Source organism: Helicoverpa armigera, chromosome 24 (genome assembly GCF_030705265.1).
Source record: "Helicoverpa armigera isolate CAAS_96S chromosome 24, ASM3070526v1, whole genome shotgun sequence".
Lineage (NCBI taxonomy): Eukaryota > Metazoa > Arthropoda > Insecta > Lepidoptera > Noctuidae > Helicoverpa > Helicoverpa armigera.
Window position 1 is genome coordinate 1306736 of NC_087143.1, and position 72089 is coordinate 1378824.

The 72089-nt window shown below is 37.9% G+C and overlaps 3 protein-coding genes and 2 non-coding genes across 5 annotated transcripts; 2 read left to right on the forward strand and 3 right to left on the reverse strand.

The window, feature by feature from the left end:
* The first annotated feature begins 4513 nt into the window (after nucleotides 1–4513).
* LOC110382106 (vanin-like protein 1) lies at nucleotides 4514–13009 on the forward strand. The gene is made up of 9 exons (XM_064041180.1): nucleotides 4514–4767; nucleotides 5887–5964; nucleotides 6970–7026; nucleotides 7924–8066; nucleotides 8811–9007; nucleotides 9486–9626; nucleotides 10634–10795; nucleotides 11128–11227; nucleotides 11508–13009. The coding sequence occupies exons 1-9, from the start codon at nucleotides 4708–4710 to the stop codon at nucleotides 11890–11892; spliced, it is 1323 nt and encodes a 440-aa protein (XP_063897250.1). The 5' UTR covers nucleotides 4514–4707; the 3' UTR covers nucleotides 11893–13009.
* Nucleotides 13010–13146: 137 nt separating this feature from the next.
* Nucleotides 13147–17779, reverse strand: LOC110382105 (chymotrypsin-1). The gene is given in 8 exon segments (XM_064041181.1): nucleotides 13147–13480; nucleotides 13762–13860; nucleotides 14378–14524; nucleotides 15036–15282; nucleotides 15768–15846; nucleotides 15849–15869; nucleotides 15872–15958; nucleotides 17576–17779. Coding segments are annotated over 8 exon segments (843 nt in total). The 5' UTR covers nucleotides 17631–17779; the 3' UTR covers nucleotides 13147–13372.
* On the reverse strand, nucleotides 16070–16153 carry Trnal-cag (transfer RNA leucine (anticodon CAG)). Its single transcript has one exon. It is a non-coding gene; the product is annotated as a tRNA-Leu (tRNA).
* A 4299-nt stretch (nucleotides 17780–22078) lies between the features above and the next one.
* LOC110382108 (uncharacterized) lies at nucleotides 22079–27800 on the forward strand. Its single transcript, XM_049849825.2, has 11 exons — nucleotides 22079–22092; nucleotides 22424–22608; nucleotides 23045–23156; nucleotides 23778–23977; nucleotides 24318–24416; nucleotides 24493–24584; nucleotides 24929–25049; nucleotides 25239–25382; nucleotides 25761–25942; nucleotides 26408–26509; nucleotides 26869–27800. The coding sequence occupies exons 1-11, from the start codon at nucleotides 22079–22081 to the stop codon at nucleotides 26992–26994; spliced, it is 1377 nt and encodes a 458-aa protein (XP_049705782.2). The 3' UTR covers nucleotides 26995–27800.
* A 43455-nt stretch (nucleotides 27801–71255) lies between these two features.
* On the reverse strand, nucleotides 71256–71327 carry Trnag-ucc (transfer RNA glycine (anticodon UCC)). Its single transcript has one exon. It is a non-coding gene; the product is annotated as a tRNA-Gly (tRNA).
* Between the last annotated feature and the right edge of the window lie 762 nt (nucleotides 71328–72089).

Genomic DNA, 72089 nt, shown 5'->3' on the forward strand with positions numbered 1-72089 from the left:
ATCAGTCACTATTTACTTGCAGTTTTTTCTATATGACTCACTCTATTGTAATAACTTATAAGAAGTGCAATTTCCAGATCTTAGCTTAGGATAAGTCAACACAAGATAATAGGGAAAACGCTTCCAGCGACTTTGAAAAAATTGGGAAAAAATAATTCTGTTAACTAAATATTTTTTTATGTTTGTGTCAAAAGATTCTTAAAAAAATAATAATTGTTACTGTAGCAAAAATACTATACGGGAACACCGAGAGAAAAATACGTCATTGTATAGTTCCAGGTAACTGAATGCTAATAGGTAAATCTTTTAAGTTACTAGTGGCCTTTTAAACGTGGACGGCTGACCAGTCACGTAGCTCACTGCATTTATCGCATAGGCAACATAGGCCTTAACATTGCAATAAATAATTACTTATTTCATGTATCTATTTATCAGAATTGTGTATTTTACCTTTTTTTGGATGACCGAAGTAGAATACGGGAAATAATACTGATATGAGGAAAGATCAGGAGAAGAGATAAAAGGAAGAAATAGCGACGGGAAATCCAAATTACTTCATATGTATTGAGAATAGGATAAGAGGATGATGAAATAAATTCATGTAATGTGTAAGTATAGGAACCTCCTTTCTGGATTTACCAAGATACAGTAAATAACTGAAACATTGACTCATTTGTTATGAAGGATGAAATTCACGATGAGCAGTTATGATAATCGTTGATTTAATCTAATTTCTGATAAATTCGGTTATTTATGTCACTTAATCTAATTATCCATGGCTATTGATGACTCAATATGGATCTATAAATGAATATCAGATAGCTGGAAAATTGTCCAATCTGGTTTTTCGTCGGGTTTTCTAAAATCCAGTATTTTGTAGGTACGTACGTAGCTTGCCTAGCTGTCAGTAATCGAAAGGATAATAGCTAAAGTAATATGTGACGCAAAATTGCTACAAAATTAAATTAAAAATAAACATTCGAAGAAACTTGTCTAGGTAAAAGCTAGACGGATATCTCCAGTTTCGCTTAAAATCAAAATACCACGTCACTCCACCAATTCTTGGTACCCAAAACAACATAAAACAGAAATACCTATAAATTAATGGCTTCTTTGTTTCTACAAACCTAGGCATTCGAAAATAGACATTCTTGTCTATTTTCGAATGCCTAGGTTAATATGGAGATGGTGACTAACATTTGTGAGATAGTTTCTGCATTATTGTGTGTCTGTATGTGTTGGTTTGCGCGTACGCAAACGAACTCTCGACTGTCCATTGAAAAACAGTTCAATTGACACCGTTGAGCAAAGTCCCTGATCGTGTATTGATATTGATTTTTATGAAGAATGCCAATAAATCTATGTTGTTTCACTCGGCAACTTCTTCTAACACGTCATGCATTTGTCTAAAGTCCATCACCGTCACAGCCTAAATACGTCCACTGCTGGACAAAGGCTCCCCCAAACTGGGAGAATTACGGAATTATTCATACCCATTGCCAGGTAGGACATTCTTTATGGCTAAAATCGTTACAGTAGGTACCTGCATAATAGTTTTTGTCTATAAGCTTGTATTTATATAGGCCAGTTAACATGTGCCTAGGGAAACGAAACTTCTTGAAAAAAAGTTTTGCACATAGCTGCTTAAGATTTATTGATGTTAGGTGCTAGGATGCTAGGTAACTCACATTTTATCAGGATATAAGAATTTCTCTGTAACAGAATAATGGTCTGTCTTGCATTTTTATTCTAGTTTTCTTTTGTTTGAATTTTCCTTCTACATATGTGTCATCAATTCAAAAATAATCTAAGTAATCCAGTTTTATTCAGATTATTATCAAATATGAGTAATATAGGTAAATAATAGCATTATTGATTGTTTTCTTTAATAACGAATACCTACTGACTATCTTATGTAATTTGAGTTTAGTCATGAGTAAAGAAAAATAACAAATGACTAATTTCAATTTGACTCGCATTCCAGATTTCCAGTCCAGCGCTTGAATGTGGTGCTAGCCTGGAATTTAATTTAAACGGACCCCGGGATCGTGTAAACGGTACACACATTATATTCTCGGTTAAACATTGCATTAATTTATTTCTTTTCTAAATTTTTTAAAATGAAGAATGACAATAAATCTATGTTGTTTCACTCGGCAACTTCTGTCACGTCATTGTATTATCACTACCCCGGAATGGAAGCTTGGTGGTCCGGTTTCCCTTTCTTTTTCAGTTTGAGTACTTTTTAATCCTTTGAAAAAAGAGGTGGAGTTTATTTTGCTTGTATTTTAACGGCCAAAAACATTTTGAATGAACTGGGATACTGGGATAAGATTTGTTTCGACTTTTTTCGAAATTAAACTACACTACAGAATAACGTGTAATTAAATTGCCAGTGCTGCCTAAAATGAGATCGTGTTAATCAGATTACCTAAATGCTACCGAATAATTCCGCTCCCACGTTCAAATCACTCACAACTTTGAGTGTAACACGTGAACATCACGTTATGTTTATCAATAACAATTTCTATTAATAAATTATGTCATATTACTTTTATCTGCAAATTCTTTCCGTATGGAAATTGTTGCTAAGCTTATTTTTATTTTATTTTAGGCCGAGGGTTGCAGCTTTACAAACGCTATACTTATACCTAAATAAGATGTAAGATGATGGTGTACCTACTGTATCCATGTGGTTTAGTTTGAGAGTTGTGTAAAAAAAGACATGAATCCTGAAACGGATAAAGAAGAATTCGTGAATGATGAATTCAAGAATTTTCATGCTTACTGGAACTTCATGGTACTTATAATAAAAGTTCGTCCTAAACAAGTCTGGATCGGAGTTTAGGCGAGATTCCACCGGTGTACGGCACTAAGACACGCGTAGGTGCTCATTTTGGTAAAATCTTGCCATCATTTTTACTTATAGTGGCAAGTCTATAAATGGATGGCCTAAGAACAACTGAGCGCTCGTCTGTTCAGGTGAAATACGTCCACCGCTGGACAAAGACCTTCCCCAAGGTTCATCTTTGCTCGATCTTCAGCAATGTGCTCAGCTGGTCTTAATTTAATATCTTCTGCATTGGTCGCTTAGTTTTTATAATTATGTCCTTGTCATTGAAGCTAAACTGGTAACGTCAATTTTCCAAAATTACAACGCCATTTTGTAAATTGACGTGCATTACCTTCGTCTCACGTAGGGCTGCCATTTCGAATTTCGCCAAACCCGGACAAATATTAAAAAAAACCCGGACATTTGGCGTAAATATCATTTTTTCCCCGGACGAGTCCGATTTTTTTTGTTTAACAAAACAAGACCTAATTTTTAATATTACCATATTACTTAAATTCAATGAGGTCCTTCCTTACATGAAAAGTCAGGGCCTCTCTAGCTCATGTAGTACCTAGTATTGAAAGATTGTGACTTAATGTATTTCGAAGGTCATAATTAAGAAAGCTCATATGGAAACTAGGAGTTACCTTCTTGATAGGTTAGACAAAAAAAATGTTGAAAAATACAAACAACTGTAAAGTGAAGTCGCCGCGAGCGCAGCGAGCACGAAAATTTTTGAGTTTTGGGTCACTAAAGCACCTAAACTTGTATAATAAAAAAATCCGCAAGCGAAGCGAGCGCAAAATTTTTTGAATATTGGGATATTAAAGTAGCTAAACGTAAAAAAAAATGTGTTAAGAAAAGAAAATTTTGGAGTTTTGGGACACTTCGACTTCTGCATTATTAGGCGCCCGGGTAATTCGCATACCCAGGCACCATAGGTTAAGATGGCCCTATGAAAAATGTCCGGGTTTTCCCCGGACACTTCTTGAAACCCCGCCCGGACGGCCCCCGGACGGCCTCCAAACGAGGACAAATCCGGGGAAACCCGGACGGATGGCAGCCCTAGTCTCACGGCTAATCTTTAACGATTTCAGTAACAATGAGTCGACGAACGCTATTTATATACAGTTTGACATTTGAACTCTGAAATCTTGAGATATTTATCTGCGGACGTAGGTATTAGTTGTGTCATAATGTGTATTGCATTATCTGTACCTATTGTGAATGTCCTTTTGTGTTTGGTGTACATTGTACATTGCTGGTTTTTGGAAGCATTGGAGGATGAATTTGATTATTGGATCAATTCATCTAAGTACGTCTTCGATGGGATAAACGGATGGCTTGGGGATTTTAATTTCTGAAAAGTGTTTTTAATGTGGCTGAAGCCTAAAACGGTTCAAGTGTTGCTGATTAACTGACTGACGATTCGTGGCTGTTCCAAGCATGGAAATGTTTTAAGCATCCCGAATCCATCAGCTTTTAGAACCAGCAGTTTTTCTACATAGTGACATCGTAACAATCACCTCAGCTAGATTAAACAGAAGATTATCGAGCGTTACATAATTCCGTAAAATCTAGATTTATCTTCATTATAATGCTTTCTTTACAGCTATTTAGCCTCTGTACTAAGTAAAGTTTAGCGTGCTTATCATTTCTGTCGCCGAGTCGATAATATAGTACACGCCACAATCAGATGCAATATTTTCGCCCTAAGCTGCGTCTCCGAGGCACAACACCGCCATTGTCGCGTCGCGCGCCAACTGAACAGGACGAGGACTCGCGCCTTATTTGAAAATAGAACAGAATTTATTTCAAATATTTTTTTGTTCTTTATTTTTTTTTTATAAAAGTGTGCCAGTGATATTTGAACAATGAAGCTTCTAAGCATAGTGGTTTGCTTTTTGTGTGTGAATTCTTTGATGGCTAGTGAGGTAAGATTTTGTTTTATTTATTTTTTACTTTTTAAGTTTCATTATTTTTGTGTTATGAAGATCTTAATTGAAACTACTTTGGCAGGTTTTTTTTTCAAGTTAAAAAATGATAGGAAAAGGATAAGGAACTAAAACTACCCTCCCCAAAACTTTCGACACTGTGATCATGAACTACCTAAGTGTTTTATATTTTTTTTAGATCTAAATGTTTATTAATGTGTTTTTTTTTGTTATGCAATTTATTCAAATAGGTACCAATTTAAATATGTACTTAGATATTTAGCAAAGAAACTGGCATTTTAGCATCAATATTCATTTTATTTTCGAACAATAGGTACAAAGGCACGAATCTCTTTTGTTTCTATTCCAATAAAAACAAAAAAACAACAAAAGAATAAGTTCAAAATAAAATACCATTCAACTAATAAACAAACGTAGGTACAGCATTTCTATTCAAAATTGGAACAAAGCTTGGATCATGCAGTTCCCGCGTGTTATTGTTCTATCTCTGTCTGATGTACGCGTTATCGTTCAATGTTGTTGTTCGTTCTCGCTCTAACGGAGGAATCTCCCTTCGGCCTAAATTTTGAATTAAGAATGTATGGACCGGTGTCACGTACGCCCTTTCTTCAGATTTATTGGGGACATAATATTAGGACTCTTTTGAAGGGACCTCTCTAGTTTCCAGTGCATTATCGGATGCAGAGATAAAATTGAGCGTGATGTTTTTTTTGGGTCAATTTAACGTTTTATTCTTAAGGCTTTGATATTCAAAATTGAAAGATAGAAAAAATACTATCTATCTATAGCAACGTAATCTTGACGAAAATTAGGCTATGGTTCTTTAATTGCAATTAAATGATGTCATTAAATGAAACTGTAGAATTTCTCGCTTTTTTATGTTGATTAAGATATTAAGGAAGAATAAAATGGTTAATGACGTGTATCAGTTTCATAATTAAAGTTAGTTACGTCAAAATTAAATGCACTTTAACGAAATTAGACTCAATAAATAGCTTAGAAAATGAATTATTGCACATTCAGCTACATCTTCTGAAACGTTTAATTGCGTTTTTTATCAACACTAGGTATATTTAAACATTAATATCTTTGTTTCAGACCTACAAAGCCGGTGTTTTGCTACAAAACAAAGAAATTAATGAATTTACACCTTTCATACAACAGGCTGGGCAAACGGTGAGTCAGACAAACAAGAAAAGCATACAGAATGTAGAAATATGTCTTCTGCTATCTTACTTTTATAAATAGACGGTTTATTTCCATAATAATTATAAGCTTTATCATAAAAAAATATAGTACTAGAGTTTGCGCGCGGTTTCACTCGCGCACTGAGGGAATTACTAGCACATTGAAATAAACTGAAAGAATTTACAGGTAAAATCTATGTATTATTGATTTTCCTGTACGTTATTTATCCTTCGTGTCGTAAAGTACCTTGGGATAGTTATGGATTCATAACTTTAACCAATACCTGCCGTTGTCAATTTATTGTAGGTACCTTTATTTTGGTAAACTAAGAACAGTGACCTCTCTAGCAAATTCTAGAGGGACATCAGGGGTCACAGCATGTTATGTTGCGATAGCAATGTTTTGCAAACACAGCTATAACTGAAGAAAAACAATGATAACCCACCACCCACCACCATACTTGATATCAATTACTAAAGAGGTTACATACCTATTTGGACTTTTTTCTATTCGGGTCAAGATTTAAAAAAAAGTTGTGGAATTCCGCGCCAAAAGACGAGATTCATATTCACGCGTTCTAAATATGAAAACTGAAATTCAAATGTAGAACATCGTTTTGTAAATAAACACCACGAGGTGATCAGCTGAGAGGTCGATGACCCTCCGCGCATGCGCTTTGAAAATATCCTTACTGCATTAAATTGTAAGAAATATATTATTCTGAGGACTTGTAACGTTCTTTGTTCATAGATATTTATGTTAAAAGTATTTTTGTATTTTTATACGTGACTGGAATCACATATAAATGCAAAATTAAGTCCTTACCTACTTACTAAGTAGGTACCTATCCGTGTATTTAAAATTAGTCATCTACCTATCATGCTTTTGTTAGCCCGTACAATACATTATTGTTGATCCAAACGAGGCAATCCATATTTCAGTCCGCTTTTTCATGACTGTCTGAAATTGACTTAATTTTCATTTTATTTACAGGGTTTAGACATCTTAGTTCTCCCATCGCTGCCAGGATCTGCCGATAAATATGATGAGGTAAGTTATTTAACACTTAAACATAAAAAAACAAAGCTTTAAGACTCTCAATAACACAAATTAAAACTATTTTTATCGCGCCTTACGACCGTTAACAATCATCTATCTATAGATAGTATATTGGAAGCGGCCGTTAGCAGCACAAATCACGGTTTCAAAGCTTTCGATCATGCGCGCTGCACGTGTTAGCCGTCTCTTTCTAACGTAGTACTAAATGTTCTTTGTTGTTGTTCCGTCTCGCTCTGGCGGGTCTCCCCTTGTGAATGCATGGTGTGTCACGTACACCGGTTTGAGTGAACTTTTAGAATGAAGTTTAATATTATTACCACATATTTTTATTTTATTCAAGGATTTAGATGTTAGGTAGGATATTATTATAAAGGTTTTTGCATATGGTCCGAGTAGATAGGTGAAATATGGTAATTTAGGAGTACGCTGAGAGATGCAATTTTAGAACTTTGCATAAAAATAAATTTTGTAAAGGAGGCTTATTTAAATGACCTCTGTTGACTAATGTGTAGGTACCTAAATTATTATCTGAGCAAGTTAAAAGGGTTCTAAAGAACTTACCGTCTTGTTCTTGAGATCCCGGAGTTATACAAAGGACAAGCTAAGAGGCTCAGATCTGAGCTAAGAGGGCTCTTAACGTCGAGGAGATTGCAGACGAAACCGTTTCCTACCTAACAGTCTCCTATCCCTGTTAGTAAGATAATCCTGTAATGAGTAATCTCAGAGGCTATTGGTGAAATGAAGCATTAAAATAACAGCAGTTTTCAATATAAAATTATGCCTCGTGCCTACTGAAAAAATTAACCAATTCTCCAGTCAGTGAAAACTGATGATGATTTTTTTCCTCCATTAATTGTAAATTGTTCAAAACTTATCTTTTTGTTACAGTTGGTAAACTCGATCTCGAAAACGGCTAGACAGGCTGGCGTGTACATCGCTACACATTTGTATGAGAAAGCAAGATGTGGCATGGCGTATGAAACTGTCAGAAGTAACCTGGTCTTCGATAGGAATGGAGATATTGCTGCTGTGTAAGTATTTACAACAAATTTATATGATTGTAAAGGATTTTTTTAAGGTTTGTGCAAGCCCTGTCCTAAAGGACATGATTTTTATTAACAATACCATATTTTATCTTTCTGTTCTTTCTTTTTCCAGACCCAATATTGTCCAAAAACCAGACCCCATAAGTTTATTAATGTCCGATATTCAGAGAGAGAGAAAGATTATAAGAGCTCACAGTTTCCTTTTGGCATCGATCCAAACTTCTATAAATAACCTCGAACCTAGTAAATAAATCCTTTTAATTAAAGGATACCATTTTCATCCATTAGAGCTCAATTTTACAAAACATTAAAGTCCAGGTTCACCAACAATACAAACGTCATTTTTTCTTGCACCTGAACGTAAAATTTTTAGTAAATAGTTGTTCTCAGAAAACTGACTTAACCTAGGCCTGATTCAGGTATTCATCATCCTCCGAGCCTTTTCCCAATCATGTTGGGGTCGGCTTTCCAGTCTAACCGGATTCAGCTGAGTACCAGTGCTTTACAAGAAGCGACTGCCTATCTGACCTCCTCAACCCAGTTACCCGGGCAACCCGATACCCCTTGGTTAGACTGGTGTCAGACTTACTGGCTTCTGACTACCCGTAACGACTGCCAAGGATGTTCAATGACAGCCGGGACCTACAGTTTAACGTGCCATCCGAAACACAGTCGATGGTGATTCAGGTATTCATAACCCAAATAATAATCTTCTCCCTTCTTCTTCAGGTATAGGAAACCTCAAAACGGCATTGCAAACTGCACAACCCCCCACTCGGACCTCGTCACGTTCACCACAGACTTTGGAGTAACCTTCGGCCTGGTGATGGAAGAAGACCTGGCTCTGTATGATGCAGAGCATTTCAAAGGAGTCAACAACTTTGTGATGGCGGGAGAGTGGGAGTCTGAGGTCGCTTTGTTAAATGGTGAGTAATTGAAAAAGATTTGTATACCCCTTACGATTCTTCCTGTTGTTGGCACTTGAGCTGCAGATTTTAATCACCTAAGAAGTTCCGTTGCCAGAGTTTTCTCAAATTCGCCTGACGGCCTCTGCAAGGAATTGTAAAAACTACTGCTGCTGAGTAGCAATCTTCTTACGTTAACATGAAGTTTCGCTATTAAATATCGTTGGGGTTCAAAATGCTAAGGAGATTAGGTATTTAGTTCTTCTTCGATTTGATTTTTGTTAGGAACTGCTTAGGCAAATTGCTTGGATTCAAATTTTACGTCGCACCATATTTTTATTATATATAAAACTGCCCTCTGTTATTCTTTACAACATCTTTTGGCATTTAACCGAGCCCCGCAAAACGGTCCAACCATAATTGATGAGAGACACACAAAATTCCAATTCCATGTAAGTACAACCAAGGATATTTTTCTAACATCTGTCTTTATTTACAGCTGCTACCTTCGCTCCATCCTGGTCTTACATCATGAACGCTAACTTGGTGTCAACTGCTGGCATCTATGCTGGTAAAGCTGGTCTGAAGACTGGTGAAGAGTCACTGCTAGTTGCTGAGTTGAACAAGAATGGAGGCAGTGGTAAGTTATTGGTCATTTTGTAGTTAAACTAGCTGTTTTTTCTCGAATTATTTCCTGTAATCTGATAAAACATAGCCTATGTTACTCGGGGATAGTGTAGCTTTCCAACAGGAAAAGAATTATTCAAATCAGTTCTGTAGTTTAGGAATTTTTAGTGTACAAATAAACAAAAAATTCAGTATATTATGTTTTTTTTATATGGGCTTTTGGAAACATTTCATATTATATCGTCTTAGGTATTGTATTCATATTATTGGCCTGAAATTCATGAATTTATTGAGAGACTAACTCATGAAAATATGGATAAGAAAAGATATGTAATTTTCAAAATATTAGTGTTATGGCAGGCAATTTAATTACTTCCGCGAAGATAGAAGTTATCTCTCAAATTCACTTATAAGCCTATAATTTCCTTCAAATTATCAAGCAAATACGCGATCAATAACAATCTTAAGATGTCGAATACTGTTTTCATACAAACATGTTTTTCTAAGTTTATCATCGCGTGAGTGTATCATACGATGTTAGATAGTAATCTTAGGTATGACGTCATAAGCAAATGCTTCGCCATTTTGTATGATTTGCTATGCAGATGTAACTGCAAATTGTGTTCAGTTTTCTATAGTTATTTTAGTTTATAATGTTTAATGTGAGCTGTCTATTGTTAAAGAGCTTATCTGTGGCAGTCTTGTTGAAGGTTGCATAAAAAATTACCTAAGCATGCGTTGCTGACTTACCATTTATTATTATACCTCATCAATTTTTTTTTTGTTGGAGACACTTTTCTATTATCAGGGTCACGGCTTTATAGATTAACTTACCACTTATTCTGCCGATTCATTCGTTGATATGTGTTCAATAATTTTATATTATACAAACAATGTTATCTTTAAAGAAATTAACTTTTTATTCATACATGTTAATCATCTACTTGTCACAAAACTATCTAAAGATTAGGAATACTTTGCCTGTCGACACCAAATCTACAATTCATATCTTAATTCCAGCGTCTCAAACGGTGCTATCTATCAAGCCTTCTACCTTCCATCAAGCAGACCTAAGTCAATACGTCATCAGACCTCTGGATCTTGAAGCTAGCTCCATGGGTTATAAGGATACCATCTGCCATAGAAGTTTCTGCTGTGAATTCTATGTCAAAACTGCTTCAGGTAAATTATAGTTTTTTTATGTTTTTTCATGTTCCTCTCGTATTTGTTTTCGCCTGAAATATTTGACTGCTAGGAAAAGCTTAAAGATTTTAATAACCTTCCTGTGACACATGATTCATATGTACACACTGATTATACTATTGTGTCTGCTTAGTTGACAATGAAGTGATTAATATTAGGCAGAGTATTTAACTTAACTTTTTACAAAAACATGGTTGCCCTGAATTTCAATTTTGGCGTATTATATAATAAAAAGATCTGCCCTTGTAATCATAATAGGACAAGTAAATTAAAAGTAAGCTGTTGTAATAATTTTATGTTTGCTATTTTAGGTAGCAAAAACGAAGCGAGCTACAAGTTGGCTGCATTCAATGGCGTGCTTCCAGTCAGCGATCACCACAATATTGCAGCTGAGATCTGTCTTATTTCTGGGTAAGTTAGCTTTTTACTCACAAAAAGTCAAAGTTAAATATGTGTATTGAAATTCGGTTGGATAAATTATCATTTTTTCACGTAAATTAAATTGGACAGCCCTTAAAAACGTCCTCCTTTTACCACTTCCCAGTGCTATGGCTGGGAATGGTAAAATTGAGGAAATTGGTCGGTAAATAAGTTCAATTACCGCATTATAAACATGATAAAAATCCGCAGATTTATCTAAATGGATCTTGTCTTACTGGTTTTTATAAAAACATTTATATTTTTCTTTCAGATCTGAAAATTCAGACACAGTTTTCGAAAGAATTTCTGTAACTGCCAACTTCACGAAACAAAACGCCCAGTTCCCCCTCGTCCAATCTGCAATATTGCCAGCAGAAAATTTCAAATTCACCACCAAAGCCAGTGAAAATTCACAACAGGTAACACTGGAAGCTGTCAATGTCAAAAGTTTACAAAATGTCGGAATTTTCGGTAAAGATAGCGCAGTTTTAGAAGATAATTATGTATATGGAGAGAAAAATAATACGGAAACTGTACAAAATGATATTTATGAATATATTTTCAATGAGGATGTTCAGGAATTCTTCGATTACGTCTGGATACGTTTAAGAATATTGATCGTAGTTGTGTCTATCTACATTTTGGAAATGATGTAAGGTACAAAATCGAGAAAAGTTTGTAATTTTTTATACACTTTTGAATGATTTCAAAAAATATCGGGGATTATAAATAAGAGAATTTAACTAAATGGTTGTTTATTGAAATACCTTTTTAGTTTAAAGGTAGTTTTTAAATAATGATTAGATATAATATATCTCTTTTATATAAATGACAGCGGGTTTTTAAAATTGAGCGAGTGTGATGTCTGCAAAATGTACTAGTTCAATTTATTTGAACTCAGTGTCATTTAAATATTTTTGTACCCATTATGTACATACTACAAAAAAATAAATTGAAATCATTGCCTGAAAACAATGTTTCAAAATTCGTTTTATCACGATTTTGTTAAATGCCAAATCTTGATAAATATTGTACTTTTTAATGAATGAGTGATAAATAAAATAATGATGTATACTTTTGCATATATTTTAGATACAGATTTTTAATTATCTGGTGATTTCAAAATTTGTTACTGTATAAAGCCAGTGTATGCTATTTTAACTAAAAAATATATGTGTCTCTTCATTGTGCCAAGATAATAAGATTATTTGTAAGTTACTTATTTGATGGGCAAGGTTATTAATATTTAACGTTAAAAGTGTGAGATCTAGTTTAAAAAATATGAGGATAATGAACAATAATTAAAATTAATTAACTTACCTACTTATTAATATTTTTGATTTTAATTTCTTTCATTAATGTTCATTGTCCTTTAAATAGTACCTACAAAATATGGTTTGTTTTGAGAACTGATTTGTGTACGTGATTGTACTTCAATAAGATTTTGTCGACGACTGTACTAATGTCTGTAGTAAGAACATGTTTTATTTTTTATGGTTAAGGCCCAAATATTATCAACATAAACGTCGGTTCTCTTAAAATTTCGTTTATTTTGTAGATGAAATTTGGAAAAATGGCCGTTTATTTTGCAGATAGGCCTAACCAGTAGTTTAGAAGAGCTACAGTGATAATTGATACATTTGTATAATTGAGTAAAAGTATGAATGAATATTATATTAATCGTGTGTTTGTAAAGTACAGTCGCGACAAACTGCTGTGATATTAGTTTTATGCATGTTTTTAATTAAATATAGAAGATTTTTTTATGGATAACGCTGTGTTTTATTTCTTGTTAGAGAAGCTGGTCAAGCAAAATCATATATGTATCAAGATATGAGGAGGCGGTAAATAAATATAATATTTCCATTAATATGTCTTCATTATATTTACAAGAAACAACAATGTTCTAAGGTACAGGGAAAGTACTGTTTTCATCCACCACTTTACTACAACGATAACTACAATATTATAAGAATTTTACGACACGACAAGCATTCTTTACTTTAGAAGTTAGTAACCAAAACCTCACTATTGAAATAAATGTTTTTCCAAAATATTTACAGCATAATTGTATTTGCGATTCCTACAACACTTGCCTTAATAAGTACAGGTACATATGTAAGCGAAGTTCATTAACTAATGTCTGTTGGTATATCTGTGGTGTTTGTGGTTGTGAATATACTTCACGTGGTCTTCATCGTCATCGTACAGAGTCTTCTCTATCCATCTCATGAACGCTTCCACCTGAAATTATACATTGCTAAGTTATTTTCTTCAGGACAAGTGGACTTTATTTGGGACCAATCAATAGGGAAAAAGGCTTGGGAGACATATTGATAGCCAATAGTCTTATTTGATAATGATCTTTAAAGATTTCACTAAGCAACAAACAAACGGCATTAGTCACTCTCGCTCGAGATAGGTGCTATCAAAATTCAATCAGCTTTTCACAATATGTTGCTATATCTAATTTTTTATGGAGTTTCTTGACGGTTATTCTTCGTAAAGTTTCAATTTTATTTTACCTTTGTGTAGACATCAGGTTTTCCCCTGGCACAGGGTATGCCCCACGACACGATTCCGATCTGACGACCTTCCCGCACCAGGGGACCGCCGGAATCACCCTGGAAAAATATATTGACGCGATTTTTAAGAAAATTGATGAATGCACGGTATAGAGCGTGTATTTTTTCCTATTTACGTATTAGTCCAATTAAAAAAGATTATTCTTCAATTATGTCTTGACATAATTATTATGAAAAATGATTGTAACGTTTGGAATATAACAAGTACATTGATCCGTGGGTACATTTCTTAACTAGAACGTAGTGTTTCTTTTCAAGTTAGATGGATTTATTATTAAAAAAAGACCGACGTGGTTTGTCAAACCTATTAGCAGGAAAGTGTAATGTAAACGGCAAGCTGGTTTCCGCGGTTTCATCCGCTTTTTGTCAACGCTACTACCCGTATATAGCTAAAATATAGCCTGTCACCTAATGTAGCTTTTCAACAGTAACAAAATTTTCAAATCGGCTTAGTAGTGGTTTCAAAATCTTTAGGGTACAAACAAAAAATATTTCCTCCTCAAAATATTACGGTATATTTCCAGTTAATCTTAAATCTTCCTAAATAACTACTTACATGACAAGCCCCCTCCCCAGCTTTAGTCAGCGCACAGATCTGAGTCTCGAACACAGCATTAACACTCTTGTGGGCTTCCTTACACTCTTCATAGGTGATGGAGCGTAGTTCCAGCTGCATCAGGTCATTGGGCAGGCGGCCTGGGTACTGAGGGACAAGGGTTGTGGGTGGTAAGTAGGTAGATGGTTTGGGCTCAAGTAAACGTATGTTGGTAACAGATTGCTATTACTAATTTTATAGGCGTCTTAAGCCTGTATGTTAAAGTTTGATATTGGTTATTTAATTAAATCATAATTAAAGTATAGGTACCTTATGATATAGAATTTTCTGTGTTTTATGATGAAAATAAGTCGGTTTCTAATATTATATAATATAATTATGTATATGTATGTATGATATGTATTTGTAATTTTGATAAGATAGGACGATAAACAGCTTTCTAATCGTGTACCTAACTAAAGCCTAGTGATAAAATAAACTCTAGTGTTTTAATTTCAATTAAATACTTAGTCGATGGGGTATATTAGAAGTACATGCACTTATCTAATCCATATTCTAAAACGAATATCACATTTTCTTACACTTTTTCCTACCATATCACTGTATGTTACTGAACAATTGAAAATCAAACAATTCAAACCCACAAACTCCAACTCACCGAAGTAGTCCCCCACCCCGTCAACACGAGCTCCTCCCCCTTTTCCACCGGCTCATCGTTCAGCTCCACAGCATCTACGGTACTCCCGAAATCCACCTCCTCATCAGTGAAGAGTATGGCTATGTCGTTCTTGATGATGTAGTCGTCGTAATCCTCGTGGATGACCACCTTGCGGATGGTGTATGCTGTGCCTCCGGAGCGCAGCTGGTTGGTCCCTACTACCGCTTTGAAGTATTGAGGTTTTAGTCTGGAAGGTTGGTAGAAATTTTAATTATGAATAGAATTGTGAGATGACATCACACAGAGGAGTATGGATATTAGGGCAGAATTAATAATACCTAATTGTTCTATTTTTATTTCGATCAGAATGTAACCTTAATTAATATTTAGCCATGATTATATCAGGGGTTTTAATTTTAAATTTAATAAATGTCCGCTTTGAAGTGACTTTAATAAGAGGCAAATATGTAATTCTGTTGTACGTGCAATAAGCACTTTTTTCGTTGCACAGCGCCTTCCAATTATTTCATAGCAAACCGTGTGTGATTTGCTGAGCACCAATTATATAAATAATGCAGTGAAATAATTAAATATTATTTCACTGCATTAATTTATCTTTGTAATTATAATTACTTGAGTATTGAGTTGCTATGGTAATCAAAATAAATGCTGAAAAATGCTTATCTAAATGAATGATGATGTAATGCTAATAAATAATTCTTATTTCCTTACCTATCAACACAATGAGCAGCTGTCAGAATAACTCTAGGGGTGACAAGCGATGCCCCACAGAAATGCCACACCCCCATATTCTTAAAGAAACTTGGTAGGGATAGAGCCATTGGGAGCCTTAAACCCCCCTACAATTCGCTCCCAGTCTTCACGGGCATCAGGACTTGAGGCAGTGAAGAATTCTGATGACACTGGAATAGAAGATAAATTATAATCAGAATAATGTGTTAAAAATAAATGTTTAATTTTGTAAAAATGTGATGGTAAGAGGAAATAACAGTATGGTCAGTTCAAAAAGTATTTGTCAGAAGTGGGATTCGAACCCACGCCCACAGAAGTGGACTGCGACCTGAACGCAGCGCCTTAGACCGCTCGGCCATCCTGACATGTTTAGTGTGGTTGAAATTATCAACTTGTATGTGCAGATTTATAGCTGGAGATAAAAATAGACACTGACGTCACAGGTAGTTGATAATTCACTTTGCGTCGACTGCATGCAATCAATAGTTTCAGTTTAAACGATTTAAGACTTTAAAGACATAGAAATAAGAGTTAACTGTTAAATTTTGTATGACGTAGAAGAGTTGAATTAAGGTCAGTTTAATTGAAGGTCAGAGATTCTGTGTAGTTGCTATGCAGTAGTTTTTCAGCTCGTGAGATATTACATAACTGAGTCAGATTTTTAACCTTGTTTAAATAAAATAATGAAGGTCGTTTAGTCAAAAGTTCCTTGCCTTAGTGGCATATAAACACGTAAGACAGGTATCAAAAAGCTAAGAAGAATGTTACAATTAGTAACTTTAGAATCTGAATGTAAACAAAACGTTATGATCTGTAATTTTATTAGGTATCATCACAAAAAAAAAATCTAAATTCTAAACAAAATAATGCAACCTCTTTTCTCAGCATACAATACTGAACAAGGCACTGGCCACTTTGCATCAAAAACTCGTGGATGCCATTAAAGTTTTGTCTTCTAGTTTTATTTCTTTTTGACTGTAATGGCTTTGATCAGATTTTTTTGATAGAAATAGGGCAGTATTTTAGCTTCTATAAAGTGCAACCTTTTTGCAGTTTAGATTTTAGCGGTATTTTATTGAAAAAAAAAAATGTCCTTATTGACATTTGATATCATTAAAATATTTGAAGTGTTAATAATGAATTATTTATTACTGAATGGTTTACATTTTATGTGAATTGTAGAAATTAAGTTTGACATTTTTCCTACATCAAAGAAGTTTTTTTCTAACGTTTTTAAGGTGAGTAGTAGTTAATTTATCTTACATTTAGCATTTCTAGGATCCTGTTTAACTTGGTTTGGCGTTTGATATCCCGTTTGACCGTTTACAAATATCTCCACATTTGGTTTTAAATCTTTCATTTTGAGTACTTCGACAGTTTTAATGTTATTTTCTTTGAAAGGTTCTTCAGTTATTTCATTATCCTTTAAGATATTTCTTGGGACATCTGAGAAAGGAAATACGAATTGCTGAATTATTATTATTTTGTATCTTCGTGATGACCTTATTATATTATCTGTGTAAGATTCATTTAAAACATCCGTCAATATCCTATTATTACACTTTAGATTTCATTTAATTTAACTACAAACAAAATTAAATCAACCGATATTTTTGTTTCGAAGATCGAAGTTATTACATTATGTATGTATACGTAGGACGAAGTGAAGATAAATAATGAGATTATTTTTGAACACATTTACAAATCTTGATACCGAAATATTTGACAAATACCTCGAAATTAAATTCCAAGACGAATTATTAGGTATTAATTAGCAATTTCCTTACCAGCACCAACACAAATCCCAAACAAAACCGCGATTAAGAACCCGTAACGCCTCATTTTGTCACCACTTAAACAAAATACAACTTATCACCTAAGACCACAAAGTATTGTGTAAAAAACTAGGAAAATTCTTCCCTTATATAGTACATAAACAAATTGTTTCTGACGCAATAGTCTATGTACTAAATTCTTATGGTGATACCCGTATGCTGGGTGTTACGTTGTTTCACAGAAGATAATCGTGGTATATCGTCATTGTTTCAAGGTGGTTTGATAGAATTTGATATTGTATCTTTATCTTTTTGATGAAAGTGAGGTCGGGATAAAGGTATATGGTCTGTTATTTTGAGAGTTATAGTGTAAAAGGGCTAGTTGAGTGAGCCTGTGGTAATAATTCGAGCATTAATACCGATTGCGGCAGATTGCTGTAAAGTTCTATCAGGAAAACATCCTGATTGGTCTGGTTGTTGGTGATTTCATCAGTCGTTAAATGTGGAACCTACTACTGTTACACTCTATTGCTCAACTCTTAATTCAGTCGAAAAATATATTTAAACTGGACAAAGAATGGTTTCAAAAGTTATACATAAAAACGTTCCCAAACTTCTACCTAAGCTATGTATTTTTCGCAGAGATTCGTGAAACAAACGTACATGAAATAAACATGACATTTTCAGATAATTAGGTTAATGTCTCTAGAGAATCATCATCATCATCTTCCTGCCCTTATCCCAATTTTATTTGGGGTCGGCGCAGCATGTTTTCTCCTTCCATACTCTTCTATCTGCCATCATCTCACAAGAAACATTCTTTCTTATCATATCTACTTTCACACAATAACGAAGACATTATTAGTCTAGCCTACGGTAAGCATATTTTTCAGACCATGTATATTTACTTAATTAGTATAAGTTTACCGGCCTTTATATCCTCCGTCCGTGGTACTGAGAAATTGACCAGGAAAATTCTCCCTTCCACACTGGTCAATTGCGAGGTACCATGCCTGGCTGAGGCTGTAGAGGCTTGGAAAATCACCTGCCCGAATATTGATCTACCCGTCAACCCATCCTCTCAGAGACAGTGGGATGAGCCGCTCTGCAGAGCTACACGGAATAATCTGATTAATACGTCAATTTCTTCTGCAGAGCGAGCGCGCCTTCTGGCTGTGGGCGAATGGGAGTCGGGTTTATGGCTTCTGGCACTTCCGTCGTCAAACATAGGCACCTTGTTTGACGACACCACTTTCCGGCTTGCTGTTTGCTTGCGTGCTGCTCTCCTCACCGCTGCCCATGTGGTGAAGCTGTCATTAGCCTTGGACACCACGGCTTGTCATGTAGCCGCAGCGCCGGCCGTTTTGCACGGCATGCGAATATCAATGACATAATCCGTCGCGCTCTTGTTGCCGTCGGCGTTCCAGCCATATTAGAACCCAATGGTCTGGCACGCGACGATGGCAAGAGACCAGACGGTATGTGGAAGATGGGTAGGTCTTTAGTATGGGACGCGACCTGCGTCGATACTCTTATTTATTTATTTATTTATTTACAAATTTTTGTACACACACATAATAAAGAAAGATGACAGGAAAGAAAGAATTTACAAAGGTAATGCTTGCACCATCTCACCTTCCTAGCTCGGCGCGATGTGCTGGTTCCGCTGCTGCGGCTGCAGAGGACCTCAAACGGCGCAAATATAGTACCCTGGTGGGTAACTATACCTTTGAGCCGTTTGGGGTTGAAACCCTCGGGCCGTGGGGTCCAAGTGCTCATCTCCTATATAAGGATATCGCTAAGCGACTTGCTGACACTTCAGGTGACCCAAGGGCTGGTTTTTATTTTGGCCAAAAAGTAAGCATTGCCATCCAACGTGGCAATGCTGCCAGCCTCTTGGGTACACTCCCGGTGGGCAGCGATGAGGAGTTTTTTGATGCAATTTTTTAATATTTTTATTTATAGTAAGTGTATATATTAGGTAATAAGTTAGTTGTATGTTGTATATATATTTATTATTAAGTTATTGTAAAAAGTTATTAGTTCATCTATCTTTTTTTCCAGTCTCAAACTTCGTCGACAGAAACGAAGTAAAAAGAGTAAGTAAATGGATAGGTATACTTGAACATACCTCTCTCATTGATAAATGTACTACACACAACCATTTTCGCATACTCGAGCCATCAGCCACGACACGGCACTTCCCCATAAAATAAACAATTGCAACCCATGGGATATTAACATTCTTGTCTTGGACTTGTACAGGAAATGGACCATTTTGTCATACTGTGTCGGCGCTTGGCTAAATCATATGTTGTGAGGAGCATGGCTAATTTGTTTAAGACTTATATGTTATGTTGTAGTAAGCTGGTCAATTTATTTTGTAGGGAAGAAATAGGTTTATATTTAGTTAGGAATTCCTTTACTTACCTTGAACATTAAGTTTTATTTTATTTTGCTTTGCCCTACAGGGTCCACAATATTGTACCTAGCGCTAAGCTAAATTGTAACACCTACTTTATACATTGTGGAATGCAAATAAATAATATGAATATTAATGAATATGAATAGAAGGACTATCTGAATTGATACCAAAGAGCTCGCGTGGCACTTTTGGTCCGTGGCTGGGTGACCATCTTGTCATGACGAGTTCTTCCAAAATTGTCAGGTCCCCGGGGTCCCGGCTGTCATTTAAACATCTTGTCAGTCGAAGTTCTGCTTGTGAAAAAGCCAGAAGGAGTGACAACCAATCTTATTGGCGGGTATCGGGTTGCACAGGTAACTAGGTTGAATAGGTCGGATAGGCAGTCAGGTCATAGTTTGCTTACGTTTCGAATGTTATTTATTGTAAGTAAATTCAGTTCAGAGCAGTAGAGTGTGTTTATAATGTTTACATTTTATTTCAGAAATGATATCATCAGAATTTGACTTAACGATGTTATGATATGTTTATTTTATTAAGATTATGTGCAAAAACGTTTACAGTTATTTGAGTTCGTATTCACGTTTCTATTACTACTCCATTGAATTTTCACAAACTAACAACTTTTCAAAAAAAGGTAAAACTACGCCATATTTTATATGAATTAAAAATAATCTTAGATTATTCAATACACACAACTGACCTACATATATCGATCAACAAAGTATGTAATAAGCCAACTATTAAAATTCGCGTCCCGCCATATACAGGATGTGCACAATTTGCGCGCGTCGCAAACGCATTGCCTACACTTACAGGACTAATCAACGTTCTGACTCGCATTCGTGATTGGACATCGAGATTCAAGCGTACAAATAAGATATTAGGTCAATATGTTTCTTAGTAAGTAAGCTACTTTATTTAAAATGAAGGTTTCGGGGAAGAAAATGTTGGTTTGTAGTGAAATTGTGACAAACAGATATACCTAGTTTGAGTAAGTGTAAAAAGGAATGTATAATTTCAGTTAAGGGTTTCTTTCATTCTCACTTGTGAGGTGAAAAATGTAGGTCTAGACAACCGTTTTATTTGATCTGAATTACACTAGCAATTATACCATAATTGTGATTGATCATTTTCCTTATTGTTGCAACAGTGTTATCAATGTAAAGTACGACTTATTCTTGGCTTCAATAGTTTTTAAAATTTGCAAGCAGCGTTTTATAAGGAGATTCTGTATGTTAACGTGCGATTCTTAAAATATTTTGTCTCCTTAACTTTGTGATCCGTTATAAATTGCTTGGAATTTAAGAAGACATCAAAAATTTCATGTAAAAAACCTTCTCCAAAACGTACTTATTCAATGTAAAGGTGACACCAGATGGGCGTTCGGCGCCGCTCGTTCCTGCATACGAATGCAAGTCATTACAAATGCCGACACGCGCGCGATGATCATGCACATTATGTTGCGTACATCGCTGCGATAATCTCAGCTCGTCTAATAGAGGCTTTATTTGCAGCTCGCTTTGAGAATAAGTATTGCTTGCTTTGTTTTGTAGTAAATTCTTGTATGTGATTACTTTTGCGATGATATTTTGTGTTGATTTGAGATTAAATCAGCTAATGACACTGAATTTTATTTCTGTCAAATGGAACTAAAATTAAGATTTTTAAAAATTTGGTTTAACGTCAAAGATAGAACTGATTAGAATGCATTTATTAAATCATCAATGTATTATTATGTTTATGTAAAGGACAAATGCCAAATATGAATTATATAGCAACATTTACATCACAGCAATTTGTTGCTAATTAATGTGACTAACTCAAATTTTACAGTCCCTGTTCAAGTTTCTTCATTGTTTTTGATACTCTTACTACCTTGTATTTCCGCTTTCCATGCGACTTATCAATCGGTTTTTCAACACACTTATTTACTCCTCAAAATACCTGACTTATTGATACAAAAACAAGATCAACAAACACATTGATGTCAACAAAATTTTGGTAACAAAACGTGCATTCCTTTGTGTATCAATGTAAACTGTTATTTAATACTACGTTGTGATCAGCAGTAGCTTATGAGTTTTATCGAGATGTGGTGTATACTGTATTCTAGTGTTTAACAGTAGACGTGGTTGGAAAATGTTGAGAAATATAGTGATAGTTTTTGTATTGTGTGTTGCGGGTTAGTGTAAAGCTATATTTTTTGAAATTAGTTCCTACAGTGTTTAAAGACTCGATCCTATTCGATTTTTGATAACCTATCCAATAGGTTTTTAAACGACTTCAAAAAAGGAGAAGGTTCATAAAAAAACATCCTGTATTGTTTTGAAAAAAAAAAAATAACAACTTTGTTCTCAATTACACACAAATTAAATGAATTTGAATATTTCAAGCTATTAGATCATCGAAGTGATTATACATGTCATTTTCTTCAGAGCACTTAATTTGGTCAAAATTATACATAATGTGAACCAGCCTAATTATCATGTTGTTTCATCAGGTGTGGTATTCGTAAAATGTCAGTTCTTCGACTGTCACGACGACCCTGGGTATAGTCCCGATGAGGGACCGCTTGCAGATTTGCAGTTTACGTGGCTTGGGGCACTGCAGTACATACATGGTATGTAGATGATGATGTCCTACTGGCCGATTATCGTCTATGGTGGCTGTTCTCATGTAAGGAGATCAGCCAACTGCGCATGACATGTTAGAGTGCACAAGCATTTGCGCAGACACAGGTGCGCTCACTGTTCCTTTACTCTCATAGTCCGACCGGAGAATGATCAGGCATACATGGTATGCAGACTATGAGGGAAAAATCATCGTTTGCTGGAAATACTATCAGAAAGACTAATTTAGACCAGAAAATTCTGTAGAAGCGTTGCAACAAGTTACGAGAGAAATAAATAACTGTAATATTTGGTGACATTTTAAGGAGTTTATGAATTTACTGCCATCACTGATTCTGTATTTTGTAAAACACATAATGTCAAATAACTTTAACTGCTTATTTTTCGACATCCTTTCCTGTAGTTAACAAAATGTATGTATTGCAGTAAAGAACGGCACTCCCCACTACTTCAGGGTGCCGCGAGTGATCCTCATCAGCCGACAGTTTGTGCTGTCCACCGCCGCTGATGCAGCTCAGATACCTGAGGGATATGCCCTGTTAGTACACCATCACTACATAGTATAAAACAAAGTCGCTTTTTCTGACCCTATATCCCTATGCCCCGTTTGTAGGTACGCTTAAATCTTCAAAACGACGTAACTGATTTTCATGCGGCTTTTTTATTACATAGAGTGCTTCCAGAGGAAGGTTTACATGTATAATAACAGCCATTAAATAGTGGGGAAATACTGTTAACCCGTATCCCGAAGCCTAGGCGGATCGCTAGTGGTATATAAAGAAGTAGGGTTCAAAAGCCATAAGACAAGGGGCTTTGGAAATCGGAGAAAAAAGAACATGATACCGTTCATTCTGTTTCTTTCAATAAATGTTTTCCAGTTGAAACCCTCGTGTCGTGAGGTCCGAATGGCCAAACCCTATTTAAAGATAGGCAGCTGGTTGACGCCTCTCGTGACCAAAAGGCTGGCTATTACCTCGGACAAAGGATCGGCATGGCCATCCAACAAGCTAATGCTGCCAGCCTCTTGGGCACGCCAACAGTCGACAGCGATGAGGTTGAATTTTTGATGATTTTAATTTTACTATTTTTTTGCTTTTACTAGGATAGTTTTTATAATTGTTGTAAATAAATTTATTTGAGTGTAAATAACAATTTCCAGAGGCAACGTAATCTTCGGTGACTACGAACGCGACGAGGCGGAATGCCACGTGACTATAGACGACATCGCAGCAGGAGTCGAGTGCGAGCCAGCAGTCCTGCTCATGCCCATAGCTGATGTCCTCCTCCACCCGGAGTATAAACACTTCGGGGCCAAGTACAGTGTCGCACTTATGAAGCTGATCACGCCTGTTAAGTCAAGTACGTTTTTGAGAAGACTGTGTTTCGAATGGCACGTTAAACTAGGTCCCGGCTGCCATTGAACATCCTTGGTGGACGTTACGGGTGGTCAGAAGCCGGTAAGTCTGACGCCAGTCTAACCAAGGGGTATCGGGTTGCCCGGGTAACTAGGTTGAGGAGGTCAGATAGGCATTCGCTCTCTGAGCTACCTGGGTTGAACGATACCTCTTGGAAAGACTGTTTGTGCCAAGGATATTCAAATGACAGCTTGGTTTATAGTGCCCTCCGAAACACGGTCATTGGTCCAAGACATACTTAGAAAGTACATACAACATGCCTTTTATTTCTGTAATGTTTTCAGAATACATGTTACCAGCTTGCTTGCCTTACAGAGACTATGTAGTCGATAAGAATGGAAAACTGACTAAAACAAAGCTTGTTCACGTTGACTTCTCTACTGGTAAGTATCTGAACGAAAACGTGATAATTGAGAATAAAGTCTCAAAGTCAATTTGGTAAGAAATCTTTGTTTGCAGATGTTCCTCGAGATTTTATAGAAGAAGAAAAAGAGGTGCAGAGAGTATCTATATTGCCGAGAGAACTTTGCTTTTTATATGACAATCCTGAGGTAACCCATATTTTATGACTAGAATCATCATACCTTCGACACGTACAACGAGAATGCGTCGAGTAATTACCCAAAAGGTCTCTTTAAAATCCTCCTAATTTGTCTATAAGGTACTGGTGTGCAGTTCGAGTCCCGTTACATTGCAATTCTGAAGTTATATGAATCCTTACAAAGTTCGAAGGTACAGATATTATCTACAATTGACTTCACAAAAGTCATGTCAAATAGTTTACTTCGTCCTAAAGGTAGTCAGTCTTCTCAATAACACTGCCGTTTCTGCTGAAGAGGAAATTTTATGAGAGTCCTTTAGTAACTTGGTTGTATTTTTTCTTGGATGTGAACAGAACGTGACGAAAATGACTCAGAATAGAATGTGTTGTACTACGGGCTGTGGGTTCCATTCCGGGGCGCCGACGATGATGCACGAGCATACGGGACACTGGTCTATTGTTGCCTTGTCACAAGGTAAACTCTTAATTTTTTTCACCATATATATGTACATACCATTTCATCATTTCTCTTTCACATGGTGGTGGGGTCAGCTTTCTTAATTTGTCTTCTCCCCATCACTCTATCGATGACATCGCTCCCATCATATTTGTAACAAACATTTATGGCAAATCAATAATTTCTATTTCTGTCTTTGTCGTACAGGAGGGCCACCGTGCCCGGATCCTCTGAGAGGCCGGGCTCCGCCATCGCCTCCACACCACATCATGATACATCCTTACGTTCCCTGGATCACTGCTGCCATCACCGGCAAAGCTATCGGGGCCTTCGCTAAGGACGATCCCTTCGGTAATGTTATCTCTGGTTACCTATATGCTTGTTTTTGTTAGGAGTCGTGGTGGCCTAGTGGGTAAAGAACCAACTTCTCAAGTATGAGAGCGCGGGTTTGATTCCAGGTCAGGTAAGTGCCAATGCAACTTTTCTAAGTTTGTATGTACTTTCCAAGTATATCTTAGGCACCAATAGCTGATAAAAAAGGTGAAGGAAAACATCTCAAGGAAACCTGGACTATAAAGTCTGAAATTACCAACCCGCTTTGAGCAAGCATGGTGATTAATGCTCAATCCTTCTCCGTGTGAAAGGAGGCCGCAGCCCAGCACAGGGACGACAAAAAGGCTGTAACAATATCAATATTTTATATTTCTCTCTCGATCTTCATCCCTTCAGGGTTCATAATGCCGAGAGCCTCTGCCTACGACCTGGTTGCTCACGGCTGGGTGGGTCACTGGTGGATGGGTGGTCTCCGTTGCTACGACCGAGCGGAGTCAGCTGACGACATGTTCAAGTTCTACCACGAGATCTTCCAGATGAAACCTGTTGCGGAGACTTTCCTTACCTACTATTTGGAGGTAGGTTATAAGTATGCTAAGTATGAATGTAGATGTATGGAGAGGAAGAGGAAGACCTAAGAAGAGATGGATGGATTGCCTGAAAGATGATATGAATAAGACGGGAGTGAGTGTCAGTATGACGAGTGACAGGAAAGAATGGAAGTGGAAGACATATTGCGCTGATCACAAATAAAATTGGGAACAGGACTGGATGAAGAAACTTCTTTCCTCGCCGAGCGTAGCTATGCACAAAACCGATTGATTTTCTATTGTTGTATACGAGAGTCACGAAGGTTTCATACCTGATTCCATAGAAATTTGAGATTTTAATTGCTGCCATTATTAATTATCAAGCAAAAAACATAAAAACATATAAAGTATCATGATATATTACAGTCCAGTGACAGACATTTAGATAGAAGTCTAGTAATAGGTATATGTTTTCTGGGTTATATGTTTTAATTTCCGGTAATTTCTGTTCAGATTGACGCTGCCCACAACACCCTTATTATCTGTGTGAAGGTTGGCATGCCGTACCAACTCGGACAGCCCAGAATTTGGGAACTTGACAGTCCTTTAGTCAAGGTAATTTCTACAAGGAGTAACAGTTGAAAATCATATAAGGAGATCAGCCAACTGCGCAGGGCATACTACAGTGCACAAGCATTTGCGCAGACACAGGTGCACTCACTATTCCTTAACTCTCATAGCCCGATGGGACGGCAATCCGACACGACCGAGAGAGATCAGGCGCAGGACCGACATTTACGTGTTTTCCGATGCACGGGTGTATCAATCACCATCTTCCAGACTTCGGGCTGCTTTGTGTAAGTTTCTAAAACCCACAAAGCGATTTCAGAGCATATGTTCTTTGCAACTGGCTGATCTACTTATATATGAGAACTGCCTTGGGCGTATTATTCATAGTATCCTGTTTTTCCCAGCTGCGAATACCATTGATCAGGTTCTCTCATCAATACAAGTTTCAAGTGGAGGCATGGGGTTACAACAGCACGGAGTCCTCACAGTCCTCGCCGTCTAAGGAATCTGAAGACACTGTAGAAGACTAAACATAAACAAATAGGTACCTCTCACGCGAAAACAACCACAACGATATACATAAATAAGAGAAACCTGATGATATGATAGTAACATAAATAAATAACTTGAAAATAAGTTGAGTTTGTGTTATAAATTTTATCAATGTACGTTGATAAGTAATACAGATATTTTTGTTGGAAGATCAATACAATTTAAGAGGTTAGTTAACAATTTTTTGTCTCGAGAAAACTTTTCAAGAACGTGTTTTGGATATTACAAGGTTTTCGGAAATATGTTCCAGATTAATGTATATTTTTTTCACCGTCATAAACTGTATAAAAATGTTTGAGACAAGCCAATTTGGCAGTTGTGAGCGCCTTGATATTTTTTTCAATTTACTTTCGTATTCCCTGTATACGAACAGTTGCTATATTTCTCTTGTCAACGAGTGCTTTAAAAAAAAAAACTTGAAGAGGCTACGAAAAAGGACAAGATAGTTCTGATATTTTAAAATGTTTGATAAACTTGAAATGTTTATCTCGGAAAATACAGGATAAAAAATTGCCAATGCCCTTTCTCAGGATTTAGACTATCTGTGTCCCTTATATAATATAGATTGGTTCAGTAGTCTTTGTGTAAAATCGCGATAGACATACAAACAGACAGAGTTACTTTCGAAATTACTGTATTGGTCAGGATTTATACTATCGCATACCGCTCGAAGTCGTAACGTTAAAATAAGCCATTATTTCAAATGCATTGGAATAATAAAGATGTACCGATCAGCTCACGACGTTAACACAGTACATAATATACAGTATGTCAAGTCGGAATATTTGTTATATTTTGCATACTGTTGCTTGAAGTGCAAACCAAGTCATTACCTCCCGTTCCGAGCCTTTTCCCAACTATGTTGGGGTCGGCTTCCAGTCTAACCGGATGCAACTGAGTACCAGTGTGTTACAAGGAGTGGGTGCCTATCTGACCTCCTCAACCCGGTTACCCAGGCAACCCCATACCCCTTGGTTAGACTGGTGTCAGACTTACTGGTATTTTTTTTGACGTCTGATGAAATGAATGCCTGATGTTTTACAAAATACAATATCTTTATCTTTGATACGTTCCTGCTTCGGGTCTGACTTGCCATTGTATGGGGTTAGACCTTAACTAGTCTTCCTATCCAACCCAACACAAAAAAAATCTCGTCAATAGTTTCTTAACCATAGAATGTTTGTTAGAATTGATTTGACAGTAAATCATGCTTTTTCTAGTGGATATTAACTATCATCGATTTTTCATTATCTTACTCGTTCTGACAACTTTGATAATTGAGTTGGTACAGTTTTCATCGCAAGGGATAATTGCAGCTATGTTCCGGGTTTCTATTATTGTGCATGTCAGATTTATCTGTTAACATCCTCAGACTGTATTGTGTTGTACTGTAACTTTACATGAACTGGTTCACTGGTTAACAAGAATAATATTATTTGAGCACATCACGATGGTCGAATAAATGGTATCTACTGATGAAGAAAAAGTCACATCTTTTCTTAAATAAGCTTATTTAATATAAGCTTGCTGACAGGCTCTTTGGAAACTATTCTTACACATGTATGTTTAAAAATGATTCAAGTAGTTTCACATATTTAATTGACTTGAGAAGCGCTCAATAAAACTGAAGAAATATGTGTACTTATTTATATTCCACTCCCACTTCTCTACCTACTTATCCCACCAGATCGGTAATCCCAAATAATTTGGAGTAAGTATTTCAATAATATCGATACCAATGTTGCTTTAACATATTTTTATTTCAGAACACATTCCGCATTGCCAATCTTTCATGTGCATCTGTTTCTGCGTAATTTTTAAACCAATTATAACTCAGGGTTTTACTCGCTTCCCAAAGAAACAATTTTTCGCACCCGGATAAAAGATAACCTACAACCGCCTATAGAGTACCAGCTTTCTCCATACCAAATTTCATCCCAATCGGTTCATCTGTTTCGTCATGAAAGCGACACAAATAAACAAACTCAATTTCCCATTTATGATTTGAGTGAGGATGGTCTTGATTTAATGTTTTTACAATTATTTGAAATACGGGAAAAGGCAGAATAACATGTCAGTTGGTGAAAAATTACAACGTGCTGATTTAGGGCCATTATTTTGAGGAATTAACAATTTAATTCGTTTTGTTCTCAAAGTTCAAGGAACCGTATCTTCCTGTTTTTGCAGACATTTCATTGTCCTACTGAAAACTTGGCGCGGTTGGCTTCAATAGGGGAGGCCTATGTTTTGCAGTGTAAGTACATCATCATCTGCCTAGCCTTTTTCCAACTATGACTGGAAGTCTTAACCGGAACCACTGTCTTACATGGAGGGACTGCCTATCTGACCTCCACAACCCAATTACCCGGGCAAGGCAAACCTATACCCGTTGGTAAGACTGGTTGTCAGACTTTCTGGCTTCTGACTGCCAAACAGTGGATGTCAATAGGCTGATATAATTATGATGATCTACTGTTTATTGTAAAATGGTGAAAACTAGTGGTTTTTGGTTACGTTGACCTACTTATCAACCTGTACTGTGTCACAATCCTATATTTTATGATTGCTGTGATTAAAACCTAAAGGGGCGTGGCTACTAAATCGTTTTGCTAACAGGCATATGTAGAAACAAAACTATTTCAAAGAAATGTGGACTTTATTTGATGCAGGGTAAGGTGGGTTTTTAATTAGGAGTGTTAATGAAGATGCAATAACCAATGTTTGATAAGCGGAATGCAAAGATACAAAGGTAATAAATGTTTTCTAAAGTACGGTCAGGTAGTAAAATGCAGGTTAAATAAAATTTATTGCACACTATTTGGTTAAGAAGTTTTATTTAATTTCGTTGCTTTGCTTATCTAAAGTTACGAAGACAATATAGTCTTCTTAACAAAACCTGAACTTACTAAATCGAAAAAGATTTGGACTCTTTCTATGAATATTGGAGCGATCCAGATAATGACAGAAAGCCATAGAAGCCCAGCGGTGGGACATCCCTGGAATAAAAAAACAACACTAGACACAAAAATAACTAGATTTCAACGTAATCAAATCAAATCAAATCAAATCAAATCTCTTTATTTTCAGGCTGCATAGGCCCATAGATATATACCTTAAAGACATAATATATTATACATACATAATATATTATACAACACTGTTAGTATATAAAAAACTTAAATCTATGTTAGTAACACTTCACTACGCACTATGTCACTCCGTGCGGTTCTGTGGCACTTGTCCGCGGAAGCGACGGAACACCACGTCCTGTGGCCAGAAGTTCTCGTCCAAAACGAGGTGCAGGAAACACGTCGGCACTCGCACCACGAACGCGCTGAAGATGGCGTTATGCGCGACTCCAGCAGCTGAACTCTCGGGGCGTACTTCAGCTTCTGACGCACGTACTCCACGATGTCCTCCGCCTTAGTGGTGTAGTGTAGGCGGGAGATGTAATACACGATCTTTCTCGATCTCTCGATCTCTTTTTGTAAAAATTGAATATTTAAGTCAAAATTCCTCTCAATCGCTTACAAACTGGTAGTGTAGGTTGGTATGTAATATAAGACTTTGCCAAGTTCGTTCGAAAACCAGCCTTTCATCTTCTCTAGATAAACTACAATGTAAATAATTTGGTTTTCTCTGCCAACCTTCCTTGTATCATCAAGCCTTACTAACCGAACATGGCGTGTAGATTGCATGCCTTATGCGTCTCTTATGAATAATGACAGCTGTCATCGTACCAAAGCTGCGTGTTGTGTGTTGTTCACGATAACACGCCGACTTGTTGCAGTAATATAGTAATTGTAATTAAGTTGTGTGTAAGAAGTTAATGCTCATTAATGTTTAGTAAGGTTACAGTTTAGATATAATTATGTAGTTGTTTTGTTTGACTGTCCATATATCAAGCGTAAGTCACGCACTATTAGCACAGATTACTTGATATTTACTACGTCTAGTGCATCTGAGGATTGAATATTCAATCTCTTATTCAGATTGTCAAGAACTTGAAAATTACATGTCGTGTCATCATGTCTATAAAAACTACCCTTCTTGGCAGTCGGTCCACATTTCTCCTGGTCACTTTTTCACTAATTCTGGACTGTAAAGATAAAGAACAATCATAATTTAGGTATGTAATATAAGGAAGTCTAGGATTTGACACACGTGTTTTCCTACTTACTTTGCAATTTAAAAACAAAAATGACTATGTCTGCCATACATGAAAAACAGTAATTGTTTAAACCAACTTCATAAACTTTCCTGTCTAATATACCATCGCGAAATATCTGTTAACAGCAACATTAAAACAAGTCGGTGCGAATATGTTCACGCTTGTTCTACGAGGACAGACCGACGCGTCGACTGAGCTAGCCAGTACTGACTGCGGAATAATAACCTTGCATGTTGCATTTGTCGGCAATGCTACGCTAAATATTATTTTAGTTTGAGTTTATGTTATTTTGAGACGGTCTAGGTTTTGCTGTAGTTGTATTTAATTGTAGAGATATATAATATAATGTCAGGACACCTTTTCACACACGGTCGGTTAGCTCCATGCTAAGTTATTAACTTGTGTTATGAGTGCTAACACAACTGAAATTACATTTTAGCTACATAAATACACATTTATAAATACATTTTAAAACACCCAGACCACGGAAATACTTCAAGAAGTGGGTGCAACCGTGGGCGCAAGTATGCACATAAGGCCTAATTATGGTACTGTTACAGCCTTTTTATCGTCCCACTGCTGGGCACAGGCCTCCTCTCACACGGAGAAGGATTGAGCATTAATCACCACGCTTGCTCAATGCGGGTTGCTGATTTCAGACTATAGTCCAGGTTTCCTCAAGATGTTTTCCTTCACCTTTTTATCAGTCATTGGTGTCCAAGATATATAGAGAAAGTACATACAAACTTAGAAAAGTTGCATTGGTAAACTTGCCTGAATTAGAATCGAACCCACATTCTCATACTCGAGAGGTTGGTTCTTTACCCACTAGGCCACTACGACTAATTATGTGCATTAAAAAAGGAAAGTGTAAACCCTCATTTCAGGGCTGTCAGTCAAACGTAATTTCTTACACAAAAACCATTTGTTCACACGAAAACACATGTTTTCTTTAAAAACAAAAGATTGCAGGCGTTACCAGTTCTCATACATTTGTCGGCTAATTTTGTTCTTACAAAAACATTGTATTGTGTTACTTTGGGACGGGGTGATACTGACACATTTCTTGGTTTGCTTTCCGCGGTTTTAAAAAGGGTGGTTATGTAAATTATATTTGATTAGGTGTTCTATGTTGAATGATAGAAAAGGGTTCACCTTTCTGACATATTTTTGGGTTTTGACTTTATTAAAGTTCCAAAATATTTATAGTGTATTCTTTAACGAATCGAAACCTGAAGCTGGAGGTGTAAATATAAGTTGGTAGAATTAAGTCAATAAAATTATAAGTTTAATTATGCTTTTCGTTATTTTGACCATTAACTTATGTTTGTATGGTTTTTGAAATCAGTATTAGATAGATTCATCGAGGGAGGCTTACCCAGTTCCCTGGGGACGCGGGTGAACTGGTTTAAACCTATATTTACACTATTCATGATAGGTAAGTATATTTATAGTCGTTGGAATCATTTGCTGTTACGACTGCAACGAAAGTACTTTCAAATATTTTTACCCCGCTCAATTCATTTCTCGCTCATTTGCCAGCAGCACCTCGCCTTACCCAGTGAAATCAGGGCAATTTGTTCACAACACAGCGTATCTCATTCCTTTTGATATTCGATACTGAAATATAATTGGCCTGTAAATGTTCATTGTCAATTAAATGTTCGCGTGATATATTTATAGTTTATTCTATAAACAATGAGTTTCACAATACTTGTACCTAATGGTGTAAATGTGAAAGTAAAACCAAACTGTAGGTTCCGGCTGTCATTTCAACGTAGGCAGTCATTACGGGTAGTCAGAAGCCAGTAAGTTTGACAACCAGTCTTACCAGGGGGTATTGGATTGTTTCGGTACCTATATGGGTTAAGGAGATCAGATAGGCAGTCGCTCCTTGTAAAACACTGGTAAGTACTCAGCTGCATCCCGTTAGAATTGAAGCCGACCCCAACATAGTTGGAAAAAGATTGGCAGATGATGATGATGATGAAGTGCTTACCAAAATAGACATAATAATACACAAAACTAAGAAGATTTTAAGACACACTTTCGTCACAACCCCATAGACTTAGCCGTACACATTCAACAAAAAAATTGGGTACCTAAACAAATATTTTCGACCTATATATTTTGAGAAATGGAATTTAAAAAATAAAAATATGTTACCAAAGCGGTTTTCAATTGTTGCTAGTTTCAATAAAGGGCACGCGCTTGCCAGGTGTACCTATGGGGTCTCTGAGTAATCCCTATTGTGTAGAGACCCTTGAATTAGTACGGTTTCCATAGTTTATGGGGTGAAATGTACCATGAATGATAGGTTTTAATTGGGGTTGCGCTGCAGATTTTTTTTTTGTTTAATTTAGTGGGATGGTATAGCACATTAGAGGGATTTTGAAAATAGCACCAGGAGATAGATATTAGAGAAAATAAAGCGCTAAAACCAACGTCTACAATTTTTGGTATATTTTACCTAGACGACAATAATATGGAATGTCGGTCCATTTCGTTTTCAATCGGCTTCGAAAAGGGTGGTCTTTTACGAAGTATAGACACACAAAAATGCTTTTGGTTTTGACGAAGATTGAAACAAAGTACATACACTTTATGCCATTTTGAAACTATATTATTAGAATTTAAACCCAGCGCTTTAAAATATTTACCTGCATTTAAGTCTAAAGAGTACCACAATAGTTGCAACCTTTTTACACAAAACAAATAAGTTTACCTTTTAAATCATTCGTAAACTTGATTCTAAGTTTGAATATATTATCCTTTTCTTTTCTCATATGGCTACCCTACCGCAACATTAGGGTAGGTCCACACAATAGGTTTTAAACTAATATTTGTTACAGTGTTGCCCTCTTGCGGCGAATTGTGAAGGGCTGCTAATTGTTATTTTGTTATATCACTTTATTATAAACGAGGGCCTTTTTGATAAGTATTATTATTTTGAGTTGGACTGGATTATTCGTTACAGATTGACCCATTTGGATGGGTTCATATTTTTTGAACTGGAAGTGATTGACGTTTTAATTTTGCGGATTAAAAAAAATATACCTACATACATATTATTTAATATCTAAGTGGTATTTGATAAGGTTACTTAAATAATTTAAAATGCGTTGATGTCATTAATTGGTCTTCGGACCGATCACAGATTAAATAGTTTTGACTTCTATGAATCAGTTAAATTATACCTTCAGCCGTCTATCTACAAATTAAACCAGTCGATAATTAAGGCACCATACACAGATTTTATGAAAAGGCTATAGATCTATTACTCTGAAATCTAAAACACTGCTGATATAATCACAGACAAGATTTATTAAAAACCATAAAAATCTATTCCAAAAACAGCTCACTTAATCGATTGACAGCTTAACCGAGTACGACTCGATTAGCTTCATATGTCTATATCTTTGTATCATGGAGAACTAAATGACTAGCGGAGATGTCATAACGCGAAATCTCCTAAGAACGAGGACGGACGGAAGACGAGGAACATTACTAGCTCCGCCCTTACACGCCTTCCTTAGAACCTGTCCATTTATTTTCAAAATAAATTCACAAATTAATCAAGACCAATCTTTCAAAGATTCGTCTTGATTTGACTAGGACCTGAAAGCCTCTTTAGTTCTAGTAACTGATCATCTACCGTACGTTGCTTGACCTACAAGAAGGCGCCTGACCTACCTTCCTTATGGCATCTCCGCTATCTTTCCTTCCTCCGTGATATGTCATATGTATCGATCGTTAGCCATATATCGAATAGGAGTTTTTTCTACCTAATCGTTAATCGTTAGCCTAATAGGTTCAATCCCTCATTTCTGGCGCCGAAGCTTTTATCTGTCTCGGTTTAATATTGATTTACTTAATGTTACTAAGGAATGTTTAGAAAAACCAGTCCATTACGTCGTTGAAAAAAAAACTTTGAGTTGTAAAATAAATAAAAATAAAGGTAAACATATTTAGACTTCATTGCTTATTCTCATCATCATTATTTCAATTTTTGCTAGTTGTATGATGACCAAAAGACGAGTGAGAGACTTCATGAAAATGCCGTTGATTCTTTTCTTCTGTAATAGTGCTTCTTCTTATTTCTACACTCTATCAAGTGCTGTGCCGTGATGCACGTACACACATTAGCTTAGCGTTCCAAAGAACAGGTTATTTTTAATAGCTACGCGAACTGTTCCAGATATTCCGAGTATTGTGACGAGCCTTACCTTAAATATTGAAATAAGACGTGACGAGTAGAGTAACAGTGACGAAGCAGATTCGTAATTTGTCAAAAATAAAATTCGTGTGTTTCTTAGTTTTTCTTTTATGGAATACTTACTTAACCTGACGTTTGATGAATGTCAATTAATTTAGAGTGGTGGGTGTTTAGATAGCCACAAAAAATTGAAACCGGTTATGTATAAGATTTTTGGCGCCACTCACAATCAAATGACGAATCAGAATTTTTTGTACCTATAAAAACTTGGTGCCTTAAGTCACCAAATACTGAGTAATAGCCGCTGTCGCATATCGTGTAAAATTGCCTCCACAAGCTTCTTATAAAGCAACATTTCGATAGTATAGTGCAATATTCTCCTCTCAAATAGCCTATATTCTCCCCGATAAACAGAAGAAGGGGACTCCTATTTCCCCCAGGATACGGTAACTAGACCAGACTTTCATTCCCCCTTACTTTTACCGTGACTCATAAGCATTTGACTCTGATCTGTCATTCGGCCTCGTCGGCCATTGCCGAAAATCGTATTAATCGAATTTCAACTGCCGTTCGTTCCAAATTCAAACGGACGACGAATATAGGCCGCGAATTTGTACCCATGATCTTAGAACTCTATTCAATTTTCAACCTTACTTTCTTAGCTATAAAGTTGCTTTTCCTATAATGCTACATGTTATTTTTATTTGAACTCTATGTACTTGTGTTTAAGGGTAAGTTTTGCGTAACATATGTATGTAGAAGATTTTAATGCGAAATTGTTTTACTAATGTTATGTAACAATGTTTGTTTGAATTTGGAATTGCATTGTTAGCGTATCCGAATTGTTTTTGGATACGTCAAACGAAAATATGGCGAATTGTTTATGTTTTAGTGTCAAAGCTATTGTCATTCTTCGTTAAAATTATTCCTTATTACCTACTGACAATTAGTCTTGCCAAGGGGTATTGGGCTGCCCGGGTAACTGGGTTGAGGAGGTCAGATAGGCAGTCGCTCCTTGTAAAACACTGGTATTAAGCTGCATCCGTTAGACTGGTAGCCGACCCCAATATATAATATTTGGGAAAAGTCTCGGCAGATAATGATGTGCAGTAGTACCTAAGTACCTTATCTATTACTGTTTCCGTTAATCGGTCAATTTACTACGAAGATTGCTGTACCTAAGATGAGATAAATGATTTATCTTTCTTCCAAGCTGTTTCCTATCAGAATAGTACCGCGAACTCGGTAGACGGAATGGCGGCAGCGTGCAAACGGTTTCTAGAAATTGTGATTAGCTATCGTGTTCTGAGAATTGTCTATCAATTTGTCAATTTATGTTAGGAAAAACACAGAACACCACATGTTTTACTAACGAGGAAGAAGTTCGGAGTAGAAGCGCTCTGGGAGAAGTTATTACATAATTTTTGATAAAGAGTGATCTTATGATATGTCAGGCATGTACCAATGCAACTTTTCTAAGTTTGTATGTACTTTCTAAGTATATCTTAGACACCATTGGCTGTGTTTCGGATGGCACGTTAAACTGTAGGTCCCGGCTGTCATTGAACATCCTTGGCAGTCGTTACGGGTAGTCAGAAGCCAGTAAGTCTGACACCAGTCTAACCAAGGGGTATCGGGTTGCCCGGGCAACTGGGTTGAGGAGGTCAGATAGGCAGTCGCTTCTTGTAAAGCACTGGTACTCAGCTGAATCCGGTTAGACTGGAAGCCGACCCCAACATGATTGGGAAAAGGCTCGGAGGATGATGATCTTACGATATTTTGGTAGTGATACTTATTAATCACAAAATAATGAAGTCAAAAATGAATTGTTTAAATCGGTTGTCATGTAAATAGTGAACTTATTGCTCCAATTTGGGAAATTGGTTACAAATTATTCAATGTACCTATGTAGTTATGAAATCGTAGTGAGTAACCCATTTTGGAAAACATTTAAAACAACATCTGTAAGTTTCACAGAAGCGAACTTCTGTAAGTCTTCTAAAAAAACTTGGACCACACTTATCCATGTGTTATTTCAAAACAAATAGGTACAACAGATTTCTTGGACACGGAAGTAAATCCGAAAACCCAAAAACAATACACAGACGACATTTGTTATTTCAGAAATCCCAGTCTTCCATTACAATCAAAACATTTTGACCTCACGACTCCCGCCGACTCCCATAGACACGTATTTTTTATTCACACACGGTCCATAGATAAAATAAGTTTGGAAAAAAACTTTCTAAAACAAACAATGGCGTACAAACTTTCGCAGCGGGGGAGCAATTTGTCATGCAAAGGGCCTTAAACACACATGGGGAGTCACTGAGGGACTACCTTTTAAGTTACGAGAAGAAGCGACCTTAGAAATACTTACCTGTAGAAAATACTAGTACTTTTATAATTAAGCTATTATTACTCAACTATGATGAAGTTGGCTTCCCGACTAGTCGCTTGCAGCTGAGTACCAGTTTTAAGACTTTTGTTTAGCTTTTTTATCGTCCCACTGGCACAGGCCTCCTCTCACACGAAGGAGGATTGGGCGGTAATACCCGCAGTAAAACTGGTTGTCAGATTTTTTGGTTTCCTTTTGATGGTATATTATTGCATACGTTTTAATGTTAACCTTACTGAAAATTTCAACCAAGCAATGTTCGGGTGTTCAGTAATTCGGGCGTAGTATCTTCACATCGATTTATAACAAAGTCACTGTTGCCCCGTGGTTTTACACGAGTTTCAGGGGAACTTCTTCCTGTATCCTGTCAGAATAGTCTTTTTTTTTCGGGAGTATTCTAGCTTCCCAACAGTGAAAGAATTTTTTAAATCGGTTCAGTAGTTTTGGATCGTTTTTCGAACAAACTATACGTAAGAAACAAACATGTTTCCTCTACATTATATAAGTATAGACTTTAATATAGATTGTTTCAAAACTCGCTATCGCCTATGCCTTGAACAGTGATTAGCGTTAATTTGGAACCAACTGAAAGCTTTCTACGACCAAATATGGTTTCAGTGACGGCGGCAACTTGAACTTATGTCACTTAACTTTATTATTGCTTTTACTCAACTAACTACAACTATCCTTTTATAGATTTTACATTTATAGTAAGTGATAATTGAAGTGATTTTAGTAAGTTCTATGTGGGTTATGATACTCTCTTTCGAGGAAAGTACGAGTAAGTAAGTACCTAGGTAGGTAGGTAATAGGCAGAGGCGGTTTTGTGTAACATAAAAAATAGAATCTGATACCTTTTCAAACGGCTACGAAGAGTTTTAAGTTTCATTCCCTTTACATAGGTATAATTATTTTGGTGTCTTTTTTAGCTAGGTATATCTATACCCCTTTTTTTTTTTGTTTCTGCTGAGGAAAATGCCTGACGCATACACACACCGTCCGGGGAGACGGTGAGGTTATGTGGGGCTTGCACCCACTAAAAACCTCAGCGTTTGTGCCGTCTTCTGCCTTTTAGAGAGGGGCCACGAGGACCAAAGACGACTTTCGTGACCTCTCGGCAGTGGCTGGTCGCCTCCGTCTACTGGCGATCCATCTCAGCAGCAGCTCGTGCAATGCAGGTAGCAGGAGTTCCCCGGTCTGCTACCCACTGGCTGCTGCTAGGGCGGCATCTGGGCGGCGTAACGCGTCCGACGCCTGCCCACCCTCCGGCGACGAATTGGGTCCGCATGAGCGTCTGCCTCACGGACCCGCTCCGCCGCCTCCTTCTGCGATATTACTTGTTCGCAGAAGGTATCTACGGCTTTCCAGCCGGCCTCGCTGCCGATCATCACTCTCACCAAATTCGGCAGCGAGAAGTCCTGTCCGGTATAAGCCGCCAACACATTGCGCTGCTCGTCCCAGGCGGGACACAGCTCAATGGTGTGCTGCGCTGTATCCGGGCTACTACCGCACTGGTGGCACACGGGGGTAGGTTCCCGTCTAGCCACCTTATGCAGATAGTACCCGAAGCACCCATGGTTGGTCAAAATTTGGGTGGTACGGAAGGACAGCACTCCGTACCTTCTTCCCACCCACTCTTCGAGAATTGGCCCTATTGCCGCCGCAGTCCAATGACCAGCAGTAGGCGCCGCCAGTCTCTCCTTCCACTCGGACAGGACATCCTCCTGCGCCTGCTCGCGCCATCTTCTCACAAGCTCGGGCGGAGGACAGTCGCCGCTCGAGCGAGCATTAGCTCTCCGGGAATAAATCTCCGCGAGCACTTGTGCCTCTAGATCCCACGGGGGGGTTCCAGCCAGGGCGCATGCGGCCTCCGCAGAAACGGTCTTATATCCGCGGATGACTCTGTTCGCCATGATCCTCTGTGGCTTACGCAGTAAAGCCCTATTTGAGGGACTCCTCAAAGAATCAGCCCACACCGGTGCTCCATAGAGCGCCATCGACCTAACCACCCCCGTGTAAAGCCGCCGACATATCGCGCTTGGTCCGCCCGAGTTCGGCAACAATCGACCAAGGGAGGACGCTGCATTGATTAACTTTGGCTGAAGCTGTAAAAAGTGCTCGCGAAAGTTCCACAATCGGTCTATTACCAGGCCCAAGTATTTCATTTTGGTTTGAACTCTTACCCTTGTAGTCCCAAGGGCAAGGTGGGCCCCGGCAGGTGGACGACGCCGGGGTCCATGAAATACTAGGGCCTCCGTCTTCTCCAGAGCAACGCGCAGTCCGAGCGCTTCAATACGGCTGACGACCAGGGACACGCACTGGATTGCCGATTGAGCTGCTTCGTCAAAAGTCTCACCCCGAGCGGTAACGAGGGTGTCATCTGCATAGCAAATTGCACCCTGCCCGGCGGTAAAGCCGCCACGCAGGGCCCAATCGTATCCGATGTTCCACAGGAGTGGTCCCAGGACTGACCCCTGCGGAACACCGCACGTAACAGAGCACCGTACCATGCGCCCGTCGCGTCCCTGGTAGCAGACGCTCCGTCCTCTCAGGTAGTCTGCCACTAGCTGCCTCAGGTATGTAGGCACTCCGTGGAATTGGAGCGCTTCACCTATGCAGCTGAATGGCAGACTGTTAAATGCATTGGCGATGTCCAGTGACACCGCCAACAGCACGTTCCCTCCGGCGACCGCTTCCCTCGCCTCTGCTTTCAAGCGCAATATGGCATCCACAGTCGATCGTTCGGCTCGAAAGCCATACTGGGCATCCGACAGGTTGGGGCCGGTCGTATTAAGGTGTCGAGTTATGCGGCTGGCCAGAATCCCCTCCAGCATCTTACCCACTTCGTCTAACAGGACAATGGGTCTGTAAGCCGAAGGTGAATCTGGCGGCCGACCCGGCTTTTGCAGAAGCACTAAGCGACCTTCCTTCCAAGGCTCAGGGAACTGTCTCGACGTTAAACACGCGTCGAACAGTTCCTTCAGCTGATCATTCATCGCATCGCTCAGTGCCATGGCTAGTACCTTGGAGGGTACGCCATCCGGGCCGGGAGCTTTATTCTTGGAGCGCGCCTTCAAAATCACAGTATTCATCTCCGCCTCAGTGATTGGCAGGATCTCCTGTTCATCGTGCTGTTCCTCCTCAGGCGGAGCCATAACTGGAGGTACATGTTCTGCCCGATTGGGAAATAGGGCTTCCACTACTTGGCTAAGGAACTGAGGTTCGAGGGCCTCCGTAAGTGGGGGGCCCTGAGCACGAAGTTTGTTCCTTGCTGAGAGATACGGGCGTCCCCAGGGATCGCGGTTAAGGCCATCCAGCATCTCGCTTCTGCTTTGGTCTTTCGCCCGAATTATCGCCACCCGCAGAGTTTCTCGTGCAACCTGATACGTCTCATAAAGCTCAGCCTCTAAGATGTTAAGGCTGTCGCTGCGCTGGCGTCGCCTGCGGACGCTAGAGTAGCACCTCCGCGCATGAATACAGGCCTGCCGGAGGCCCGCCATTTCCTGAGACCACCAATAGACCTCCTTCTTAGAAGGTCGCCGGCGCACACGAGGCATGGCCGCATCACAGATCGTCGTCATGGCGCTCCGGAAACGATGGGCCCCGACGTTGACGTCGGCCGCTTCTGAGCGTATTGGTGGCAATAGCCACGCCTGAACAATGGCGGCCTCTTCCAGTAATTCCCTATCAAGCTGCTTTTGTGCCCATCGTGGAAACTTTTGGGCATTCGAATGTCGAGCAGCAGCGTCATTGTATGAAGACACAGATACATCCAGACGAATGTATCTGTGGTCGGATAAGGTTTCAGTATCCTGCACAACCCGCCAATCTAGTACGCGCGCGGACAGAGCTGGCGTAGCGAAAGTGAGATCCACTATTGAACCCCCGTTCCACCGCACGCACGTGTTAACTGACCCTATTCAAAGAACGAGTCCAGTTACCGCCGCCCATTCTTCGACAACACGTCCTCGTATGTCAGGTCGGGAGGAGCCCCATGCAGTAGACTTCGCATTGAAGTCCCCCATGATCAAGACCTGGCTTGGTGCCATCCGAAGAACAGAGGCCCCAAGTCTGTCAAGGAAGTCTTCAAACTCGGGAAGGGTCCTATTCGGAGAAAAGTATACGCCGAAGATGATGACCTCACCCCACTTAGCTGCAACGTATCCCGAGCCCCTTTCCTTGAGTGTAGGAGGAGTGCAGTTGGGATCCGCTGAGCCGATTATAGCTACAGACGAGTCCACGTCACCCACCCAGTTAGGGCGAGGAGAGACAAAATATGGTTCTGCAGCTACGGCCACGCCTATCGACCACTCTGCCATGGTTTGCAGAAACAAGTCCTGTGCACCGGCACAGTGATTTAGGTTCGCCTGGAGTATTTTGTGATTACGGACTTGGTCCATTAGAGTCCTCGATAATCATTTCTATCTCCTGTTGCCTTTGGTCTGGCAATACTTCGATATGGGGGGTGGCCTGGATGTTGGCGGCCGTCTTCCCCCTCTTTGGCTTGGCTGGGGCCTTACAGCCCTTTCCTCCTACTGCGTGATTTGCGGGCAGCTTTGCTGCCTCGCAACCAGGCAATGGGGATCGTCAGTGCAGGTATTTGCCTTATGACCTGGTTTTCCACAACGGAAACAAAGTCCGGCGTAGTCCACGGTAGAAGTGCATAGAGGAAAGGTATGTCCTAACCCCATGCACTTATAGCACCGTATAGGTCTTGTCTCCAGAACCTGAACCTTTGCGGAGCTCCAGCCAACGAGAAGTCGATTGGCTTCGCCTAACATCTTGGCAGAGGCTACGGGGCACCGAATTCTGGCAGAACCGGCTCCTCCAGGACCAACACGAATTGCGCTGACGCGCACCGCCTCCTGGGAGCAGCCCGTCCTGCGCGCAACCGCCTCACATATGTCATCTTCGGTGACAGAATCGTCAAGGCCGACAATGCGCAGTTCGGCACACTTTGTTGGCCTTGAAATCCGGATGCCCTCCGGAAAGATCTGGCGCAGTTGTTCAGCTACACGATCCGCTTCTGCAGAGCCATTGGCTCCCGTGAACTCAAAAAGTCGAGCCCCCGTTGCAGCTCGACGGTATCTGATGTCGGTGATACCGTTCTCTTCATGATTGGCCGCTTGTCTGGCCTTTGTCAGGACATCTTTGTAGGTAAGCCCCTTTTCTGCTGCCTCAGGTTGAAGCGTCAGAACCAGGGCAGCTGACTTCGGTTCGCGAAGCTTTCTGCGTCGATTCCGTGACTTTTATTTTCTTCCGTCCTTTGGCTTGTGACGACGAGGGCTTAGCACCGCCTAAGATGGTGGCAGCGGCCTCTTTCGACGTAACCGCTTTCTTTTTATTCTTCCTGTCTTTCTTCCTATTAGAGGCAGTTTGCCACTCTTGCTGTGGTTGCGCAGACGACGGTGCCTCTGAGACTGAGGCTTGAGTTGCCGCGATGACAGTTGCGGTTGCGGACGCCTGGCTTGTACCAGCCGCAGAACTCTGCCGCTGTTTCTGGGCTGCCGTCTTTCGATCGGCTGCTAATGGAGGGCGAAGATTCACCTGTGGTAGAAGGCGATCTTCAATCCCCGCCATACGAGCATCCAACATTTTGCCTACGCGGTCAATAACGCCACGCAGCAGCTCGTCGTCTACTGTGGACTTTTCCGGGGTGGAAGGTATCGACGGCTGCGGTTGCTGACGTGGCAAGTTAACTGAGTGGAGACGCAACGAGAGCATCTCCTCTTTGAGAGCTTCAATCTCCTTGTCCTGGGATCCAACCTGCTGCCTCAGGCGCTGGATTTCCAGCTGGAGGCGGCTAGTCTCCTCTGTGGTACTCCTGGCAGCGAGCATCTCGACGCAGCAGCGCACCTGCTCCGCCGCTTCTCTCATGGTACGTTGACTCGTACCTTTAAGGTTCTTTGATTTCCGGATGGACTCCAGAAGAACCTCCACATTCTGGATGCCTGTCCGCTCCAGTCCTGCCACCGAGCTGTCGGTGCCCGTAGGTGGCAGTAAGGAGCATGCGGCTTCCACGTCCATCGCTTCAGAGACTCGTCTGATGCTTGGTTCAATCGAGGCCTGAGACGTGTCCGTATCGCTTTCGTCACTTAAGCGCGACGTACTTGGCCGCCAAAGCGTCCCCTTCCATGACGGCCAGACTTTTCCTTGGCCTTCGTCGGCACCTTGGGAGGCGGCAGCAACTTATCGTCACTGGACGCCGCCTCATACTGCCGCTTCTCAATTTTCCTCAGCCTGGAGGACCAAGGTTCCAGTGATGCGGATGTGCCGGGCATAGAACCCAGCGACTCTACATCACAAGGAGTATTTCCATCCTTCTTTTTAAAAACATCATCCAATCGGTTAGTATCAATAATCGGTATCCGGTTTTCGCGCGTTTGGTCGTTGGTAGAATTGTGGCAAATGTTGTCCCCCCCAGAATACGCGGGACAGACAGAGCCGTTAGACGGGTCTGTGGAGGATTCTCCCATTTGGGTACCTCCCTGGGGTACGCTATCTGTTACATGTGCCATTTCCATAAGGTTCCTTTTAAGGGTGAGGTCCCTATCTCCCACATTTTCGTCTCAATATATACATACAGATATATACAGTAATATATTTATCATAATTATAATATTAATACTATATGTATACTATAAAATATAATATATACTCGTATAAGTATAACCCTGACCCGCACCATCCGATGACCATAGCTATGGCCTACAAACGGTGCATTCCCTTCCAAAAATTCTAGCCTGCTTACAGGAGCAGGGCAGATCGTATGTATCACCAAAGGTGTAGGCTAAAACCCCTCAACATTCACAGCCTGATTAGATCAAGGAGCAAATCCCATACCACCCGAGCGGCCCGCCAAGGCAGGAGAGACTGGATGGTACAACTTAGTGATTTTTTATAGAGGTTTTCTTCCTCGCGACCCTGTACACAGAGCCCCCGTTCCGCTCAATGAGGCTTACGGGTTGTCCGACAGTAACCGAAGTCGACGTCTAGCCAGCAGAAGTAGCACTGACTGACCGAACCTGCCGCACGCGATCGCTTTCTCTACTGAGGAGCAATCCCATCACCTGGTTTTGGTCCGCGCCGAGTAAACCCGGTACCGCACATATCTGTGCGGTATTCCCCTATCCGCCACCTGGGGACGCGCCCGGTTGGAGACCAGAAACTCCACCGGGATATCTATACCCCTGCGTATTTTCTCCTCAATTTTGTTGTGCGATATATTCTGAAAAAAAAAAAACCGTTGTCACGTGTCATTATTTCAACCGGTGGTTTTCAAATGTTTGCTGTATAATTAGGGGAGCACGGTCCGCTCGGAAAATCCGCTGAAAAGACTGCTACATTTCACTGCAGTGTTGAAGCATTTACTATCCACAGGTATTACAGGTATTTCAAACTGACTAAACTCTATTCTTACCCGAATTCCTTAAAACAATCTATGCACTTCCTGAGTGGGATGCGTCTTACAGGAAATATGCTGAAATATATACAAAATAAACAGTTAATTGTTCAGTTATTATATTCACGACTGACGTAATTGAGATGTAAGCAGACCGTTTCCTCTGCCGGCGTTAGTTATTCAAATACTAAATGTAAATAAACTTTTTGCCAAAACATTAGTGGTGAAAATTGAGCCAAGTCCACATCGTAATTGATTGCTTTAGATTTGCGATGAGAACAAGCAAAACCTTCTTAGAGTTCAACATTAGAGCGTCTTAAACTTCTTAGAGCATCTTAAAGTTTATTACATTTAAGTCACACTTTTTAAGTTTAATTATAAAACAACACATTTTTAGGCTTGTAACTTTACAGAAAATTTCTTTAGCTGTCAATTAGGGGTGAAACTTCCCACTCTTCATATCCAATCGAACCAAGTAAATTAACATTTTTAGCAAATTACACTTTCATAAAAAGACAAGAAGAAATTACCTTGCCCAATTACAGGTATGCAAGAAGCTCATTGCTACATGATCTAAGCTAAATATTTTGTAATATATAAAAGCTCAAAGTACGAATTTTCTCGCAAAACTTGGCTCATACACTACCGTGCCCATCCACTGATGGACTGCTTGACGTACAAGAATGTATATTACTAAACGATCTAGTTGAGCGATATGAAACGCGAACGGAGTATTTTATTTTTTATTATTTTCCTCCGCAAGTTGGGTTCGTCTGTTTATATGAAGGTGCCTTGCTTCTAGAATAATGTTGGCGTGTGTATGTTGGTTTATGTATTAGTGCCAAATGTGGTTCTAAATTGAGGTAAATGGTATTTTGTTTTGTGATTGGTTCATGCTGTGGGTGGGGCTTCTAACAGAAAATTGATGATTTCTTATGTATATTGATAGCTTCTTCATGCCAATTCCTAAGGTAGGTAACATTTGGTTTGATGATAAAATGTGGTATGTTATAATACTTACTTATGTCTGAAAATAATAAAAATTAAATTGTTATTGAAAAAGACATCAAACCACTTGTCTGTAGGTGAAATAATTTGCACAAGGAAAGGCTACAATTATCTATATTTATAGGTTACTCAGGCTATTTATTCCGCTGACGAGCTTTAAATATAAACAGCTTTACTACAACCATTACATATCTACAGTATACGTAACTGTTATCTAAAATTGACTATGACTGAAGAAACGTACGCTCTGAGTTTCCAAACAATCTTCAATGTTATTCGAAGATTATACAGGTAGGTTTGTAGTTGAAGACTTCCTATCAGTAAGTAAGCCTTAGTAATACACTTTTTCAGGCATCCATGTGTAGGAATTGAACAAGTCTGTCATTATAATGCTTTCTTTTGGAGTTCCTAGCATCGGAAAAGATATTAGAAAGATTTTAGATTTGGTAGATGGGAATTGGGGTTGATAGTATGGGACAAAACCACACATTTGGAGTGAAGATTCTGTGGAATCAAGTACAGGTAGATTAGATACATACTCTGTTTACAAACACACAAAAAAAGCGAGAGAGGAAAATTAGCCTATACCAAGGCAAACATCAGACACAGCGAGAGCATACACAAACATATAGGAGATATGTGTTCGTGTATTATTTCCGCTCCAGTTTCAGAGGCTGAGCGATGCACGTGGCGCGCTAACAACCTGGCACCCTACCCTGGCTCCTAACGCCCTGGCGAACTGATGACGTAGTGACGTTGACGAGCACCATTGACGTTTGATTGATTCATGACGTCAGATATTGAGACGTATCTTACTCGATTTTGAAATTGTATGTCTTTTCAAATTCAAATTCTTGCAGAATATGGGTAAGTATACAAGATGTTGTTAAATGAAATTATAAATCGTCATAATTAGGCTCACGCCATGCAAATTAGTTACAACCAAACAGAGTTACATGCAAACATATCGAGAAAAAAGTCTTGTGTCTCGTCAATAAGCAATCTTTAAGGTCTAAAAAAAGTTGAATGGCGAATGTTAAATATGATAGGTATATCTAATTATTCTTATATACCATCCGAACATTGTTAGCAAAAGGCTAGGCAGATGATGATGGATCCTTGTTCGAAGATCTGTGGATGTATTCACAGATCTATAATTTTGACTGATTTTTCTAAACCTAGGTGTAGGTATAGCTATTATTTCACAGTTATTTTTGAAACACCTTGCAGTAAGAACAAGCCATGGGCGATTCAACCATAAATTCAGTCTCTGAACTACTATTGAGAATTGCCACATAACTATTTTTCAGAACTCAATGATTCTTTTTTAAAACATCAAAGAATGTAAGATCTATATAGACAGCAGTTAAAGATTTAAACACAGTTTTCTGTTATTTTTAATCAAAGCTGACCTAGTAAAACTGACAGTTATTTCTGTGAATATTTTATCATTGATTCAGAAAATGACCTACGACTACGACTAATAAGTCGTGGTGGCCTAGTGGGTAAAGGACCAACCTCAAGTATGAGGGCGCGGGGTCGATCCCAGGTCAGGCAAGTACCAATGCAACTTTTCTAAGTTTGTATGTACTTTCTAAGTATATCTTAGACACCATTGACTGTGTTTCGGATGGCACGTTAAACTGTAGGTCCCGGCTGTCAGTGAACATCCTTGGCAGTCGTTACGGGTAGTCAGAAGCCAGAAAGTCTGACACCAGTCTAACCAAGGGGTATCGGGTTGCCCGGGTTACTGGGTTGAGGAGGTCAGATAGGCAGTCGCTTCTTGTAAAGCACTGGTACTCAGCTGAATCCGGTTAGACTGGAAGCCGACCCCAACGTGATTGGGAAAAGGCTCGGAGGATGATGATGATTCAGAAAATGACCTGTATCAAAAGTAGTAATTTAAGTATTCTGCCGATAATAAGCCACTTTTATCCGAGTGAACAAGTAGTTCCCACGGAAAACACTAGGGTTAGACAGTTACTAGTATTTGTTTTAATTATATTTTCAATATTTTTTTAGTTGTAAAGAGACAGTATTCATCAGTAGGTATGTATTAAATTTGGTACCTACTTCCTTTTACCACAGTTTATCACACATCAGGCAAAAACCCGTATTTGTCCAAACACTTAGATTGATAACAAAGTACCTACCTACAAAAGTTTCGGAGACTGACAAGGTTAACCAGATTTGTGAAATAGCTGTCTTGGGACCGATAGCGTTATCTATTCGAGACAAAAACTGCGAGGTTGACAGAAACACATAAGTTGAGCTTATCTACGAAGTTCGAAGTATTTTGGGCATCTTGGGTAACTTTCAATAAAGGTTCTGATGGTATGAAAACTTTGAATGAAACCAATCAATTGTTTAATGCAAAGTTTTTAGTCAGCCTGATACAAGCAAAACACCTGATCTTAGTAATGTGCGGTGCGTACTACCATTCATCTTCATACTGATCTATGAGCCCAAAATAAACTATCGGCCGATTAAAAGTTTGCAGTGTGTGTACCTATTCTAAGGGTAGTTGGTGATAGCATTATCTCCGACACAAAAACTGCGATGTTGACACTACAGACATTTGAGCTTATCTACGAAGTTTGAAGTGTCTTGGTTGCTTCATGAATCTTTCATGGTTACAAAGAAGTTAGTTTTTGTAGTACATCTGGTTAGCGGGTCAAGGTGAATCAGTTATTTCGGGAACAGCGCTCAAGTAGGGAGAGACGATAAGACTATCAGAAATGTTGACAGATGAGATCGATGTGCCATACGTGAGCTAAACTATCCCAGGCGATACAATGCGATGCTATACTTACGTTTGTCTCAATAAATAGTTTGCAATTTTTGATGCTTGTTTTATTTTGAAATCTCATCTTTAAATGGTAGTTAATAACACTTGATTGCAGTTTTCCGGGGAAATTCGGAAGTTATATACCTATTATGATCTCTTTAGCTTATGGATAGACTCATTGAAATGTAGGTACATTTGAAAAAACATTAAAAAATTGCTTTATGTTTATTAAACAAGTTAAATAAGTACTTTATCGGTCTTAATACTTTCCTAATGAAAATTGGGTCATATAATTTATCTTTCAATCGTATGGCATTAGCCACCCACGTAGGACAACAGACCAGTAGCAATCACAATATTAATATTTTTTGTTGATTTGCGTTCCGAGTTACGGTCCAAAGGCGTTGTTTTTGCTTGTTTCATAAATTAACTATTTCCCAGAAATACTGTGGAGTGCAATATGAGAACGTATCATGAATACAGGGCGCCGATTTGTCTATGAGTGAAGAAATATGACGTTGTAAGTTGATATTGCAAGACATTAAGTAATTTAAGTATTGGTTTCTATGCAGTTGGAGTAAGTACTAGCTCATTGTATATTGGTATAGTTCGTTGTGTATGCTAGAACTTATGTAGCTTTGGAAATAATTTAAACTCGTAAGCTGCTGATTTTCGCTTAAACAGGGAAGGAACTACATTCATTAAACTCGTTTATGGAGTTTTCCATTGGTTTCGGCGCAATTACGGGTAATATAGCGGGTAATGCGGGTATACTTACTTCCGATAGCCAAATAAAATATACCCTAAAACAGTCACAAATAACGTGACTTTCCATTGATAAAAGAATTTTCAAAATTAGTTCAGCAGGACCGAATAACCTAACGAAATCACCTCTTTATTCCATTAGCATACTTAAATTAGAATTAAAAAGAAAATGCAACAATAAATGATTACTTACACTTATATTTTTGCACGTATTTTTGCCTACATTAAATTGTCACCTATTCCTATAAATCAAATGTATTATCTAGAAATAAATACACACTTACGACTGTATGTGTTACGTGTCCACTCTAATTTCAAAGGTGCAGGCATGCAGGTGGCCATGTAAGTTGTCAGTCTGGCTAGTAACAACAAGTTTTATGATAACTAAGTATTATTTATCAATCCTTACTAAGGTGGTGTCTTCTCTCTAATAATGAACAATTCTATTTTGTCAGAAGTTACAGAAAGTACGAAAATCGAACATCACGAAAAGTAATTGAAAAAATTAAATTGAAAAATCTGTAAAATGTTGTATTTGATTTTGCTATAACTTTTTTCTGGCATTATATTTTTTTTTACTTTCATAACAAAAAATGTTCTATATTTAACGGGCTATCTAGCCATATAGGTCTCGTTCGTGGTGGACATTTGGACCGGAATCGCCCATTGTCCTTTAGAAGCTAAATGATACGATAATCAATCCCTATGCTCTATGTAGCGTGTTCCCGGATTTCCAGTGCCCAAAATCTGCATGTTTTTGCTCCACAAGGGAAAACGTATAATATAGTGTACCATTCAGTTTTGGTTTAACAACTAATCGTATCCAGCGTTACATCGCGCTTCTTAGATTTTTCCGTGGGAATGAGAAGTTTTCTTATAGTTGTGATTTACACCGCAGTATAACCGAATTCCACGCGGGCGAAGCCGCGGGCGGAAAGCTAGTTATAATATAATTCCCATAGTAATGTGGTAACATGAGACTGCTGTTCCTAGCCTATTAATAATATAAATTGTAAATGTGGAAAAATACAACCTTTTCATATACTCAGCCATGACTTATTCAGATGGCAACAATCGCAATACCATCTTGTCTTTCTCTTCCATACCCATACCATTTATTTTACGTCTATATATGGAAGACCTTCCTTAAATACTGTTAATGAGGACCATTGCTATCTCCACTTTTATACATCATCCTTATATTAACTGTTGTCTAGACTGGACGCCAAGTCACGGTGATTATCAGTATTTTTCATAAAGCGACAATCTGGCAATCAATAGACAATCTGATCTCTTGTCCCAGTACCTTTGCAACCCCATGAGATCCTTTCAAATTCACATTCCAAATTCTCTATCTTGCATAAAAAGAAAACGCTAAAACAATCATATCATTGCGCAATTGGTCTCACGGTTGCGCAGTGCCAACATTGGTCCTCGCCCCCAATGTCGAGCTGACCCATTTCTCTCGGCGATTGGCGAATTTGCTTGACGTACCGAATGACTCTCCCCAGCGAGTGTTTGTGGATCAGTGGGTCCTACCTGTTGGGTAATAGCTAGCCTCCTGTTGTTTTTTAGGATAGTTATCTATCTATGAGTATGATAAATAGTGTATGTGTGGGCTTGATCGATCGGCTTAGCAACGCTTGGTGCGGTTGGTCCGTGGATGGGTAACGATCTATGTTATAAGGAGTTGTTCCGTGTTTCGGTATGTTAACTTTTGGGCTCTGATTGGAACATCTTCGGTAGTTGTGATGAAGAAGCTAGCCAGTTTTACATAAGGGTATCTAAGCTGTCTAGGTAGCTGATTTGAGGAGGTCTGATGGGCAGTCGCTAGTTTTAAAAACTTGTATAGCGGTGTGCGATAAGAATGGAAGCCGATCCAAACATACTTACCTAGTTGCGAAAAGGCTAGGGCAGATGTTAATACCGATATTTTTAATCCAGTTTAATCTATACCAAATATTTTTATTATTGTATTAATTTAGTACAAGGATATCTATTATAACTGGATTATAGATAGAATTTGAAATATTCATAACTTTAATTTATTTCAGAAAATATAGGTTAGCAAGCGGTTATGATAATTTCATTAAAAGACGCGCCTTTATTTCTCCATACCGGTAATGTAATTAAAATTACGGTAATATACCTAATTAGGTAAATTAAATATATTGTTCAGTCATTGACCTATGTATGTACAGTATATAATTAATACACGAAGACAATTAGAATATTACTGACCAGCTTAATTTGGGTGTGGTGTAAGAACTGTTAAAAGTTTATCTCTAAGGGAGTTCAATGACCTTTTCTCTGCGTCATGATTACTTGTGACGTCACATTATGATATGTCTAGACGGTATGTACATACATACTAATTGATTATTTAAATAAAGAAGAAAACGAGAGTAAACTTCGCCTCTAACAGTCAGAAGTCTAACAGTCATAGTAAGTAAAGTGATCAAGGCTTTTCAGATAAAGAAAGGATTTTTGGCTAATTTGGAGTTTTTCTCTTCATCCATGGTCTAGCGGGCAGGCATAAAGGTCATGGTGGAATAAAATCAGAAGAATTAAAGGAAAACCTTAATATGACAGTCCCATTTGGAACAGTCAAACTCTTGGTAAATCGATCCCACGTTTCAATTCTAATTTCTGCGAAACACAAGAAAAACTGAAAGAAAGCGAATTTAAACTAAAGGTAAAAAAACACTACGTGAGCCTAAACAGCCACAGTTAATATACAAACAGATAAAACCCGAGGCCGGCTGACGCATACATTTGGGCGACTTCGGATAACTTCGGTTAAGATCGGGTAAGATCGTGCCAAGCAACGTGCGCGGGAGCAGGTGACGCGTGCCTGCTTGTGACGTCATTGTTTTGGAGATATGGGAGTTCAGAAGGATCAGAAAACACTGGTATTGGGTACACATACAAATTGTAGGTTAGGTACGCCGTCGCTGCTTGAATTTACGTCTATCATGGTAACCATAAGGGCCGTTACGGGTACAGAAACCAGAAAGTCTAACAACCAAAGGGGTATTGGGTTACCCTGGTCGAGGAGGTCAGAGAGGCAGTCATTCCTTGTAAAACACTGGTACTAAGCTGCAACTGGTAAGACTGGAAGCCGACCCCTACATATTTGGGAAAAGACTAGGCAGATGATAAGAGAGATTTATCGAAAGAGATAATGTGGAAAGAGGCAATAAGGTTTTGGTTAGTTCGAGTAAATACAGATCCGCTGAGCGCAAGGTGAGTAATTTTACAATTTCTTCGTAGTTATCTAATCGTAAAAAGAAAATTGTTTGTGTAGAGATTTCCCGTGCAAAACTACAAAATACATGAACTTAACCCCTTTATAATGGTATCTACTTTTTACAGGTATAGATTGGTAGAGTAATTTACATTGATTTTCAATCCTCTTCAAGTTCCGACTTCTGACGATAACTTTGGCTCTAAAATTACCAAAAGCCTTACTTCAAGCCTTCTGCATCTACTTACATTATGTACCACAGTCTTGATTGTGAAATATTTCAACATGTTGTACTGTCCGTGTCATCACATATGTGTTGAAGTTCAATTGTTTTTGTGTTCCGATATTTTCATTGTGTGGGAATTCCTGTACTTTATCGTAGTGGGAGTCTTGATACGCACACATTTCATTAATTAAATTGTCTATTTGTTCACATATGGTTTCCGTATTAATTGTTGGATCAACGCCTTCTGTTGTATTTTTATAGCGAATGGTTTGTTGGCACTTTAGAGTAGCACTGCGGTGCAGTGAGGCATTTTCATTTAGAGGTATTTTTTAGGTCTTAATTTTTCAATTAGGCAACTGATATATGTCTAACTAGCTGTTGCCCGCAACTTCGTCTGCGTGGGCAATATAGAATAGTCAAAATACTACTTATCCCGTAGGTGCATTCTTTCATGTGACAGTATAATTAGGATTAGCACTTAGCAGTCGCATAGATTCATTGATCAAGGTTGTGTTGTGGATGTGACCATTCATCTAAACAAAAGAAGTAAAGCTTGTGACGTTGTGAATATCTCTGGATCTAGTCAGCCAATTTGGAAAATTATTACGTATGGTGCGTAAGTAATTTTCACAGGAAGCAGCTATAATCTATGTCTATATGCTTTGAGTCTGACAAAGCTGTCATTTGTACATTTTCTGCAGCTGCTACGACTAATCAGAAGCCAGATAGTCTGTCAGTCTTAGGTACCATGGATATCGTCTTGTGTAGTTGACTGGATTGAAGATAGGTAGATAGGTAGTCGCTCCAAGCAAAATATTGGTACTCAAACAGATTCGGTGACTGGAAGCCCATCACCAACATAGTTGGGGAATAGCTGGATGGATGATAAAATGAGTCATCATCATCAGCAGGCGCATAGGGTAGGATAGTTTCACTACTGGGGAGCAACACTTGTATGACTTGTATGAATTGGGGATTTTCTGTGCACTTACTCACTATGGTAAGGCTGACCCCACATTAGGCGTGCGTGATCCTCGGGCGTGTGAGTAGCGCGGGCGTCGCGAGCGCGCTGCGTGAAAGTCGCGTTTTGCTGCCCTGCGGCATGTGTGAAGAGTGCAAGCGACGTGCTCGCGGCGAGCACGCGGCGCTCGAGTTGCGTTCTTACCCCTTCGCCCGCTATCCCCGCCGCCCGCTAAACGCCTTAGCAGTTAAACGTCAAGTTGAGCGCGCTGCAAATGCCGCAGGGCAGCAAAACGCGACGCTCACGCAGCGTGCCCGCGACGCACGCGCTGCTCACACGCCGAGGATCGCGCACGCCTAATGTGGGGGAGGTCTAAACCGGGAGGGACTCCACCGAAATGTTTGCATTAGTTCACGAATAGGCAAAATGCACGTATCTGTGAGAGTCCACTTCATGTGTTCGTACTTGAAACCTGCAGTTTTGCCAAGATTTTCAAAATGTACGCTCGCAATTTGTCATTTCTTGGTGGAGCCAGCAAATCAAAAGAAACAGAAGTGTTGTATACTGTGCGTCACTACCGCACACCGGGAAAATTTCGCTCTTGCGGAGGACGTTTATATACCATATTTTGTGTCACACGTAAACAGGACGACAGTAAGTATCCACCGAAACACTTTCAAAGATCTGATGAACGAACAAATCAGACCTGACTTGGTCACCTGGGGCCAATCAGAGCTCTATGAAGCGATCATACGCTTTGGCTCCTACTGTTATTGTGGTTTCTGAAAATTTATTCACCTCATTCAACGATGGATGTAATTCTGATGGTACTATTAAGAACACTTGCTTAGCGCAAAAGCTGACGTTGGCAGGCCGACTCTTTTGACTTCTCGAATAGGATACCATTGGTTTTTGTGCAATGCACACCTGCAATGCATGCTGGATTAGGATAGGATATAGGTGGATAGGATTTGCAACAGAGAACAATTCTGTCTTTGTAATTGAATGACATCAAACGTAGTTTTATATAAAAGGTGTTTTTTTAGACTTGGCTCGGGTCTACTGAGACTGTTCGTAATCGTGAACAGTGTATTTGCGATCAGAAGTTGAAAGTAAGCATGTCTCTGGTATGCGACGCGTAATTTGTACGTTTCCAGACGCATAAAGCATTTTACGTGTGTATGGTATTAAATCGAGAAAGCTCCCATTTCTTATCTGCACTTTGTATCTGGGCTTGTTTTTAAAGATACAGAAGCCTACATTACCTACCTCACGCTTAGCAGCGCTTGCGAGAGATAGATCTTCCTTTCTTCTAGGATTAACTTTACATATTTTGCATCAGAAAAAATAATTAAGGTCTACTTAATACTACTCACTCAAAGTAATTTGTTTATGAAAAAATCCTGATATGAACTCCATCTGTAACTTTAAATGATAATTAACTGTTCCACTAAAGTCATCATTTTTGACATAATGTTCAAAAATAATTTAGATGGCACCATTTTAAATTTGGCTGAGAACTATTAATTTTCCTTTCATCATGGTAATAATTATAGTTGGATTTTGATGTGGTACGGCAAACTGACAAACACTATTGAAATGTCTATCGAAAAATTACACTACGTGTTTAAATATGGTGAATTACAGAAAATACACAACTCCATCTGTTGAAATAATAATCCTCTATAAAGAATGTATGGTAATTTATTGTCATTACCATCACCTCGCTCCTTTGACAAATTTGATGTATTTTTACCACAGATGGAGCTACTTTAACCTTGGCTAAACAAAATTTTCATATTTTTTTTTCTTCCGAAGTTACTTATAAAGGTGTGATGTTCTGTGTAAAGATTAATAATAGGCCGATCAACTAATATAAGTACAACATTCAAATGTACAGTTTTGACTAACAGATTGCGTGTCGTAATATTTTACATCTTGAATTCACAAAATTAATCATATCTTTTGATAGAGTGAATCGATTTCGATGAAACAAAAACTAAGTAATACCCCAAGTTACGTAGAATTTTTGTATATAAGCATTGTCTGCATTGAATTCGTAGATTTTACGTGAATCCCGAACGAACAAACAGATAAACAGACAAACAGACAAAAATGACAAAAATGATGGAAATGGGTTCTGTTAGTTATCCTTTAACATGCCGGCTATTTTTTTTGTCAATTTCTTCAATGTACAAAAATTACTTTTCTACAGATTTATTATATGTATAGATAAAAAGATTTAAATACTCGACTATTTATACTTACCTCATTCAATGAAGTTAACAATGAAAGTAAAATTATTACAAACAATTAATTCTCATCTCAATACTTCTTGCTGGCATTCGACGTCTAGGTAAGGCCTTTTTTTTCTTAAGCACTAGCACGGCTCACCCCATCTAATAAGGAAACTGATTACCCCATTGATTTCTCAAGAGGTGTTCCCACAGCAGTCTCTAGACAGAATAAAAAAATGCGAATCAACAATCCAAGCGGAAGACATCAGATGGCAACCATTTAAAAACAAAAACCTATCGGAATAACCCGACTTCCGAGAAAGGTTTCGGCACATATGTGTAAACACACACACAGACAAACAAACACACGCATAGACTCATAAGCAATGCTACAAAGAAAATGAGGCAGCCGATGAGCTATGAATTGACAATAGTGAAGAATTCCAGAAAAAATGTAACGGGTAATGGGAGTTTAATATTGTCAATAGTGCAGTGAAAAGAATTATTGATCATGTTTCTTTTGATATAGCTCAAGGTGTACTAACACCTGTTATTTGTGTTAAACTAGTTGTACCAGACAAGCATTGTAATGACATGGTTTCTTTTGCAGTTACAGAAAACATTGGATCATTGTTCGGACGAATTAAACATGTAGAATTGTAAAAAAAACAATTAGATAGAACAAAAGATGATCCAATCCATTAATCCTTCGTTCCATGGATATAAATGAACATATTATTAATATACACCTTAAAGTCATAACTTAGTCATTCATCTTCCTCTATTCAATGTTTTCAATAAGCGCTCTTCATCCTCTCCTCTATTAATAAAATCTAAGTTTTGCTGTACCTGACTGGGTCCTGTATATTTTAAAACATAACAGCTACAATATGGAAGCCAATAAAATCCTGAGTATTGAGTAAAAACTCGTATTTGATAACAACTCCATTCAGAAAGCCACAAAATAAAATGTTGCCATCACAATCAGAGAAACACGCGTTAAGGTAAATGTATCAAAAAATTACCAACAAAAATAAATGAGGAGAATTTTAGACAAGAATATTTTGCAAATTTCAAGCGTAATGCTTTGAAGGTGGTCTGAATTAACATAAGACGTGTGTAAGAGGCAATTTGGGCGAATACCCGTGTAATGACGAGCAAATTATGTTAAACTTCGGGTGTGAAGACACGCCGCGAGTGAAGTGTGTGGTCTTCATTTAAATTGGGAGGCGGGGGAGAAAGGTTCCTTAGGTATAAAAAAAGATGTTGAAGTTGCGAAGTCATGATCAAGGGTAGCACTTGCCAGTGTGTCTCTTTGTATGCGATTAAATCAAAATTGATTGACAGGCCAAGCGGCTTGTACCAATAAGTAGAGGAATAAGGAAGATATAGTCATAACTTACAACCTTGCAATTTTGGGCTGGTCTAAGAGTCTGATTAAATCATTGAAGCGTATGGAAATTCTATCTCCAACTATCTGATTGGTTAAGAGAGAAAACGAAAAAATACTTTGTGCCTGCCCCTAAACAAATGCTAAAATGCTGCGAAAGTATACTTTTGTTCTAGCTCTAGTTCTTTGATCCAATGGCGACCTCAAATATAATTTCTCAATAGGGTCATCAGAGTTAGAATTATTGCTTTCTTGATGGCAATAAACACTAATTGAATTGGTCATTGTCAACCAAATAAAAACAAACAAACTTCAATCTTTACTCATTACATTCGTGACAATGATGACATTGTTAGATTATAATACATATTCTCCATATCTGAACGGATGTACTTCTAGAGTAATTCGGACATCTACTTTATCTTCACTTTCAATCAAGCAGGTCATTTCTACTGGTTCTTAATTAAACCTTGATTTCACTGTCATTTTTGTCATCAGCAATGCATATAGTAGATGCGAACGTGTATTAGATTCGGGATAACATTTTTGTACATGTTATGTTACCTATTTAGCACGCTACAAACTTTTGGTCGGCCGATACTTTGTTTGGGCCCATAAATCAGTATGAAAATGAATTACGCACATTAAAACCATCAGGGATTTAGCCATCATCAGACTCACTGAAATCTTTGACTGGATACACAATGTTCCCAAAAAAAATTGTCAACCATCGTGTCAACTGTCGACCGACTTTGGTTTCCGTTTATTGCCTCCTTAATCGAATGAAGCTTCGATCGGAATTGCCTTAAGACTTCTGTATCGTGCAAAAAAAGAAACCCCTCTAAAATATTTAGATTGAAAACACAGTAAATCATATTGTAAAAAAAACGTCTGCATGATAATTTAAATCCTAAAGACCATGTTGTATACCTTAATTTTGTTAATATCAAAAGGGTTGTTGCCTACTCTCTCATCGCAAGGAACCCTGGCTATATTAAAATTTTCGCTGTTAAACAATCTGTGTGAAGATTGACTTTCTCGTGAAATATTAAGGCTTCATTATGTAAATGTTTACTCCGGTGTTCATATTAGTTGTGGTACGTTAACTTTCAATTGTTATTACTTTCTACAATTTATGGTTACTGAGAAAAGCTGCTATGTATTTATGACGCCTCGAGTGTTTGATGTTGAAGATAATTATTATATTACTTTCATTTAGACTGGCGTGTGTTGATGTATGGTTTTTGATTAATAGATGTACTTGTGTTGTGATCAAAGTTTACGATTCATTAAATAACGTTACATACACATCAACGTTACTAGTCATTATGAAACTTTTGGAATCAACTTTCCATACTATTTTATTTACAGTGTCCAAATGATGGTTCGATGTTCGAGGAGATCTGTCCATGTATAAAATAAATGTACATACACATGTGTGTACTGATACAAGTTCACTTTACTGCACCTTACTTTCTAGATTTCTACGACAGCTTCACTCTCACAATCATATTATTATGGAGTCACTAAAAATTTAAAAGAAAACTAGCTTCCGCCGGCATTTTCACCCGCTTCCCGAGATAACTACTTCCCGTAACCGGATGGTCCGGATGGTGACAAATATTACCCTATGTCCTTCTCAAGGGTCAGCTGCCTCTCCTCTAATTTTCATCTTAATCGGTCTAGCCGGGATATAGGGATTCATTTTATACATATAGATAAGATGTCACACATTTTCATATGTTTAACTTGACTTAACTTGACTATTGTAACTAGACCATTACAAGAACTATTGAAACACGTGACTGTCGTTTTTCGTATGCAAAATGACTCCATAAGCAGATTTGCAACATCCTTATTTGCCCTAACCTTTTTAAGGGCGGAAACGATACAGCACTTCTTAGTATACCAAGGGTTTCCATAGATCCATAGCATACACATACGTGCTTTTACGCACGTCCACCATTTAAGGCATCAGATCATACAGACACGAGATAAGTGGGGTTTTCCTATTGTCTTTAGTGGGAACTTCATGATTAATTTATTTGTGGAACACTCATGAATGACTTAGGAGTTAAGACTGTATGTATGTGTGGTATTTGTCTATCTTTCCTTGAAAGATGATGGTTTTTAGAATTATGATGATGATTAAGAAAAGTGACAGTCATTAATTACTGTCTTTCTGTTTAAAATAGATTTCTAGCAATTAGCAGAATTTTAGACTTATGTTACTCAGACATTTTTTAGGGGTTTTCGAATAGTGGGGTTTTATGTGTTCGGCTGGTTCTCTTTTGTACGTATGTTGACCGTTTTTCTAAATTCTTTTTTTTCCATGAACGGTGTGGGCTAAAATCCAATACCCGCTTGCAAAGCAAACAGTTCTAGTTTTTCAAAAAGCACTTCCTACACCGTTTTTTCTGGCGTTTACAAATAAACCTGTGCCCAATTTTCCTTTGATCTATCGCCGCTTAATTTATATGAATTAAAACGCTTACAAGTAGCTAGTTACTTCCTCATTCCAAACGAATATGTATATGTATGTATTATGGATTTATTGTGTCGGATACAAACAAACATACAAAGTTGCCGACTAACAATAGAATACAACTAAAGAATACTAATTGATATACTAGACAAAATCTATTGAGCGGTCAAGATATAGTGGTATATCTAATTATTTGTAACTTTGCCGGTATATCTTGACCCTTTAAAATTGAGACCAGAATACGCTGGTTTTGTGTACTGTCTTAAGAATGACCAACATAAGATGGTCTTAACGTTTAATCAATCGAGGGGTCAGGATAAAATGGTGATAGAAGATTCTTCTGTAGTGTCCAGTGTATGTTGGTCTGTCCATTGAGAAAGTGAAAGACTGAATGATAAACCACGGTTATATGCCTCAAATAACAGTAAACGTTAACAGGTAGTTAAACTATGTTGATTAGATAAGCTTCCGCTATTTAGTTTAATATCGATAGTATGAATATTTGCATTATAATATGGGAAGAAATGCGGATTTTATGGATACTTCGCATACTGGGTGTGTTGGAGAAACTAAGATACATTTAATTACATTTTGTTTGAAGAGTAAGGTTTATTAAGGTTATTGGGTACTTCTAAAGACCACCCAACGGGTTCTAATTTAACTAAATGCTAACCACAAACCTGTATCTATGATATCATCATCAGCTGATCCATACTGGACGTCCACTGCTACATTGATTACCAAAAGGAAGGTCTGAAGCAGCCTACGTCCAGTGCCTATCAATGACCTTCTTTAAATCATCCAACCACTTCATTGGTGTCCATTCTATCTACAATATCGGATCTAATTGTGGAATTCCCTGGCTTTTGAGGGAATTTGAAGGTACTAAAGAACTTGACAAACCTTTTCTATTTGAAATTTTATTCTTTCGACACTTAGGCGGAATGCCACATAAATGGTGAACGGCACATTTGTTGGCTCAAGGCAACCATAGACAGCCTATCCAAGAACATGCTGACAGCAATTACTTCTATTGTACTTATAAGGAAAATAGGAAGGATACAAGTATATGATAATTTTCAGGAAACAAATTCATAACGTATAGGTAACTTATTATCTTCATATTATACAGACTGAAGCTATTAAATGATTAATAACTTCCTTAAATCTAGGTAGGCTTTTATTTAATTGAAAATCTAATAGGCAACCAAGGTAAGGTACTTACCACTGCTTCAGCTAAATTCACTCTAACGAACTGTTTAGAACTTAATTCTAAGAATAATGATTCTAACTGGACAGTAGCAAAGTTATACGAGAAGGTTTAGACGTGGTAACTATTATAGTAATCTGTGGTTTAGGTTGCTAAAAAAACTCCAAACCATAGGCCAAATATGATCATTGGTCATTGTGAAACAATAGAAACAGATCATAATTCTTCAGAACTGTTCAGGGGGGAAACCCATGATCCGGCAACTAGGTACACATTCATAAAGACTATGTACACACAATGTATGTACACAGTTTAATTTAGGTGTGCCTTATCTCCGGGGCTGCGGGATTGTTCGAGTTACCGCGGCCCTGGTACATAAAAGGCCTACGACGGAACACGACGGTTTTTAGTCAGTAAGAGTCTGACACTCCCTCACCGCTGCTAACCCACAGCGGGAGGGTCATTTGATGATTTTGACGTCTTTAAAAAAAAGATGTGTCTTAACTTAGAAGCGAAAACAAAAGCATTTATGTGCAAGGTTTCCTTCAACTAAATGTTAAGAGCGTGTACGCTCGGCGCGCGATGTCAACTTTAGGTAATTCAACGCAAAAAACCGCGCAGACTAGCGTCGCGGCTGTGTGCGTGCCTATCATACTTCACGTATAGTCACACAAACCATTTTGATCCTTTCGAGTGAAATTGGTAGAACAAAAAATATATTATTTAGTAAATAGTTAATAGCGGGAAAATAGTGTAAGTCTATGGATGTCTAAAATATAAAAGCATGAAAATAAGTCGTTAGTACTTACACTCTTTTGCAAAAAAATCGGGCACCTATGAAAACCTTGGTTTTGAGGACTTTCTGTATATTACATACAATTTTCAACAGTACTAAATAGTCGACTGATGATTAATGACAATGTTAAGAGTTTCTGTATTTTAACCGATTTCAAAAAAAGAAAGGAGGAGGTTTCAATTAGATTGTTTTGTGATTGTTCTCAATTTGATTGTTCTCGATTTCTCAAAGACGCCTGGACCGATTTGAAAAATTGATTGTTTATATGAATGGTCCAGTCCATCCAGACCGAAAAATTGTGGTCAAATAACAACAATTGCCGGAAAGCCAAATATTGGTGAAGAGCTTGGGTTTACCATTGCAAATAACGTTTTAAGTTATCTATCCTATATGCTTCAAAAGTTATTCGAGATCAAAAGTCAAAATTTGGGTACATCCAAAATGAAAAAAAAAAAATATAGCTCGATTGGTAACAGACATCTGCAATAAGTGATTTCTAGCCTAAGGAGTCCGCCATATTGGATTTAGACTCGCGACACATTTTTTTATTCATAGCAAGCCCTTTCATTTGATACCCATATCGTGGGAATGCATTAAAAACATTTTATTCTCCATCTTGGGTATACCGCCTTATTGGATATAGAATCATACATTGTCATTAAAACTCGTCATTAAAACTCGGAATCGTCAGATATGGCAACACTGGCAGCCAGTTGTCAAAATAATATGTGTTAGATTTAAAATATAAATTAAATATATTTCGGGCCTATATTGTAGTAAATGGCCTTAAATTCGATAGATATTGTAATTAGATGTGTGTACCAGTATTTGTGAGTGATTTCGTTGCGAGATTGTGCATGAAATCGACATAGGAAAAAACCGGCTGTCATCCTAACAACGGACGGATTTGAAAACATTGAAACCCGGGGAGTATTTCATATTTTTTTGTTATTATATAGTCCAGTCACATCCCTTACCTCTTTCCATACTCAATTAACTTATTACAGAAGTCCCTAGCGGCGAAAAAGTATTAAAATAGCCCGCCTTGTTGTAAAGTTTATAGTGAATTTCCAACAGCTGATCAAAACAACAGTAGCTGTAAGATACTTTTCTCCGCTCAGAGAATAATGATTTAGGCTGTTATTTCACAGTTGGCTACTTAAATTAGCTGCGATTTAACCAACAAGGCCTTAAAAGTTAATTTCTTTTTCAAAATTACAAAGGAAAAATTATACCCTCAACTTTTATATATATTTTTTATTTTCCATCTATCTTTTAAAATTCCTTTAGCTTCATAAACTTGTCATAAGTAGATACTGCCTACAGAGTATGTATTTCCCTTAATTCTTTTAACTCAAACTCTGTATTTGTTTATTAACATCTAAATTGTTCTATTACTTTACACAATTAGTTTCCTCAAATTTACTAGTTACTTAGGTTCTTTACTTTCTCAACTTTCTCCTTCCTTCACTTAGCTGTCTCTTCTGACATTCCAGGGTGCCTTTGGGTTAGCATACCATCATGATGACCCGCAGTGCTGCACTCTTGGATGAAAAGTTGAGGGCTACGCTAAAGGAACTGGAATCCAGGAAAAACCTGTGCGATCAACTGTTGCAGGAGAGGGATGACAGTGAGGTAGAAGTAAAACGCATAGTAGACAAGAACACTGACCTCAAGAATCAATTGGCAGAATTACATATCCAACACATGGACATACTTGACCAACACAACCACCTCCGTCAACTTGTGTCAAATTACCAAGAGTGTCATGACACACATGAACTGGCATTGAGGCGGATCTCTGAACTGGAAATCGAGCTAAGCAGGGCCCACAACACCATTACACAGTTGGAAGCTGCCAAATCCAGTGAACAGTCTGCGAACACCTGCAGCCTGTACAATGAGTTAGTCGGTAGCTTGTCCGGACCCCCTTGTAATGAGCCAATTGTTACTATTGACCTTACCAATGACACTTTAGTTAAAAGTAGAGCATTAAATTCTCATAATAAAATTAAAAAATATTTAAAATTAAATAGAATTATAGGAAAAATTAGGAAAACTTTAAAGAAGGAAAAAGTGTGTAAAAGAAATAACATTCTTAGAAAGAAAAACATTAATTTGTTAAGTGACTTAAACAATTGTGAAGAAAAATTGGATGTTTGTAGGTATATCTATGAAAGAGACACTCAGCGCTTACAAGAGGATCTCTGTCGTACAGAATCTTCTCTTAGGGATATTTGTAGCAAATATGAAGCATCGCAACATGTCCTGAGTGAGCGCATGCAGGAGGCCTGTGAGCTGGCTGACCTAGTGAGGCAAAATGCAGAGAGGCAGGAGTCGGATGCTGGTGTTGCTCTTTTAAAACATATTTTTAATGCATGGGAAAACTCTCAAAACGCAATTGGAGTCTTTTGCGACCTCTCCAAAGCATTTGATTGCGTTCAACATGACACACTTTTACGCAAGTTACGTTATTACGGCGTTCAAAACGGAGCTTTAAACGTCATAGAATCATATTTAAATCATAGATTGCAATGCGTAGACATCAACGGTGTCAAATCTTCAGGCCTACCAGTTCAATTAGGCGTGCCGCAGGGTTCTATTCTAGGTCCTTTCTTATTCTTAGTGTATATAAATGATTTACCATTCCATTTGAAAAATATATGTGATGTAGTATTATTTGCAGATGATACATCTCTCATTTTCAAAGTTGATAGGAATAGACAGCAATTTGATGACGTGAACAATGCACTCTCCTTAGTTACGCACTGGTTTACAGCAAATAATTTAGTTCTTAATGCTAAAAAAACCAAATGTGTTAAGTTCACCCTGCCTAATGTAAAACACTTAGGACCTAAGATTATCCTAAATAATGAAGTTCTTGAAACTGTGAAGTCAACAGTGTTTCTGGGAATAACAGTTGATGCAAAGCTACAGTGGGGCTCACATATATCTAGCCTCGCGGGTAGACTTAGTTCTGCTGCCTACGCCGTCAGAAAAGTAAGACAATTCACTGACGTAGACACAGCTCGACTAGTCTATTTTAGTTATTTTCATTGCGTTATGTCCTACGGTATTCTACTGTGGGGCAAAGCTGCAGATATAGAAAACATTTTCGTATTACAGAAACGAGCTGTTCGTGCAATATATAAGTTAGGTAGCAAGCATTCCTTAAGGGAACTTTTTAAAGAGATAGGTATCCTTACTGTGGCATCGCAATTCATCCTTGCTAACATATTATACATTAGGCAGAATATTCATCACTACACCAAGAAAAGTGATGTCCACAGTATCAACACTAGGAACAAGCATAAACTGTGCGTACCCATTCACAGGCTTCACAAGGTACATGGAACATTTATGGGGCTTGGTATTCGATTTTATAATAAACTTCCTCAGTCGTTTTTAGAATTGCCTTTTGATAAATTTAAAGTGCAGGTCAAATCTATTCTGTCGAAGAAAGCTTATTATACAGTTAATGACTACATAAACGATAAAAATAGTTGGTCCTCATGTTAAACACTGGACAGCTTCAAAAGTTATCATTATGAGTTGATGTGATTTATATTATTTTATACGTGACATTTTTTATTTTATGTATACTGACTAATTACCATCATCGTACTGTTTTCACGATGGGTTGTTTCGCAATTTTGTAAATGGTTTACTAGCGACTTTGAATCTATTAGTATTAACTGTTTTCTTGTTATGTGGTTGCAAGTCGTCATGCTCCCTTAGACGGTATTGCTTGCGGTAGCGTCGGTGGTCGGGTTGCCTCCCTCCCTCAAAAATGTGCGAGGGGGGCGATGGCTGATCCTCGCGTTATGCTCGTGAACGGGTGCTGCTTGTGGTACCAGGTCGTCTTGCTGACTACATATTTCTTGACCCGTAATATAATGTGTATGACTTTTGATTTGAACAGTAGTCCTAGTTCACCGTTTTCATTGTTTATGTTGTAAATTTGTTTTTTTTTTTTTTTTATATATATATATATGTATAAAAACACGTCGTGTTTCACATGTCGGTAGGTACGCCCAAAAACTATACCTATTTTCACTGAATGGAGGCCTTATGTTCTCTCTTTTTTTTTACACAGTATTATTATTATTTTTTTTATAGCTGCTTGAGCAATAGGTATGGGTAAGGTGTGTACTAGCTAACATGATTACATGTTTACTTGCTTTTTTTTTTTATACAAATTTATGTGTATAATTTTGAGTGATATTTTTATTTATTTTTTTTTGTATACGGTTCTTCAAACCATACAGACAGAGTTGTGTTGCTGGGGAGTTTGTTCCACCACTTCTTCTTCCCAGCAAAAACACATAGGAAGTGGTGAAGGGCGGGCGTTTTGGGGGCTGTCTTTTGTAGATTTGACGTTCAAAAAGTGCTGATTTTCAGCCTACTTTGAATAAATGACTTTTGATTTTGATTTTGATTTTTTGACTGAACATTCAAACAAAATTTCAACTCAATCGATAAAAAAAATATGCTTCAAAATTGAGCTTTAAATAAAATAGTAATGTATCAAGATTTGTTGGTCGCGCTTGAAATGTACTCTATCCTCGGTATCCACGGCAGAGGTTATTCACCCTACGCGATGTGACGGAGCGACACGTCCTCTCTCTGTGAAGCCTTGCGGCGGTCTGGTTTGAGTTGACTCGCGTGCAGCGTTTTATAGTAGTTTTTAAATAATTTATAAAAAAATAAAAACGAGAGATTAAATTATAATATAAAGTTTATGTTTTAAAGAAAGAGTTATACTACTATAGTAAATAATTGTTATATTAAATTAAGTAAGATAGATAGGTAAAAAAAGCATTTGAAATTCACAATTTTTCACATTGTTAAAATATTTTTTTCTGAAAGATAGAGACCTAAATCAAAAAATGTTTTCAACTAACTATAGGCATGGGGATTTCGTCTATGAGTAAAAAAATAAATATGATTAGATTTGCCACTGTTTTCACATGAATTTAAGCTTCGAAATAGACGCTGAACGGGAATTTTATAAAACATCTGTTACGTTATAGGGGTTTTAAGTATTAAAACTACACAAATTGAAATTTATGTTCAATTAACTATATAGACAGTGAAATTACCTTGCGTCATTAAAAAATAACATAGTTATAGGATAAATAGTTACTGAGAAACAGTGGTTTGAAAAGTACCATTTTAGGCCAAATGGCGCGCGGTTGACGTACACGCTCTTAACCTGTTCGTGGTTAATTTATTATGATTATGAAGTATTGTCTATTAATATTAATTGCGTTTGTGACTATGCATAAGGAGTTTGCATTAAGAAAAGTGGATATACTCGTAAGATCTGGAAAGAAGATACAGCTCCAGCTGTTGTGTCAACTTTAGCATAGTCTTTTGTTGTCTCTGTCAAATTTCAGTCTATCAGAATTTTGCTGAATGCTGAACTAAGCTGTCTATCCTTACTAATATTATAAATCGGAAAGTGAGTTTGTTTGTTTGTTTGTTTGTTTGTTTGTTTGTTTGTTCCGCTTTCACGCCGTAACTACTGAACCGATTGCTTTGAAATTTTGCAGACGTAAAGTTAGAAGTCCGGATTAAATAATAGGGTACTTTTTATCCCGAAAAAATAGATATTCCCGAGGGAAAACAAAAATATTGTTTGCTTGATGGATGGATTGTAGATGGCGCTGTGTGTCGTTTAAAACAAGGTAATATATTGCAAACGAATATAAACATGTAAATTTAGAAGCTAAATGATACGATAATGAATCCCCGAAAATGAGGAATTCCCGAGGGATGATGTACAATTTGTTTAATCGTCTAAACTGTTTTTTTTACATCTACTTATATATTGCAAACGAATATGAACATATAAATTTAGAAGCTAAATGATACGATAATGAATCCTCGAAAATGAGGAATTCCCGAGGGATGACGTACAAATTGTTTTATCGTCTTAACTGTTTTTTTTACATCTACTTATCCTGAAATAACTATATAATTCAACGAATTACTAATTGGTATAATTATTAATACTTATAGTATTAGTTAAGTTATTTAGTTCTTGAGGTATGCCATAGATGGCGCTGGGTGTTTTTAAAACGTGGTAACGATGTGTTTTTAAAATACGTAAGAAGTGGAATGATAGCTTTTTAAAACGTGGTGACGTTGTTTTTTTTAAGATACGTAAGAAATGCAATGATATCTTGCGCTTTAACCTGTAGCTCATTGTTCAATCGCGAGCTTCCCGATAGCTCGATAGATGGCGTTGTGCTTTTCTGTATCGCGGTGTTAAGGTTCACCGCGAATTAGTCTTAAGGTGTTTTGAAATCAGTGAGGCCCAGTAGGGCCAGGGCCAGCCGGGGCTGCGGGTTGTTCGAAAGAGATACCGCGGCCCTGGTATATAAAAGGCCTAGGACGGAACACGACGATTTTAGTCAGTAAGAGTCTGACACTCCCTCACCGCTGCTAACCCAATTCCAACAGACCTCCCATTTCAATTTAAAAGACTACAATTTCCTATAAGGGTTTCATTTGCAATGACCATTAATAAAGCACAAGGCCAAACTCTAAGGGTTGCTGGAGTACACTTAGAAAAACATTGTTTTTCGCATGGTCAGCTCTATGTAGCGTGTTCCCGGGTTTCCAGTGCCCAAAATCTGCATGTTTTTGCTCCACAAGGGAAAACGTATAATATAGTGTACCATTCAGTTTTGGTTTAACAACTAATCGTATCCAGCGTTACATCGCGCTTCTTAGATTTTTCCGTGGGAATGAGAAGTTTTCTTATAGTTGTGATTTATACCGCAATATAACCGAATTCCACGCGGGCGAAGCCGCGGGCGGAAAGCTAGTCTTATATAAACAGTCAACCAGTAACACTATAAACTTAGTAAAAGTGGTTGTCAAAATCTCTGGCTTCAGACTAACTATAGTGACTGCCAAAGATGTACAAACGACAATACCCATACTTGTGTTTGGGAAACCTCAAAAATAAAACACAGCCTTGTTTACACAAACACCAAAAACAATTACATCATAAATTACCACCTTCTTAAATCACAGCGATCGTTAATTGCCGGCTAAAGTCAACAATAACTCTAGCTACTTGACGGGCATTTTGCACAATGACTATAGGTCCTGCAGAACTGGCACGTTCCCGAAATAGTTGTAGTTAAACTTGGGATATTAACCCAGTTTGTATCGAGTTCAAAGCTGATCGTTCAGTTAAGTAATAAGCATAACAATGCCTCGTAAATGTTATGAAGATTACTGGTTATGTACGTCCTTGTAGGTTCTTAGTTGGTTTTAAATTGTAAGTTTAAAGTTGGATGCTTTATCAATATTTGCTAATACTTCGTTACTCATGTTAGTTGCATATTTAATAAGTCTTGAGGATATTTTATCTTTTGGAACTACTAAACACAGATTAGTGTAAAGAAACAGCTAGCAGAGGTCAGAATATGGAACTAAGAAAGGGAAGAAGAAGCACGAAACAAATCAAACCTTTGAGAGTAGTGAACGAATGATTCGTTTTCTATAGTCAAAGAGTGAAGTAGTTTGTGACTCTGTTAATCTTTGAATCTACTGAACCGATATTGAAAAATTCTTCTATGTATCTACAGCACACCACGTTATATGATCATCATCTCCATGATATGAGTAGGTATAATTTATTGTTTCCCGGTATGAGAAAGAGTTGCTACGGGAATCGGGTGGGCCCTGAAGCAATTGGTACTAAGCTAAATAACAAACTTCTCAAATAATAAACACTAAATTCCAATACAACTTTTCAATTTCTTAGATCGATAAGACCTTGATAGATCTGACTCAGTTCACTACCAACGCGAAGTTAATTTGTATCTATTGTAGCAATCAGTACAATTGGAATACGAGGGATTCCCAATCTTGAGTCAGCGGAGGCAACGGTCTGGATTGGGTCATGTTGTGTTTAAATTATGCTGGAAGGAAATATAGCGGAGATGCCATAAGGAAGGTAGGTCAGGCGCCTTCTTGTAGGTCAAGCAATGTTTGGCAGGCGTGATCAGTTACTAGAACTAACAAGACGTTAGGGTTCCTGGTCAAATCATCAGTCGTCAATTTCTCATATAATTCCTAGTCCAACTTGCATTGTATGTCTTTCTCAGAGTCAACCCTTAAAATATTGTAAGCACTTCTTTTTTTTTACGTAATTATCGTATATCAATACATACCGAATGTAATACCCATTATGTTTTAAAAAGAGTAACCATGGAGTTTCTTGCCCGTTCTTCTCCATAGGAAGCTACTTTTGGAATGGACAACTAGAATCAACTTTATTTATAATTTTTGACGTTCATAAGTGCTCTGTGCTTGTGAAGGCCTAAATGAAATAAATGATTTGATTTGATTTGAAAAATCAAAAATAATCTTTCAAAAAATGATTTTGATTGATTGATGATTTTATTTTGAAAATAAACCAAAGAATTTATATACTTTAGTTACTCAAAACTTGCTATCCAGTTATTTATTCCCTCAATTAAATCACATTATGTAATACCTACATTTAAATAGCAAAGATACAATTTGTAATGCTTGTTAAAAGTAACATTATATTGAACCTGATATTTCCGTCTGAATGTGTAAACAAAATATGGTAACTAAGTATTTATAATTACTTTGTGTAAATAGATCCATTATTGTTTTGAGAACTTACAAGTAAATAGTAATTAGTATTAGTATAGTATTACAGCTTGATAATCTGTTTCTATTGTATTATTATGATTAGTAGTTTTATTACTCAACAATTTAATTTTTAATTATTCAGCAGTTCATTTGATTTAGGAATCATTATAATATTGTTTTAGTTTAAGAATAGATAATAATTAGATTTACGTTTGTATCATTGAATTTAAATCTATGTAAGAATAATCTAAACTTATTTATTTTAAAGATAAAAAAACTAAAAAGTAAAAGTGTGCGTCGGCCGGGAATCGAACCCGGATCAACTGCTTGGAAGGCAACTATGCTGACCATTACACCACCGACGCATCTGTCAGAGCGTTCGAAATACCCATTTGATTTCTAACGCTCTCTTATCTACCGGTCGCGTCGTGCCACGATGCGCGGTGACGTCACAATCGAGTGATCTCGATACTTTTTGCACGTTTTGTAAAAGCAATTGTTGAAATAACTGTAATTTATGTATTGGGAACACCTAGATATCTATACACTTAGTGTTATTTTCATCTAATCTAGTGGAATACCTACTTACCTAGTAAAAGCAGGTAAAAATAACTAACGTACCTATTTGTCAAATTAACTTTTGTAATTATTTGCTTGTCACTAAGAAGGTTCGTCATATTTTTTTTATATTTTTGGCTTCATTTCCAAATTCAAATTAGAAAACGTCACTGGCAACCAGAATTTATTCGTTCCATTTTTAAAAATGCATTCGTCACGCGATATGGATGTGACCGCCATTTCTGTTTACATCTAAAATAATAACATTTTCGATGTGTGTGTAATTTTGAAAATGGAACTGACAGGTGTAAACTTAAAAGTAATTTAATTGCTATGAGTTATTTGATTTTAGTCTTTATTGCAATTGGCATAAAACACATATTTCCTTAACAGTTTTTATTACAATTTTATTGAATTAATTCAAGCATTTATGGTCTTTATAGTTAGAGTGATAAGGTCTATTATAGCTTGCAGTCTTTCCCCTAACAACCGTAAGACATGACATATTTTCTTGAGACAACTAAAGGTTCCGTACGAGTGGTTTTTGTGGGAATTTAGGGTTCTCTACG

Excerpts from the sequence above, each read along its gene's own strand:
- LOC110382106 (XM_064041180.1), top strand. The coding sequence starts at position 4,708 with ATGAAGCTTCTAAGCATAGTGGTTTGCTTTTTGTGTGTGAATTCTTTG. Across the intron at positions 7,027-7,923 it reads CTGCCGATAAATATGATGAG|TTGGTAAACTCGATCTCGAA; the intron begins GTAAGTTATTTA and ends TTTTTGTTACAG. Across the intron at positions 9,627-10,633 it reads GAACAAGAATGGAGGCAGTG|CGTCTCAAACGGTGCTATCT; the intron begins GTAAGTTATTGG and ends TCTTAATTCCAG.
- LOC110382108 (XM_049849825.2), top strand. Across the intron at positions 24,417-24,492 it reads TCACGTTGACTTCTCTACTG|ATGTTCCTCGAGATTTTATA; the intron begins GTAAGTATCTGA and ends CTTTGTTTGCAG. Across the intron at positions 24,585-24,928 it reads TTTTATATGACAATCCTGAG|AACGTGACGAAAATGACTCA; the intron begins GTAACCCATATT and ends GGATGTGAACAG.